Below are 60,948 nucleotides of genomic sequence, written 5' to 3'. Positions count from 1 at the left end.
ATGTCTTGACAACACCACCTCATTCTTTTTCTTCTTCTTGTTATAATTCACCCGCATTAAAATGTGTACTGTAACTAAAATGTTACACTCCAGAGATTTCACTTTTGAGACACGAAATTTTCCTTGACGCTTCTTCCTGGAATAACTGGAATATTTGTTGCTCCTTGAGTCAAGCAACAAACACAAAATGAAATAAAACAAAATAAAAACTCTTGATCCAAAGCACATGTCTGCAAGACATACCGATAGCACTCAATTATCTTACTCTAATATTCTTTCTTACATCTATCTGCCATCTCATAGGACCTCACTGATATCTATATTCCATAGATGTATCTTACCAAAGCACACTGTCTTTAAATTTTGTCGTGCTCAATCCATAAAATGTGAGCTGCATTTCATAATGGTAGATTGTTACTCACTCTGTTCTATTTCATTTCTTTTTCACTCCATCACCTAAAATATACCCATTAGTTTCACTCCTCGTTGAGTTATCAAGTTACAAGCAATACATTTGCCCTAAGATTTTGAATATATGCCTACATTTCATAATAATATCATATAGATGATTGAACTACTGTGCTCTCAGTCGTTCTAGTTTCATAAGCCTTTAAATATTTTGAGTACACTTTGACTATTACACTAATTTCTATTTTACATTCATAGTAAGCTATAGTACGTACTTCCTGTCACATCCAGATGAGTGTACATGTACTACAGTGGTTCTTGAAGTAGGGTCTGGGGACTCAAAAACAAGTAGGCCTACAAATAATGTTAACTTAAACCTAATGTGTTCTGCTGGTGGAAAGTCCAGTGATATAAAGGTTTAAATAGTTAGGAGACTATTGTACATATGGAAATAATGAGCCTAATATTTGAATAGTTGAATTATGTTTATAACATAAATCTGTGGGTCTGTCAAAAAGAGGGTTTGTGGAATTTATTTTACAGTTAAAGGTGTCCCTGGCTGCAAAATGTTTGGGAAGCCCTAATGTACAGCATCTAAACTGTCTGTTTTCATGTGTTAGTTTAGTCCTGGATAAAAGAAAACATATTTTTCAAGTCTGTCATGGTTTAATTGTTCCGTTTATTGTACAGTACAGGACAAATGCAGCACTGTCTTGGATAGTAAATTTACAGTGCTGTGAAAAACTGATTTCTTCTTTTTTTGTGTATATCTCATACTAAATAGCTTTAAATCTTCAAACAAAATACAAGATAAAACAAAGGCAACCTGCGTAAACACACAGTACAATTTTTATTTATTTATTGTTTTTATTGAAGCAAAAAAAGTTATCCAACACCTATCATCCATGTGAAAAACTTATTGCCCCCTTAAACATAAAATCAGGTTGTGCCAACTTTAGCAGTAATAACTGCAACCAAATGCTTCCGATAACTGGAGATCAGTCTTACATTTACTTCTAGGACTAAGACTTACTCCTATGCTTTGGATCATTGTCTTGTTCCATAATCCAGTTGCACTTGAGTTTCAACTTACGGACTGAAGACCGGACATTCTCCTTTAGGATTTTCTGGTAGAGAGCAGAATTCATGTTTCCCTCAATTATTGCAAGTTGCCCAGGCCCTGAAGCAGCAAAGCTTCCCCACACCATCACACCACCACCACCATGCTTCACCGTAGGTATGATGATCTTTTTGTGGATTCCTGGGTTTGGTTTATGCCAGATGTAATGGGACCCCTGTCTTGCAAACTGTTCCACATTTGACTCATCAATCCATAGAACATTCTCCCAAAAGGTTTGAGGATCATCAAGGTATGTTTTTTTTCAAAATTCAGACAAGCCTTAATGGTCTTTTGGGTTAGCAGTGGTTTTCACCTCACCACTCTTACTTGGATGCCATTTTTGTCCAGTATCTTTCTAATAGTGGAGTCATGAACAGTGACCTTTATTGATGCAAGAGAGGCCTGTACATCTTTTGATGTTGTCCTTGGCTCTTTTGTGACTTCCTGGATGGGTAGTTGCTGTGCTCTTGGAGGAATTTTGGAAGTTCAGCCACTTCTGGGAAGGTTCACTACTGTGCCGAGTTTTTCCATTTGGAGATAATGGCTCTCACTGTGGTTCTTTGGAGTCCCAGAGCCTCTGAAATAGCTTTGTAACCCTTCCCAGACAGATGTATTTCAGTTCAGTTCAACAGGGTTTGCAGTAATCAGGCCTGGTTGTGTCTAATCCAACTGACCCCATTATGAATGCAGTTTCATAGATTTGGGGAATTAGTAACTATGGGGGCAAATACATTTTCACATTGACCTAGTTGTTATTGGATAGCATTTTTGCTTCAATAAATAACATTACCATTTAGAAACAGTATTCTGTGTTTACTCAGGTTGCCTTTGTTTTATTTTAGATTTTGTTTTAATTTCTGAAACAATTTAGTATGAAAGATACACAAAAACAGAAGAAATAAGGATGGAGGCAAATACTTTTTCACAGCACTGTACAGACACACATTTAGATAAAAGTAAGCACTGTTTTCTTATTCTTCACAGGGGTCAGATAAACAATTCAATCGCATTATCAATCCTTCAAAACATTTTCGACAGCCTTCTTTGGGGATCTTTAAACAGGGGAATTTGTTTTATTTATTTATTTAGAACAATTTCATTTCTCTGACGGTGGATAGTGTACAATTTCAACCCATCTGGCAAAAGATTTGCATGCTAGAACTTTTCCAATCTTTTGTTCTTTCCTAAATGGCAACCTTTCCTGCCTGCAGACTCAGCTTCCCACACACTCTCTGAGGGACGATAAGATTTTAGACAAAAAGGCAGACTAGACAGATGACTGCTATAATATACCTCAAAATATGAACCTTTATAGATCAGTTTTGCCTTTAGAGATCTCTGAACTGCCTGAAGGCTTTCTCACATCCAATCGATCATATAATTTGTGACAACATGAATCGCTAATTTATGACTTAGGGAACTGCTTATAGACTTCACCTGTGTTGTACTTGCACAGATAGGTTGTAACTAGTGTTCATTTAAAAACAAATGCTACAACACATGGCGAATTAAGCTCCTTCAATTCCCTAAACTCCTAATTTGACCCATGCATGTTTGCAAAACTCAATCCTCTGATGATCTATTAAAGTGCCACCAGTATTGCAGATGACCCCTCTTACCCTTTTCATGGACTATTCACCCTCCTGCATCTGTGCCACCACCAGCAGACTCTGCAACAGTTTCTTCCCTGAGCAAGCCAAACACCTAACCCAGTAAGACTCAGTACTACTGCACACTGCACTTTACATAGTTGCATCAGTCACTTTATACTATGGAACTCATTTTTGCTGTCAGTATTGCTGGTATACTTGTGCTGCAAAATTACACACTAGCTTAGAGTTTACAGTCAATGTTTACAGGTTACAGTCTATGATCTGTGTATCTGTTGTCCTGTGCATTTATTGTTTTGTTCTGTCTCACACTGTTGTGTATTTGCACTTTATGCAGGCTTGCGTACTTACACCATGGACCTGAAGAAACGTCATTTCGTTCCAATGTATACAATCTATATAGAGGAATGGCAATAAAAACCCACTTGACTCGACTTGACTAAAGTACATTTTACTGTTGTGATAATACTCTACCAGTGATTTTACACATTGGAATTTAATGTCAGGTGTAAAGTGACAGTAGTTTTTTTTTATGACCTCAATCCTTGTCTTGCACAGGGAAGTAGTGCTAATGAAAAATGATAGGTAAACCATAAACTTGATTGGACTCCCAGTCATGTGACCTGATAAGATGTACATCAACATACAGAATATAAAATATCATTTAATGACATCCGTAGTGTTTAATGTGTGTGCGATTGTGCCCAATGATGGGTTGGTACCCGGTCCTGGGTGTCCCCCGCCTTGCTCAAGGCTCACTGTGACCCTGTGTAGCATAAGCTTATGGAAAATGGATGGATGGATGGATGGATGGATGGATGGATGGCTGGACATCTGCAGTACTGTTTAATGGTGCAATGCAGTTTGGTTTCTCGTATCTCATCTGATAGAAATGCATCTGTACAACCTATTTCTATGATAACACTAAAATAATTTTCTATAAATAAAACAATTATCAAAACTTAAATGTTAATGAAGTTATATTAGTAGGGCCTGTAACATGAGTGGCTACATAATGATATTTATTATTTCTAGTGATATGTGTCTTTTACTGTTTTATTTTGCATGTGCATCAACAAAAAAGGGTCATGATGACGCATGGTCTTTTTCCAATCTTCAACTGTCCAGTTTTGGTGGACCCCCAAAACTGCCCAATGTAGCTTCAGATTCCTGTTCTTGGCTGACAGGAGAGGAAACCAAAATAGTCTTCTGTTAATAGATCCAATCTGCCTCAGTGTTCAATATGCTGTGAGTGCTAAATTGCTTTTCTGCTCACCATGGTTGTAAAGAGTGGTTATTTGAGTTACCATAGACTTCCTATCAGCTTAAATTAGTCTGGTCATTCTCCTCTGACCTCTCTCACCAACAAGGTGCTTCCTTTTAGAGAACTATAGCTCAATGGATGTTTTTTTTAAACACCATTTTATAAAACTCTAAAGACTGTTGTGTGTGAAAATCCCAGGAGATCAGCAGTTCTGAAATACTCAAACCATCTGGCAACAACAACCATGCCACAATCAAAGTCACTAAGATCACACTTCCCCCCCCCCCTTGTGTTAAATGGAGTTAACAGGATTAATCTTTCATTATTTAACCACATACATTTTGTTATCAAAATGATATTAGGACACCCAGAGCTATCACTAGCTAGTGGTGTAAAAAGGGCCCAGGTTGCGCATACAAATAAGCTACAAAACTGAACAAAACCACCACACAAATGACAGCATAAGGAATTGGGGATGCACACCATTAAAAAGCTGTCTCAGCTCAGAAGATTGGTGTAAAAGTTGGGCACATGGCATTATAGATGCGCATCCAATAAGCATGGTTGTGCATCTTTACTGCAGGTTTAAAGGTTAAATGAAGTTTTTTGTGATTAAATGTGGAATTATGTGCAGCTTTTGGTGCATCCTTGCTGCACATTTATGTGAAGGGGCTTCTGTGGGGGCTGTCAAGAACAAGTGACTACACTCAAACACCAGTAAATAAATCCTGTTTCGTATTTTGAACGTTATGTAAAAGCTGTGCACATACCCTTCAGCACATCATATAAGCACTGTAAAATCATTGTTGTTACACTTGGAATAGATTTACTGTTCAAGATTCTCTTATAAGTTAATTTTAACATTCTAGTTAGAAAACCCTCAAGGTTAAGTGGTATCATGATATGTGCTGTTTTATTTCGAACTGCACAATCTTATAAGGTATGCGTTCATTAAAAAAATAAACCTGCACCATTAATTACTGCATGTCAATATTAATAGTAATTCTCATGACACCATTACATTGGACCTTGCATGATGTTTCGCTTTAAGCTCATTTATTGAAGCATCCATGTGACACAAATCTTCATTAAGATGCTCATAAGGCAGAACAAGTTATGTATTAATACCTTGAAGCCTTCTCTTCTCCCTGATTGGTGGAGAGTATAAACGTGAGCTTGAGCGTATGACACTCATCAGTGGCAAGACATTGAGTGACAGTTTGAAATAATGAGCTTGCCCTTAGGCTGCCATCTGACATCACTCTCTTCTCATAGCAAGCCTCGACTTCGCCCTATGACCTGTGGCAGATATAAAAATAAAAAAAAAGCCTTTTCTCTAATGCTGGGAAATGGATGACAATAACAACGCTTCATTTTTTAAAAACACGTTTTAATGATGGGTTAGTCTTTACAGTCAAAATCAACACTTACTGTAATTAAAAGTTGTTTCACCTAATGTTTTTCTTTCCAGTGTGTTCTAAGAAATGGTTTTGTCAGCGCAGCTAGCAGTTGTACATGTGGAAGACTGTAGGAGAGCACACGTCTAATTAGTTTCGCTTGGCTAATAGGCACATATTTTAAATAGTGTCACACAAGGTTGATTTTTTTTTTTCTCCCACAGATATTCCTTGGTGGCATTCGGAAATTGATAGAAACAGTACACTAATCAGTGCTTCACAGTGCATATGACATGTTCACAAAATCCTCTAATTAAAAATGAACTAATCAGTGGATAGGCATAAATAATGATGAAATACTAGCTTAAGATTTTTCACATGATTTAGAGGAGCTGGTAAAAACCATGGGTGTTTTCACATCTGAAACCTGTATAGCTCTCTCTAAGCTGTTCCGTTTGGATATCAAAGGTTCATTAATGACTACAACAAAATACATTTATCTGTCTTATGCTCCCATGTGTTGTTTTCTTTTCAGCTCTTATGAGGTTCCATTATTGTTCGATCCTATTCCCTGGAGAGTCATGAAGCTTTGAAGAAAGCAAAACTGCAGTTAATGACGGCGAGTTGCTTCTTGTTTTGGAGCCATGGGCTTTGACAGGATCTGCAACTGACTTGCCTGGAACCATTTCACTCACTGTCATGCCTTCAGTCACATGAAACAAAGGTGGCAGCACAGTTTAACTGACACTGCACTGGAACACACTGATTGATGTGTAATAAGACTACAAATACAAAGAGACCAGTCTGTATCTCTATGGCCATACTAGAGGATCTACCTCAAAGCCAGACATCGTCAAATGAGCTAGCCAGACAAGTTCACAATGAGATCATTTTGGCCTGATTTGCTGCCTGGTAGTCTTAAATTAATTCACAGCATTCTCAGTCTTTATTTCCCACCAATTTCACATGATGAAATGAGAGAAAGTGATGACATGTAAAACTGAGCAATGTTACAATTAGAATGGTGGGTGGTCATCTCTCAGAGGATTTATCTAATGAGCGGAATGGATGTAGTCTAAGCAGGTGTGTCTCTGTGAGAAGCGAGAGATATAGAAATATAGATATAAGGATTTGTGCTTGGTTCACTAATTACAGTCCATTTGAAGCCCTATGCACTTCTCTATCTCCAGCCTGCTACTTTTCCTGGAATGATTAGAGCCTTTCCCTTCTCGTTGAGCAGATCGTTTTATTCTATTCATGTATGTCAGTTGCTGGGTGAAATTTCTATACACGCTACAAATGTTAAAGTTGTGCACAGTGGAAAACCTCAAAGGCTTACACTTTATTCGTTTCCTTTATTCATTTATTTAATTACCAACTACTGAAAAAAACCCCAAACACGCATACTGAATGTGTGTTCAACAATGGTATAACATTTTATGCACAGTATTGGTGTAAAATTCTACTCTTGACTACAACACCATAATAACATCTCTTGGAATGAGCGTTCCTAATATTTTAATCACATATAAATATTCAGTGACAGCACAGAGACATAGTAAAATGACTCATAATAGACCCATTGAAGCAAATTGCTGACCTATACTTATAAAAGAAATAATTTTCCTCTGTGATTGCCTCGCACTTCAGATGGCTTATATCAAGTGATAGCCTTTGCAATTTCAAGAGGAATATTTTGAAGACTAATTGCTTGTATATCACATGGCTCTTAATTATGCAGACAAAAAAAAAGTAATGAATGACATATTTTATTAAATAATATTAAATAAATAGCCTTACAGCCATTTAAGCAGTACTGTAGCTAGCTAAATTCATTTGTATGCAATTCATTTGTATGATGCTGTTCGTAGTAATTTACTAATTCAGTGGTAACCAGTGAAGTCTCGGCCAAAGTGGGTCAAAGTCTTACCATATACAGTCACCAAACACTTTATTAGGAACACTATACTAAAACTGTGTAGGTCCTCCCTTTGCACTCATAGCCTCAATTCTTCATGGCATGGATTCCACAAGATGTTGGAAACATTCATTTTTAGATTGGATTCAGATCCCGGTGACAGGGAAAAACTGAAGTATATTGAATTCATCGTCATGTTCATGAAACCAGTTTGAGACGAATTTTGCTTTGTAGCATGGTGCATTATCTTGTTGGAAATAGCCATTAGAAGATGGTAAATTGTGGCTATGAAGGGATATACACGGTCAGCAACAATACTCAAATAGACTGTGGTATTCAAGTGATGATTGATTGGTATTAACTAGACCAAGGTGTGCCAAGAAAACATTCCCCACACCATTACACCACCTCCACCAGCCTGGACTATTGACACAAGGCAGGTTGGGTCCACAGATTCATGCTGTTGGTGCCAAATTTTGACCCTACATTCTTTGTGCTTCAGCAGAAATTGAGATTCATCAGACCAGACTACGTTTATCCAGTCTTCAACTGTCCAGTTTTGGTGAGCCTGTGCCCACTGCTGCCTCAGCCTTCTGTTCTTGGCTGACAGAAGAGGAACCTGATGTGGTCTTCTGCTTTTTAGCTCATTTGCCTCAAGGTTCAATGTGTTGTGCATTCTGAGATGCTTTTCTGCTCATCACAAATGTACAGATTGGTTATCTGAGTTACTATAGCCTTTCTGTCAGTTTGAACCAGTCTGGCCATTCTCCATTGACCTCTCTAATCAACAAGGCGTTTCTGTCTGAAGAACTGCTGCTCATTGGATGTTTTTTTAATTTATTACACCATTCTGTGTAAATTCTAGGAACTACGTGTGTGAAAATCCCATGAGATCAGCAGTTATAGAAACAGTCTAATCAGCCCATCTGGCACCAACAATCATGCCACAGTCAAATGCGAACATTACCTGAAGCTGTTGGCTCATATCTGCATGATGTTATGCACTGCACTGCTGCCACATGATTGACTGATTAGAAAATTGCATGAATATGTAGGTATACAGGTGAATAAAATGATCCATGGGTGTATATCATCCACTCAACAACTGTTTGTTTCTTTGGAGTTGCGACTTCATTCACAACTTCATACATGCAGTCCACACAGGGATAAATCTAAATTTAAATCTATATCCGGATATCTGTAAAGCTGCTTTACATTGCTAAATTATTATATAAATAAAATTTAATTGAACTGAATTTTAAATTCCATTGAAATACTAATTACCTCTATTGAGTGACCAATGATTTAAAAAAAAAACATGTTACTATTGGACAGCCCTTCTAGATGTTGCACAGCTCCATAGAGTTATTATTGCAACTAGTGGTCAAAAAATGTTTCCATTTTAATGGGAACTGCAACAAGTGCTAATAGAGGCCCACTGGGACAGGACTCATGCTACCCCATGCTCACTCTTTGAGTTTTCTCACAGTTTTTACACCAAATAGGTCTAGTTTATAAATGCTCCATGCTTGCCAAGCTCCTGTTTCATAGCAAATAATCAGAATGAATTCTAATACAGTACTTTCAGCAAGCAAATGTGAATTGTACGTTTAACTGTTCATGATGTACAGAACTAATCATTTTGCAAATATACATATATTGCAAAGATTGGGATAGGGAAAGGGGGGTTATGGAGTGGATAATGTCTATACATCACAAAAGACTGTGCACCCTGGTGATACTGGCTGAGAAAAATTAGCTGCTAGACTGCATGCTGGGTGACTGCATATTGTTGACTGCTTATTACTTGTAGCCTATATCAAAGGTCAAGTGTAATAGCTTCCTGACACAATATTTTTGAGGATCTGTCATTATTAATGTCATCCTACACTATTAAAATATATGGCCACTGCTGATGCTAACCATTGTATTGAGTGACTTGAAACCACTCTTATTCTGGATTAATTAATATTCAGTTTTTGGCTTTTGCCCAAACCACTATAAATGAAAAGACGAACTAGAAAAAAAACATTGCAGCATAAAGGTCATTATGAAATGGTAGACTAAGCATCACAGTAAACAATATATTTTTTTTCTAGTCGGTGGAAATATTTGTTGGTGGTGCTATTTACGTAACAGTACTTCTGGGAAATAGAGCCCTGATTGGTTGAATGGCTGAATGGAAAAGATATTTATAATAGAACTCAGAAACAAATGTACTGTCTGATGGAAAGTGTTTCTAGAATTAAAATGTGTGCTGTTATGAAGGTTAAGTGGTGCTTGCTAATATGTTGAAGTAGCCTAGAATCTAGGTCCACTTATGAATCTCAAGGTTACAGACAATGTACATCTTTTTCAAAGGCCTCTAACAATTACCCTGCTGCAGAGCTCAGAGAGTGCACCAGGTGGAAACAATGATAAGTTACATACTGTTATGTCTGAATTTTACAGAGCAGAACAAACTAGTATTACAAAACACACTTAATATGAAAAGCAAGACTGTATTTGATGGATCATTCAAAGTCTAGTGTACACTGTGTATTAATTCTATACTTAAGCTGAAATACAAATACAAAATACAAAGTAATGTTGAAGGGTGTTTGTACCAGAGTGTGGAATTAAAACAAATGTGTGAAACGCATACATTTAATGTACAATTATTTGATCATTATATGCTATAATTGTGTAATATATAATAAATATTTAGTACCAGGAGATTTGCATTGAGAACATTCCATATTTATTATACAAATGTAAAGTACACCTTTGGGAAAACCCCAATCTGTTCATTAGAATATATGTAAATGAATTTGCTACAATACACAATGATGTACAGTATCACAACAAACACCTGAGTAGTAAAATGCTCTATAAAATCAGAAGCACAATTAATTCACTGTCATTTATATTTCCATGCAGCTGTTCCATTTTACCATGATTTATATCAGATATCAGATATCAGATTGGGGTAGTGTGTGTGTGTGTGTGTGTGTGTGTGTGTGTGAATGTGTGTGTGTGAGAGAGAGGATTAGAAACAGGGAAACTGTGGTCATAACCCGCCTTCACAGATCACATATCCCTGTGATGCATCGACTCCCAGTCTGTGACCAGATATCAACACAAAGGAACCTGTGTGTGTTCAAACACACCTTCCTGTGTGTAGATCACAGTGCCACTTGCATACACCCAGACGGAAAGATGAGCAAAACAGGTGAGTTACAACTCTTTTCAGTTCTTATAATAAAAAAACAGTATGTTAGTGAAATTTATCTTGTAAACATATTTTAGTAGAAAATGAATATGAATACAGTGATTAGTATTAGTTCACTAGCAACAAATTAGGTTATGATATGAGACAGTATGAAGTCTTTGTTGATAGTATGGTGTTGTGGAGTCTTAATGGCGAGCTCTAACTATTATTCATGATAAGGAAATACATCTTCAAAGGTAATACAAGCATTATAAATGTCCTGGCTGTAAACCACATTCTAAAAGCTGGGGGGATAATGGCAGTTGATATCGCTAAACTTCAGACAGGCTCTCAATCTCATTAACCACCATCTCAAAGTTGTCTATGGAAGTCAGCAGTTGTCTATGGAAGTTCAACTTTACCTAAGCTTTTAGTATGATTTACCAGTTTTCATTTCTCCCTCCCTCTGAGTTGTTATATAAAAACACAGTTGGCCTTTCTGTCTATAATAACGAGATAAGTTATTATTTCAGAAGCTGTGAAGCATAAAAGCTTTTGATAAACTGACTAAGTCAGAAACTATTATAGAAATGTAGCATTTAGGGTAAAAAGTGATGATAATCAAATAATCAAACAAATAAATTACAATAAATATACTGCTAAAAAACTACAATAAAATATACTTTAAAATACACACCAAACAACATTAATATACTATAGTAATTTCTATAATAGGCATACACTTTCTCTAGTATGCTATAGTATACATTGAAGTATTTAACATACTCTAGTATTCTATAGCAGAAACCTTGATAACTTACTATAGTATACTATCATAATAGCGTGAGGTCTAAATCTTATTTTAATATCCTATAGAATACCTCGAAGTATATAACTTGCTATAATATACAACAGCAAAACCTTGAAGTGTGTGGACACCTGACCATCACACACATGTGGGCCTTCCGCAAACTTTTGCCTCAAAGTTGGAAGCACACAATATAGAATGTCTTGTTATGCTGTAGTATTACAATTTCTTTGCACTGAAACTAAGAGACCCAAACCTGTTCTGGCATGACAATGCCCCTGTTCACAAAGCAAACTTCATGTATTATACTATACCAATAACATAATCTAGTATTCCAAAGGAATGCCTTGAAGCTTCTAACTTCTAACTCTAGTATACTGTAGTAATACCTTGATTGTTTTATTATTAGCAGATTATCCTGATTGTCCACTATACAAATCCCTCTGTAAGTTGTTACTATAGAAACGATAAGGTAATAGAACACACACATTAATATACACCTATCATTTTAATTATAGAGCTACTGTCAGAGTCATGCTGTTATAGAAAATTGATCAACAGCTTCAGAGTTGAGAATTCAATATTTCTGTGGTATATAAATATGACATATGTCCATCACACCCATATGTGGATCTTCCCCACACTGTTGCCTCTTGCTACACAACTCAAAATGATTTCTCTTCACTGGAACTAAAAGGCTCAAACCTGTTCCAGTATGACAAAACCCCTGTGCACAAACTGAGGTCCATGAAGACATGGTTTGCCAAGGTTGATGTGGATGAACTGGAGTGTCCTGCACAAAGCCCCAATCTTAACCCCACTGAACACCTTTGGGATGAACTGGAACACCGACTGCATACCAGGCCTCCTCCTCTGACCTCAGTGCCTGACCTCACTAACACTCTTGCGGCTGAAGGAGCAAATCCCTACAGCCACGCTCCAAAATCTAGTGGAAAGTGTTCCCAGAAGAATGGAGGTTATGATGACAGCAAAGGAGAACTAAAGCTGGAATGGGATGTTCAAAAAAGCACATTTGGGTGTGATGGTCAGTCGTCCACAAACTTTTAGATATAGTGTAACACCAGTGAGCTTACATGGTAGCCCTCACCTGCTGTACCCTCTCCTCCATTTGGTCCAGGTCAAGAGCTGCTGATCATCTTCGAGCAGGAGGCAGAGCAGTGGGCCTCATACATGTACTCCGTCCTGGCTGGATCTGTTCCAGAGACAGGAATCTTTTGCTACAACATTTCTATGGTATCCAGTCGGCGAGACAATTTCCTGGAGCTGAATGGCTACAAGTGCAAACTGCTCATCTTGTCACGGGGTATGCTGGAAGGCATGTGCCAGCTGCGCCGCTTCTTCTTAGCACGGGTGCTGAGGCCTGAGGCATGTGTGGTGGTGCTGTTGTGCGGTGTAGAAAGCCTGGAACCCCTGCTAGAACTCATTCCTCTCAAGGGCGAAGAATGCCTTCAGATTTCGAGTGAACAAGATGCACAGGAGTACCGCTCGGCCGTGCTCGACATAATTCGCAGAGGTGAGTCTTATACATATAGTGAGGAAGTTAGAGGAAGGAGGAAATTATGACTGATAACTTGCTGGAAATCTCTGAGGAAGTCTATGGTCAATAATGGCAGCTCTTACTGACATATGTAAGGGTGGGTGTTAAAAAAGGGTAAGGAAGTCGAGGAAGAAGGGATTGTGATTCTTCAGTATTACAGTATGATGTGTTTTGAAGATGAAAAGGTTAGGTTATCCTTACTGGCTTATCTAAAGCAGGCCATATTCAAGAAGCATGCCTAGGTATACAAATAATTGACTGGTTCAGACAAGGGGAGGAAGTCACATTTAATAAAAACTGAAGTGAATTACTCTAAAGACCCCCAGTAAATTACATTCTTTCCCAGCTGAAGGAAACATCAGCCTCCAATGCAGAAGTCTGGCTGTGCTAAATAACATGGCACAGCAGGTTAAGCAGTGCAAGAGGAACATAATCAGGTTTACATTCTGCCAGCATGATCGGTGATCCTGAGGACTGTAATTACGGAGCAGTGTGAGCGAGGAGGGGAGCTGAGAGCGAGAGAGAGAGAGAGAGAGAGAGAGAGAGAGAGATTTTCCACACGTTTGAATCTTCATTATCCACACTGAGCCCTGACAAGCCAATTACCATCCCTAAACAATATATCATCCACATGAAAAATACCAGAAACGAGTGGTAAGCAGCAACTGATCATGTGCAAGAGAACAAGATTAAACAATCTTTTCAAAAACTTTCATATAAACTGCACATTAATGTACCTCTTTATAATAATATACAATTTTAGCATGCAATATTTTATTTTATCATAGACAGGATGTGCTAAGCAGCAATACTCATAAACAATAGCAAATGGACATGCACTGTGGTCAGTGTGTGCTCTAACATCATTGGCCTAACTGTGCAAATGCAGTAAATATGGCACTGTTCCATACATTTAATGAGTACATTTCATTACTGTCAAATGCAAAATTTTCCCCCAAAGTGAGCAAATTCTACTATAAGGTTCACAAATTAGCATATATTAATACTAAACTGTTTTCATGATAATCAATTGAACATAAGGAAATAATGAAGCTTATCTACAGTATATTCACAACCTCTAAATTATATATGAATAGCCATTAATAATAGTTAAGTAATTGGCATTTTAGGTAATAGTTAAGTATTAGCATTTTGTAAGTAATTCATTTCATGACTTATGCAGTACTAATTAAGATTACTTTTCTAACAAGGTGTGTTCGGAAACAATGTAGGCACCCCATTTCTAAACTACTCCTTCTCCTCTACACACAACTCAAAATTAGTCCTTAATAGCTACTCTTATTAGCATATGGTATGCATGGTCCTTTCAGCATGCTTGAATGGATCAACCTCCTGCGAGATCATCCCCTCCAGTATTTTTTAACGTCACGCTAATAAAATAATCATATTGTCTCAGAGACCCCACCTTGTGTCCCGAGTACCCTGGGATAGGCTCCAGGCTCCCTGTGACCCTGTGTAGGATAAGCAGTACAGCAAATGGATGTAATGGATGGATATTGTTTGAAAGAAACTTGTTAGTGATGCTAAAAAGTTTTGTGTAAATTGCTCAAAGTTACTTAAATAGCCTAAAGCTTGAGCTAACCTACATTATGTACAAAAATTATAATAATGTTAATAATGGAAATGAGCTTTATAACACTGTCAGGCGGCAGATATGAACACAGATGCAGGTACACAAATGCTTTATTAATAAACTTTGCAGACAGATCCAAAATGGGAGACAGTGCATTGAGGGAGAATCCTTAAATACTGTGGTTGTGTAATTAAGTCCAGGTGATGGTGATCAGTAATCATGTGAGTTGGAGACCGTGGTGGCCATGTTTTTAGGCCGCGTGCTGTTATGGGTGTTTCCAGCATTGTCATGATAAATACTGCAATCAGTTGTATTATTTATCACAATGAGTTAACAATATGCCAATACTTACTGTAGCGATTACCATTATTATTGGTTTTTCGTGTATGAGATTTGTATACGGTTCATTTTTTCCTTATTTGTGCATATATTAATGTATCATGATGCCACATTATACCACAGCACTGTTGAATGCTGTGTTCTGATTGAAGGTGTTGATTAATGTTCTGTAACAGCAGCTCTGACAGTACCTCCAGCTGGCAGGCAATAGCACTCTTTCTAATATGTTATAGTTTATATAGTAACAAGTTACACAGGCACTCTATGGTGTATGCTCCACATAAATGGATTAAAAAAAAAATATGAGTAGTCTCTGATATGGTGAAACTTTCTGTAAGGAATCATATATTTGGCCTTTTTGGAACGGGTCTCCAGGGTCAATGCTTTGTAACAGTCAGAGGTGAAGCTGTTCCTTTATGATTTCAGACAGAATGTGGGAACTAACTTGTTTCATGTTACACTTTAAACATGAACTATATTGTTCCTTTCATTAATTAAACATTGTATTTATTTGTAATTTGGTGTGGCCTAAGAGGAATAAAACACTTCAGATAGTGCTGTTATAGGAAAGTAATGAACATTGGGCCACATTACATCACTTAGTCACTGATTCTTTTCATATGATAGTACACCCCATTGTATGGATCTTATAATAACATATTAACAAAATACCTACGTATACGATCTATCACAAAGCACATACTCAGAGAAACAGGATACATGTTTAGGGTTAGGGAATCACAATCGAAATGCATAGTAAAATAAACAAAAATATATGAAATTGTGGTGAACAGGTTAATCCAGCACAGTCAGAGAATCATAAACTAGGCAGAAAAGTTGTAATCAGGTATAAGATATAAAATGTCAACTATGAAATAAGCTTGCACATTTAGAGTAACAGCTGACAGGAGCATAAACACACACAATAAGGTTTATATATACAGTCTTAATGAGTGTGTAAATGAAGAGCAGGTGCTGCTAATAATGAGGGAGATGAATATACTTCCTTCCATGATATCCATATTGTAAATTTAAAAAAATCCTGTTTTTTTTTCCTCAAGTAAATGTGTACACATTACCTATGGTTATATTTAAAATGGCCTTAAAATCTTTACAATGCCAATATGCCTTTAAAACATACTAGAGGCTTCACTAAAACATACTAAATCCTCACCTCTAATATCCCAAGAAGGCAATATTAAAAACGAGAAGGAGGGTTGCCAGATCAGTGGTAAGCTTAACAATACTGTATCAGGTTATGATTTAAATGTAGATGAAATGGTTCATAAGTATTAAAAAAAAAGGCATGGTAAATGCATATGGAATGAAAACAGTTGGCTGAATTTAGTGTATGATTGTGCTTATTGTGTTTTGTACTTTCATATTGCAGCTATACTCAATGTTGTTCCCTTTTGATTTTTATGCACAGCAGGTCCACTTCTCAGGAAAAGTTAGGACATAACCATTATCATTTCCATTCTCTCCATTTTTTTTTCTACTTTCGCACAGTCATTTGGCTCTCCTCTCACTTGCTCGCTTTCTCACCCACACATACTACATACCTCTTTTACACCCTCAACCAGTATATGTTCAGGTAATACACACAATACTGGGTCAGGGAAATCAAACTCAAAGTACAAACATTAATACGAGGGAAACGATTTACATGAAACATGGATACACACTTTCTCTTTTTCTCAATAGTACTCAGTGTGTTCAGCTGTCACTGAGCACCGGAATCAATTATATTACCGTAAATTGAGGTAGGTACACAGACAACTCACCGAAACAATAATGCAAACAATAACATGAATTATTCCTGTGAAAGCAGAACAGGGGAAATAGCAAAAAGGCAAAATAACAGAAATTATCCAAATCAAAAATACTGCAATATCATGAAGAAGAAAAAAAAAATGCATAGAGAACAAGCACACACAAAAAAATCTTAAAAATACAACAATAAGAGACCAAGCATACTGATAGTGTCATATCACTGAAATTACATAATTTTATTTTTGTGTGTATGCTTCTGCAGCATCTGTAGTAACGTGCTTGCATAAACTTTGATTCCTTAAAAAAGAAAGGCTACATGATGTAACATTCATATTTGCATTACAGTAGATATATTCCCATATATGTACCAAACAACGAAGCATGCTGATTAGGTTTTATCTTATAGAACAGACAGCTCTATTATAGGCATTTTGCTCCTATAAAGCCTGCTTAGTCCATCAGCTGTCTCCATGAGAACACTGTGTGCTGCTCTGATGCCTGTTGTAGTTGAATCTGACAGCTTGTACTATTTATTCACATTAACAGTTTCGCTGGTGCTCACTTTGGAGGATTTGGAACAACGCTGCTGGGCAATGATCACCGTGTCAAATTTCCGCATAATAAAAAAGAACAATATATTAAAAGTAGATCACTAGAGGCCTTTTGTTGCTACCCTTATCTTGTCTCAGATTTCATTAACATAACTAATGCAAATGATGTCCCAGCCTGATTGACATGTTTTCATTATTATCCTGTTTACTCTTCAACTTTTACTAGCCTTTTTTACATTTGATTATGAACGCTAAAATGTTTGGATTATTTTTGGATAATTAATATATCTTCAACCAGCTCAAAAGGACCCATGTCATACCCCTCTTCATCTCCCTCCGCTTGCTTCCTGTAGCCGTCCATATCAAATTCAAGGCCTTGATGCTCATGTACAATACCTTGTCTGGAACAGCACCCTCCTACCTCAACTCTCTTACGTTCCCTCACGCAATCTGCGATTGATTAATGACCGACGCTTAATAGTGCTTACTCAGCGTGGCTCAAGATCCCTTTCCAGAACCTTCACACTAACTGTCTCTCAGTGGTGGAATGAACTTCCAACCTCAATCTGGACCGCAGAATCTGTCACTATCTTCAAAAAACAGCTAAAGACCCACCTCTTCCGTGAACACCTAACTAACCCCTAAAACGCCAACCCCACATTATCCTTAAAAAAAAAAAAAAAATTACTCTGGCTCTTACACCTCTACTCTGCGCACTTTGCTTTTTCTAGAATTCAATTAAAAGATCTTGTATAGCAGCATTACTTGTATTGTTCTCCGCTTGATATACCGTTTTGCTTGTATTTCCACATTTGTAAGTCGCTTTGGATAAAAGCATCTGCTAAATGAATAAATATAAATATAGTGTTTATAATGATCCAGTATATTTATCACTGGTGTGGATTCAGGAAGCTACGACCAGAAGCTGCTGTGTGTGTTTGGTCCAGTGGCAAATCATATGCAAACTCAAAGCCTTCCTTATACATCAGAACTGCTTTTATCACTCAGTATGCAAAACCCAATCTCTTGATCTCTTTAGCCCTGCTGGGAAAATGGCTGCTCATCAAAACAGGATTTGAAAAGTTATAACAATAATTATTGTTAATGGTTAATGGACCATTCAAGTTGCATGCACTATTCAAAAGTACAATGCAAATAAATTATTCATTATTTACTGGAACAAACATCTGTAGTCACCTGCTTTAATATGCTATGAAGAAAGTTTTGGATGCTCACTTTTATTTGACCTTAGGTGGACAGACTTCAGCAGTGGACACGAGAATTACTCAGGAAAAAAATCTGGACAGAAGGCACTCTGCTGGTGCTGCATATGCCAAATCCTCTCTGCTAGTCCTGCCCTGTCGTGTTCCTTGTGAGGTGGGCATCACCATTTATCTACATTTCATTCAATAAAAAAGGATTATAAAATACATTAAATGACACTTCTTAATGCAATGTGTTTAGAGTAGAATCTGTAATGGCACAAAGCATTAAAGGAAGCTTCATGTTACAGGATGTTGCAGATACGGCACCACAGTGTGTGTGTGCATGCTAATGAGGCTGTGAATGTTGATCAGTAAACAGCCTTGTTACTAGCTGCAGTATGTGAGCAAACGTAGCTAAATAGTTGGAGTATGATATTATAGGGTGTTAATAATAACTGAATTGCTGCTACTATAAAAGAAAAACATAAAAGCAAAAAAAAAACAAGGACAATATTGTATTTTGTTCGCATTATTGCAGGTTTCAACATTTGTAGCTACACTCCACTAGCTCACAAGCAAACTAACTGGCAGTCAATTTTTTTTTTACAGTGCATTATTATTTAACCAGATGGCCTCTAAAAAATCTATATATTGTCTGTTCTGTGCACGTTTGACGTCACAGTCAGCTAATTTTGATGCTTTCAAATGTCACAGTTGATGTGCTTTTCTCCTAACAGCACTGCAGGTCCATGGAATTTCTTCTTAGAGTGACATTAAAGTCTTGTTATAACATACCATGCTGTTGAATTTTTAGAAAGTGTTGATTAATTTTCCATAACAGCAGCACTGACAGCAGTGCTGGCTGCAAGACAAATCATAGGTTTATATTAATGAGCTCATTCTAAATAACTATCGTTGCTATAGTAACAACTAATTCACAGATTTGTATGGCAGACACTCCACATATTCTAAGACTGATAATAATAAAGAAATGTAAAAAGTGTTGATTTTCTTTGAGGAAACATTTATTGAACATTCACATAAAAGACTCTCAGGTGTCAGTGCTTTTTAATAGTCAGTGGTAACGTTCCCGCCTTGATTCCCGCCTCTGCCCTGAATGCTTGGATTTTGCATGTTCTTCCGGTTTTCTACTCCTCTTCCTGGGTTTCCTTCGGGTACTCTGGTTTCCTTCCCCAGTCCAAAGACGTGCACTGTAGGCTGATTGGTATTTCCAAATTGTCTGTTGTGTGTATGCGATTGTGCCCTGCAGTGGCACCCCCCGAGTCCCCTGGGATAGGTTCCAGGCTCCCCACGACGCTGTGTAAGATAAGTACGGAAAATGGATGGATGGATGGATGGATGGATGGATATAATTAAGGAATAAATTTTTAAACAAGTAGAACTCAAAACCAAAGGCATCGATGGAAAACATGTTTGGTTCTTCTTGTTACTAATTTGTATGCCTGACATTCCCTTAAAATAGAATTCAAACAGGAAAGAATCTATTTAAGATCATGTCAGTCATTTAGAAGAAGAAGAAGAAGAAGAAGAAGAAGAAGAAGAAGAAGAAGAAGAAGCTTTGTTGTGAAGCTGTTGGGCATTGCTGTGACCTTGACTCTATTTGGATAAATTCCAAAATGTAATCAGTTCATCTGCTGGTTTCAGTGATAATTCCATATACATCCTTCAAACATTTGGCCACTCATTCTTGAGATGTCCACCACCAAGTGGTGGAGGCATAAAATATGTAATCAAATTGCTGGTATAAGAGGAATAAAACATTTCAGGACATGCTGTTGTAGGAAAATAATCTTCAGGCTGATAAACTTAAAAAAAAAAAAAAAAAAAAGTGGTAATGCCATTGATTGTGCTCCTCTAACAGTGTGTCCGAAAGTGTTTTATTACATACATATACTCTATAACCATGCACAACAGGACAGTAACTATATGAAAGCTGAAGATAACAATAATCAATACGGAAGCTTGGTTACTAAGCCATCATGTTTAAACTGTCAGCTTATAATGTAAGTGTTGTTACTCTAACCCTAAATGCATTTAATGTTGTGCAGCTCATGTCTTGAACTCCATCTTCACAGAATCCCGGGGAGGTGTTCCTTCTCCTGCCACAGGCCATGGCCAGTAAAGACATGGAGGTGGAGTTCAGTGAGAGCAAGCAGAAAGTGAGAGTAAAGGCAGTGAACTGGAACGAGAGCACACTCAGAGTAACTGCTGCAGGTAAAGATTAATCCTAAAACTTGCCACTTTTTCTCTGGAGAATGTAAATATGTTTAGGTTGTGGGGTTATGGATACAATAAACCAAAAAAAAAATTATTTATAGTGAAGTTCAGTTACTTCTCGAGGAGCAGTCCACTGGGTGCATACTGTACAGTGATTCTTATACTGTTCAATTTGTGCATACTGAACATTCTGTAATTTGTCCATTCTACAAATATCAGTATACATTTTAAAATGATTATATTTTTTATTAATTTGTCTTTGTTACAATGCCTGAGTCCATGTAATCGCATATGCAATCTTATATCACCAATTTTATGCAGTATTACACTGTTAAATATTTCCTGAAAAACGATTTACAGCAATTTACTTTCAGTAGAGTTATAAGTACAATATTGTAAATTCATCATAAATAATTGTAAAACATATTTAATGTAAAAACTGTACTCGATTCACAGTTAATCACTGTATGCTTCACTGTATCACAGTATTTTACAGTATACACATACAAAGTCATTTACTGGCAGCAGATTTAAATATGGGTGTGTCTCAATCAGCTCCCTTGCTCTCTAGGTCATGAATCAGTATATCCTGTACATAAGTTCAGGCACTGGTAAGGAGCCTGGCTCACTACACACTGGGACACTGATAACTCAATTTCTAGTGACATGACTATGTACTCGTGTTGTATAAACAACAGGCAGGACTAATATCTTTCTGACATTATACGTCATAAATTTGTTATCTTAATCCCACTCGTTTCTGCCATGGTACTTCAAGCAGGCTTGTAATCTAGCTAGTGGATATTTTGAAAATCATTAATCACTTAAAACTTGTTAGACTCAAACAAACCGTATATAGAACGTCAAATAAAGTTTAAAACATAAGTAATCATTTGTGAGCCACGACAACGATAACAAGCTACTTACATTAGTAGATGAAAGTTGGCTGAAAGTTTGTCCCCCATTTTTTTTAGAGCTGAGAGGCCTCAGAAAACATGGCATCATTTCCAGTAAAGGAACATAGCGAGCATCAACGCTCCCTGGTTTTTGCAGTGCATTGTGGGATTTTTTAGGGCGCGAATGTTCCAGTGCACAGGAAGAATTTTGTGACTTAAAATGGCCGACTCCCTGATCAGTGCCCTGACTACTGAACTAGGGAGCTGACTGAGACACACCCAAACACCTGAGTCACTCCTTCCCTCGACTAACTTGCACTAATTCAACCACTATCTACAATCTACCATTGAAGCAACACAAACTAAAATATTAATGTTAGTCCTTTACTGAACTAAAGTTTTTATTATCTTATAAACTTACATCATTTGCTTAAAACAGCATTTGCTAAAATAAAGGGCAGAAAAATTCATTTAAATTCTCTTTATGTTGATACAAAGACAACCTTTACCATTCTTAAGCCCACCTAAAATATTAGATATCTCACTATGCATTGCATTGTCTGGTATTTTATTTTAAAGCAATGCACTGCTCTAATTGTCCAATTGTTTACAGTACAATCTTGTAAAATAATAAAACAATATTTTGCTGTAAAACAACACTGTAAATGTACAGCATTTTTTTACAGACATATATGCACTCCTCTATGGCCTATAAACTCCTATATGCTCCTATTTTTAAAGACATATATGTACTCCTTTATGCCCTATAAGCTCCTATATGCTCCTATTTTTACAGACATATATGCACTCCTCTATGCCCTATAAGCTCCTATATGCTCCTATTTTTAAAGACATATATGCACTCCTCTATGCCCTATAAACTCCTATATGCTCCTATTTTTAAAGACATATATGCACTCCTCTATGCCCTATAAACTATATGCTCCTATTTTTAAAGACATATATGCACTCCTCTATGCCCTATAAACTCCTATATGCTCCTATTTTTACAGAGATACATACACTCCTCTTTGGCCAAGAATTTTATGCAAATTCTGCCACCATCCTCTAGAATATTCTTACTAGGGCCTAATGACAGACTCAGCATCAGAATTAGTTTATTGTTCATAAAACAGCTTAGGACTATGTATTCTATCCTAAACACTGCTGTCAGTTCTATAAGCAGAGAAATTTCAGGTTTGTTTTGGTCAAGATTATGGTAACTGCATGTTACAGAATTTCCTGCTGGAAATGTGGCTGTAACGCTCTACTGTGGAGGTGTAATGAAGGGCAGCACACACCTACACTACTACAACACTATGGGAGAGATTTCCCACCTGCTCAAGCAGGCTGCAGACCCGATGAACTTCATGTGTCAGGTACACAAACAGCTTGAAACACATTAGAGACTCGATAAGCAAAGACCAGAGACATGATCAGTGCCTGGTGCAGGTCAAATACACATTGCAAACGCACTAATGAAATTTTCATTTCAAGTGGATCGTTAATTGTATATCCAGGCCATGGCAAATTTATTATAATGATTGTGTATGTTTACATGCCATTTGTTTATGTCTATCATACCATTTGTTTTAATTTTCTTATAGTAATTTTCAAATGTCTCCTTTAAATCCTGTTACGAAGTATTTGTAGGGTAAAAAGAGTATTTGTCAATGTCAGAATCTCTTTAAATGATTTCATTTTTAAACAAGTTATGATATTCCAGAGATTTACGAAAACGCAAGGTAAAAATCATTACGCTTTCCATTTATTTGTCCATTTGTTCACATGTTTTAAATGTGATCTATACGATTTAGGCTTTTCAATCATCCTCCTCAGAGAAGCTGGATCATATTCTAGCTGCGTGCGTGTTGAAGAACATGCCTACCGGAGGTTTCCAAGGACTACAGAATGATCAGACTCTGACTGGAGGTAAGTGATTCTCTGGGTCTGAAATACTCCTAAAAGCTGATCACAACTCAATTCAACAGAAGCCAGAACAGATTTTTTAGCTCTCACTGATCCCTGACCTGCATGTACAGGTACCTCATTTCTCATTCTGCTAATGAATAAAGAGGAATAGAGGAACGCCACCCAGCTCACAAAGGTACATTAGGTTTGGCGTGTACCACTGATGTGTTTTTCACAGTATAACCCAGAGCATTAAAACACACATCAGTACTAACAGTAATGAAATGTTTGTTATTCTCATACTACAACAGGATATGATAAATGATCTAGCTCTCCTCATGTCTTCATAAAATGACATGTTATAAGGTTAAGACTATGTCTCAGGCATATGGTAAGGTCAACCATCAAGCCAGACTAGAAATGCTGGTTTGAGATTCAAAGTAAATGCAATAGAAAGAAATATCTCATCTCTTCCAAGTAGAACTGAAAAGGAACTTATTGGCAGTGATGAAAATGACAAGTTCACAGTCATTTCACACCTCATCATTTCTAAAGAAAAGTCAAAATGAAATGAGTTTTGCAGAGCATTCCACCATGCGCCAGTTACAGAATATTAACTTCATCTAGTCCGCTTCTGCTATTTTATCTTGCACAAGTTGGAGAGACGGCAAATGAAAGCATGGATAAGCAGCATTTTAAAAATATAACTTGAGAAACTCCTAACAATCCTTTTCTTGAGAACAAATCATTGCTGGTGAGTCTGGTGTCGACCAGCCCAAATTACTACCGACTGTTCCTCAGTCATTCATACACCCTATGTCGAATCTGTTTCCAGGGAAAGGGCACAAGAGGTGTATGACCCCACATAGCCCCTATCACTCACTTCTCCTTTCTCCAACTGTTTCTTTCTGTTTTTTTCCTTCTTTTGCACAGAGACTGATTGCTCATTCACCATCTGTATCACTTACTCTGAATGCCTTTCTCGTTCATTCTAAGCCACTCTTTCTCTTTCACATTCGCACACACCAACACACACACACACACACACACACACACACACACACACACACACTCACCAGCTCAATGAATATTTAGAGTTCGCTCCACTTTTCCAACATGGTGTCTGAAAGCAATAACAGTCTACTTAAGGAATGCGTGTCATTTTAATTTGACCTTGGGTTCTGTTTCACTGATGTTTCTAATATCAATCTCTCTAAGATCTTCCTCCGTACTGAAATCTTGAGAAGTAGCTTATAGTGCGTTATTTATTGAGTTTTTTTTTAGCCTTGCATTACAGCAACAAATAGAAAGGGTATCAGTTAGGCAAATAAACTCAGATTGAGTTACAAATATTCCATCCATCCATTTTCCATACTACTGATCCTACACAGGGTCACAGGGAGCCTGGAGCCTATCCCAGGGGACTCGGGCACAAGGTGGGGGACACCCTGGACGGGGTGCCAACCCATGACAGGGCACAATTGCACACATTCACATGCTACAGACAATTTGGAAATGCAAATCAGCCTACAGTACATGTCTTTGGACCAAGCGAAGGAAACCTGAGCACCAGGAGGAAACCCACAAAGCATGGGGAGAATCTGCAAAACATGCAAACTCCCAAACCCTGAAGGTGCAAGTTCACTGTGCCCTCCCTGCCAAAATATTCCTAAACGTAAAAAGAAAATAACAAGAATAAATAAATTTAAAAAACTATTCGTCAGACGTCTTAGTTAAAGATAAATTAAATTAGAAAAAGAAATAGTGTCATTATATTTGAGTCCTCATTCACAGCTCCATACATTTTAATCTCTATCGAAATGATAATTACCATTTTTGAGTGACCAATGATTTTTTAAAAAATGTTGCTATTTGAAAGATATAAGCTAATATTCCACTGATCACCTTTCTATATGGATGCAATTAGCATCCATGGAGTTATTATTGCACTTAGTGAACAAAAATTTTAACTTTAACAAGCGCTAATAGACCCCTACATGGCCAGGAATCCTGCTGCCCCATTCTCTGGAGGGGAGCGGTGGACAAGACACTCACTGACAGGGTTGCCTAGTGTGCCAAATTCATCTAGTCAAAATAAATCCTCCACAAAATACATCATGGCTGTCAAGATCTTGCTTTATAGCAAACAAATTGAATTAAAATCACAGATAGTGTACATGGAGAGTGCATCCATGATATACACATCCATTTCTATTTTAAGATGCAGTATACTGCAAAGAGTGGGAGACAGAAAGGGGGATTATGGCTTGGATCATGTACATACATCAGAAATGTGTCTGCACCACTTTGATCTTGTTTCCTACGCAAAAGCTGAGAAAAAAAAAAACGATGTCTTAGTTTTCCAATGCCTGAGTGTTTTGGGCTAGTTTCAGGTGTGGTTTTCAACTAAAAACCTAAAGAGAACTAAAAACTTCTCAAAACAAGCTTCTAGACTGTATGCTGAGTGATTGTATAATGTTAACCTATTACAGGATTACTGGATAATAGCCTATAGCATAATCGCATGTGATAGCCTCTATACTTAATTTTATTTGAGGCTTTGTCATTATAAATGCTGTCCTACCCTACTACAATCTACAGTCATGAGCCACTGCTGCTGTGGTGCTTTATGAATGCAACACCTGACCTTCAGCCAGTGTTTTAGTGCAGAAATTGAAAATTGGTTCTAAATAACCTAGAGCGGTTTAGAGGTTGAACCCTGATTGATGATGTAATCAGTTCATCAGTAGTCAGGAATTGATCCTGTGACCAAAAAATGATTGTCGATACCTGCCTCTGAGCTGTCTTCTACAAACAGTCCCGGTCATCACTCATGCTCCAAGCTGACCATTTTCTTACTGCTCAAAAAGTTACTTTCAAAATAACTTTATTTCTAAAGCACAGTTAACAAAACTTTCATCAGAATAGTCTTTCGTACAATAAAGTAACCTCTCAAATCTGAATATGAGGCTGTACAAAGCCTACTCATGAATAATGCATCATCTTTGCCTTTCAAACACCTACACACTGAGTTAGCGCTTGGACTCAGCAGATAAAGCCATGGTGTAAAGTTAAATGGTTATAAAGCTTCCAAAGCAATGAGGATTTAACAATATTGTGTTTTCACATGGAGGTGGAACTCTACAGTTATTAGAAGATGCTTATTTCTGTGGGCCTTCAGATTTGCTCATGATTTAGTTATCTGCTATTATTGCGTTTATTTATTTATTTATTTATTTATTTATTTATTTATTTATTTATTCATTTATGGGGGTGCTTTGCTTTATATATAGACTGATCAAATTTCAGTACAATACAGTATAACAGCATTAAACTGGAATTTTCATCTGCAGTATCGCACTCAGAGGACATCCCAACTCTCCTGCACTTTGCAGCGCAGTATGGGCTGAAAGATCTGGCTAGTGTTCTGCTGCAGTGCCCTGGAGCACAACAAGCCATGAGAAGCACCAACCGTTTCGGACACACGCCCCTGGCACTAGCACACGCAAATGGACACTCACAGCTCCATGTCTTCCTGCAGGAATCACTGGTGAGTTCTTCTGCTCGAAATTGTAGCTGTAGGAAGTGTTATTTGAGTGAAGTTAGAGATAGTGGAAGCTATTTTTTTAGACATAAAAATCTGATTGCTATAGACAGACAGACAGACAGAGATACAGTAGATAGATGTGTGTGGTAAAAGTTAAGAACAGTACACAAAGTTTCTAGAAAAACAGGATGTTTCTGGAAGTGCTTCTGAAGCTGTAGGAGGGGAAACCATGAATATCTTCCATTCATATTAATTATTAGTAATGCAAACATTATTTAAGGAAACAGACAAATACCCATTAAAATATATATTAGGATCTGTCCTGACAGGGATGTATTTGTGTGTGTGTGTGTGTGTGTGTGTGTGTGGTCTAGAAAGGAAGTTTTTGTTTTTCATGTCTTTGAAAACACTGGGGGGAAAACGCAAGCCTGCTGGAAAGTCATTTTTCATTCATCAAAACATAACAGCAAATATCAATTTGCAGAACATACCTTTATTCAGCGCCTGAACTTCTGTAGTTCCTCAGCCGAGCAAGCTAGGGAACTATCTTTTAAAAGAAGCAATGTTTTTACCATTTCAGGGGCTATTGATTACAGCCACCAATAACCACCTTATATAACAATAGCCACCTTATAATTTACTTTAGATTTGTTGTCTGTTATTTTCCAGAACGATCAGAAAAGTTCATTGGACATGCTATCCAATAATGTACAAAACCAGAAAACAAACAAAAGAACAAACAATATATAGTGCACCTCCTATCTGAATCTGTATTTATATCTGTTTAGAATATTATCATCTGTATAATGGATTCATATAAGGTTACATCCCTAGTGTCTGCACACATAATGTGTCTGAGTGCATCTTCATATAGACCAGTCATTTTAACCTTTAATTCCATTTTATTACTTACAAAATGACTTCATACACATGCTCAAATGGGACAGAGGGACAAAATGACAGGAATGAGAACAATATTGTAATGGGCAAACCCTGCTGACCTTCATTTCCAGGGGTTTATACTGTAGCTGCCTGCTTAAAGGCAGCCTTACTAACTTTCAAGCCATTATTTATGGACTTCCTCCCTCATCCTTAAGGCCCCTCAGTGGTTGTAAATACCCAATTCAGGTGGAATGGGGTCAGCTAGCAACCACAGTCAAGTCTCTGATTTGTTTGAGCACATCTGCAGCCAAAGGGATGTTAATGTGGCCAGAGAAAGTGTCTTTAAAAAAAAAATAATAATAAATGTTACCCATGGGAATGAGGTGAAGAAAGGAATTGTGTTGAATTTATGTCTTTGAATGTCATGGTGTATAGGGTTAGTCTTGTGATATACTTGGAGATCAACATGCCAGTAAACCTAGCCTTATATATGCTGGAACATTACACTCTGAGGAGGACATTTTTTATAATTTTTTTTTTAGGAAACTCCATTCACTGTAGTGAATTAAAGCACTGGCTAGGCCAATGCAACAAAGATGAAACCTCACTGATAATATTTCAACCCTTCTGCTTAAGGCCAAATGAACTATATTAATTGCTTACCAAATTTGAACCAATATTTATAAAAGAAATATGGTGCTGTTTTTTCTTTCACAGTGGTGCACTATGATGAATGCTGCGAGGGTCTGAGAAAGGGTTTTTGGAGAATATTAATTACAAGATTATGCTATAATTATTTTTTTTAATGGTTAAAAGCTTGTTTGTTTTAAGAACTCCACTAGCACCCAGATGAAAGCAAAGAGGAGGCTTAAATATGCTGCATTTATTCACTAATGGTAAGCAATTAACAGGTATCAATCAACGTATCAATGAATGCATTAGCCAGGCTCTGAGGAACCAAGTGTCCTGCTGCTTTTCACAACAGACGCATTAAAAACAGTACAGTACAAACTTGTCTGCAGCAAATCCACCTCATTGTAATGATTATAAAGGCAAATGATTATTATAATAGCAAAATATTAAAAGCTAGTCTTTTATGAGATTTTGATAACAGCCATGCCTAATATGTTACTGAGTGTGTGTGTGTGTGTGTGTGTGTGTGTGTGTGTGTGTGTGTATGTGCTGTATGTAATATGTTGAACACTAAACCTTACCAAACATGCAACATTCCTAAAAATGAAAAAAAAGAAAAGAAAAAAGAGGCTTTAAATTTTTTACAACACTGACTGGTATTAGAAATGAAAATAAACTCGACTAAAATTGTGATGCATTCTGAAATGTTTTACTTATTTCCAACAAATGGAATTTGCTGTTTTTTGAAGCATTGTGGCGCAGACTGATTTTCGACCATTTTCACCTCATTTGTGTAGATACCTGAGAGTTGTTGTGCTGTGACTTTTATTTTGATGCAGTAAAAATAGCTGTATTGTCTTTACAGTAATTCTATCATATGGGAAAATGTTGTTTAGTTATTATACAAGCTATATTGATTGTTACAGTAAGATACAATGCATTAAGATACAATCAGAGGTGGCACCACTACTCCAAAAGTGGTGCGTCAAAATTTTTGTATGAGAAATGAGGTACATCTGTCATTTGTCTATAAACAAACACAGACTAACTGTGTATTTTGCTTTTAGCGCTATCTGGAGCGAGGGTCTTGATTATAATATAATAACTGGGCACAACACACCTTTTAACAAACATCAGAGTAGTATGTTTCAACCCCACAGTCTTAATTTTGCATTTTACTCCTCAGGCAGATAATAACAGAACACAAAATATGTGCATATGTCATTTAAAATATTGAAACGTTAGCGATACTGATTCAGCACATGATTATTAAGCACCAGTGAGCGCCAAAGCACGGTTAACCCTTTATCACTCATAGGAGATCCCCTTTAAACCCTTTCAAAACCGTTTGGTTTTTCAACCGTCAGACATGTCTGTTATTGCCTGAAGTGCTGGGTCACCGCCTCAGTAATTTGAAAAGTGCCGACTCAAATTCCAGCTCACCCCTGTTGCTCCAGCGGCCCTGGATACAGTGCAATAATACCTGAATTGATGCTACTCTAAAATACATGTACAGTATTGTATTTGGTCAGCATTGTTGTAGGTTTTACCTGTTCTAGATACAGTTCACCAGCAAACTATCTGCCAGTAACTTAAAGTAAAATCTGCAGTAGTTAAATTGTAGGACATTATCATATAATCCCATGGCCTCTAAACTATATAAAAGTTTCTCTAGTTTAGCAAAATCAAATTTCTACACCAAATGATTTGTCCTGTGCATGACTGACATCGTAATAAGCTGATTTTAAATGTCACAGGTGACATTGTTTTCTTCAATACTCTGAAGAATTGTTTTCCCACAGCACTGTTGAGTTCTCGAATCTTATTGGATGTGATTGATCAGAAGCTGTCGATTAATTTTCTAAATAGCAGTACACCTCTGACGGTAATGCTATCTGCAATTCCAATCACAGGTTAATATTAATATACTCACTCTAATATATTATTGTTTATATAGTAACAGCTCATTCACAGGGAATTGTATGGTGGATGCTCCATAATAATCGAAGCAAACAGTATATGTTTTATTTAATGTATAGTATAATTGTCGATATGGTGAAGCTTTCTGAAAGATGTTTCGTTAACGTTTATGGAAGGAGTCTTGGGTGTCGGTGCTTTATAACAGTAAGTAAGTTTTCCGCAGTGGGAGACTGTGCTCGGTAACATGACAAGCTGTTCCACAACATTAAATGTAACTATAAATGGTTAAAAAGTAGGATGTGTTATTCAAGAGTTCATAACAAATTGTAATCACTGGTAAATTGCTATGGTTTCACCAGAATAAAACATGCCATTACAACAAAGTTATCAAGTGAGGTAAGGGATCACATCACCCCATCATTGATTATTTTCCTATAGCAGGACGCCTCGCTGTGTTTTATTCCTTAGTTGATACATTTTGCTTGTCAACCCCATGCTCTTGCTTAGGTAATATTCAACCCTCAAAGTAATCAAGATACAAATACAAGCAAATACAGCATCTAATGGCCAGTGCCAATTCTAAAGACAAACTACCACACAGTAATCATTAATTTAATCAGAAGATTTAGCAGGTAGTTTATACTGCAGATGTTGTTTAAGCCTAGTCTTGGAAAATAATTTCCACTGGAAAGTATCATCATTGATTCCATAGTTTAAGTCTAGACTTTTTGCCATGGAAATCCTTCTGAGGGATGTGTTCTGTAGTAAAACACTTTTGTTCAGCACAGGTTTGACCCTAGAGGAATATCAATATCTGTCAGACATCAGTGTGTTGTGGTGTCTGTGAGTGTGCTGTCTCTGCCCCTCATTCTACAACAGGGCAGAATTTGTTCCAGACATACTGACTCAGGCTTAATTACAATACATTGCAGATGAAGAGGGATTTTATTTGATCTCTCAAGTGGTTTGACTCACAACATCCACTTTTAGCTCTTTTGCTGAACATCGTTTAAAATGTACAAGTTTGAACTTTCAGCAGAAGTGCACCAATTTGTTCAAATCCAACCATATGATGTAGTAAGAAAGATGTCCTGCAATCCACCTGACAGATTTTAAGCCTTTTGAGGGATATGAGAAGGCAAAAAAAAGAAAAGGCTTTCTTATAGCTGGGTTTCTTTAATAACAAATGAAACTAAATCTTCTTAATAAATTATGCACAATCAAAGTGGACTTTTTCCATATAAACTAGTGCTCTGAGAAAAATGTGAAAATGTATATGAGGATGTCAAAGTGAATATTTTTTGTTAACATATACTGTAAACCAGACATCATATGACATAACTCTACCTTCTGTTACTCAATGTGTGAGTAATCACCTTAAAGTTGGCATGTACACAGAGCTTAATAAGGAAAACCATGTGCCACTACCACCTTCAATGGATTTAGCACAAGCCTCCTATATATGCACTTCATCTCCAACACTAACAAGCTCTCAGTCTACAGGGAATTCCCAACCTCAAGGGAATGAAAATGAGAGGACTTAACCTAATCCCCTCTCTGCTCTGGTTGTTATGTGACGGCTGTAATCATGCCTGTAAAATTGGATTAAAATTGACTGATAGGCCTCACCTAGCTCTGCAATACAGCTCATATACACGAAGGGAAATATAATATAATGAAGGAATCGCCTTATTGGATCAAATTCCTTAGGTGGAGATGGAAAAAGATTGATATCCTCAAGAGCTTAATCATGGATGTGCAATATGTGACCTAGATCTAACATGTTAAAATGTTAGAAAGTGTTCATCAGAAGTGATAAATGACCATGTCATACTGGGTCAGAGCTTATATACAGTACCTCATCACTTCCTGAGCATAAAAATAATTCGGTGTCATATATTATTTAAACCAATTACATGCCCAAAAGCAATCAATATTTAATGAATGCATCAATATATGATAATCATGTAACTGCACACAAAGACTTTCCATCCGCATGTGAACAGAGCCCAGTGGCTTCTACAGCAGGAAAAAGTCCTTGCCAGTGGCATAGCCAGGAATTTATTTTGGGGGGTTGAAACATTGTTGGAGCCCTATACAGATACCATGACATGAATCTACAACTTCTCAAACAGAAAACAAAGCTATTACAAACATCATGATCACATGGTATTAGAAGGCAATTTATGATCTAAAAGCAACTACTCAGCCATTCCCATACATACAGTAAACTGTATCTGATTACCATTTAAAAAATTTCTCTATCAGGATCAATTATTAATAATGATAATTATGTAAAAATCCATTGCATGTTCACCCAACTGGTGGGTTGTGCAAGTAGTTTAGATCTACTTTTATACGCATATGTTCTGATTCTTTCCAACTGGAAAATCCAGCTAATCAGTCTGTCTGTGTGTGCAGTAGTGAGTTAGAGTGGCTTGCATTTCATACACTACAGTTGCAATCAAAATGATTCAACCCCCATTGCAAATCAGGTTTATTGTCAAAATTTACAGACATTCAACTGTTTGCAATGAACAAATCAAACAAAAGCAGTTGAAATCGTTCAACACAACGAATGCTTCAAGTGGCACCCTTCATGGCAAGCATCTTAAGTACTTAGTACAGCACCCTTTTGATGTTATGACCTGCTGCAAATGAGATGCATAGCTTCTGGCAGTGTTCCTGAGGAATCTTAGCCCATTCCTCATGAGCAATGGCCTCCAGTTCAGTAATATTCTTGGGTTTGCGTGCTGCAACTGCCTTCTTCAAATCCCACCAGAGATTTTCTATGGGGTTCAAGTCAAGTGACTGTGATTACCCAGTAGAATCTTCCAGGACGACTTCTGAAACCAAGCCTTGGTGGAATTTGAAGTATGCTTGGAATCATTGTCCTGTTGGAAGGTCCAGTGACAACCAAGCTTCAGCTTCCTCACAGATGGCATGACATTTTCCCCTGGGCTTTCCTGATACTTCAATGAATCCTCCTCTTCCACACGCTGCAGGTTTCTAGTGCCAGAGGATGCAAAGCAGCCCCAGAGCATCACCGAGCCACCACCATGCTTGACTGTGGACAGAGTGTTCTTTCTTCATTCTTCTTTTTCTAGACATACCGCTGATCCATCATGACGAAAAGTTCCAGTTTTGTTTCATCGCGCCACAGAACAGAATCCCAAAACTTCTGTGGCTTATTTATATGATTTTGAGCCGACTTTTCTTGTGCTTTTGGGTCAGTAGTGGTGTACGTCTTGGAGTTCTGGCATGGAAAACTAAAGGCATTTAGTATATGCCTTACTGTGCTCACTGAAACGTCAGTGCCTGTTGCCACCAAGTCTTGGTGCAGGTCTTTTGGAGTCACTCGAGGGTTTTTCCCAACCTGCCTTCTCAGAAATCTGGTTGCAGCCATTGATACCTTCCTTTTTCTGCCCCTAGCCAGTTCAGGTATTTCATGTGTTCCAGCTCAAGCACACCTGGTGCAACTAATGAAGCCCTTGATTAGTTGCATCAGGTGTGCTTGAGACAACACCTTTTGACAACATGTTTTACATATTTGTGCTGTTGTGTGGGATTCTCTTCAGGGAGTTGAATAATTTTGAAACTGGAGAAATCATTATAAGTTGCATTTTCAGTTGAATTTGGGGAAACCTCTTGATTCATTCGTTGTGTTGAACTATTTCAGTTGCTTTTGTTTGATTTGTTCATTGCAAACAACTGAAAGTCTGTAAATTTTGACAATAAACCTGATTTGCAATGGGGGTTGAATAACTTTGATTGCAACTGTACATGCCCAAAAGTATGTGGACAATTGACCATGACAAGCAAGGAGGCCTGGTGTACAGTCAGTATTCCAGTCCATCCCAAAGGTGTTCAGTGTGGTTGAGGTCAGGGATCTGTGTAGTCCACTCAAGTTCTTCCACACCAACCTTGGCAAACCATGTCTTTATGGAGCTCGCTTTGTGCACAGGGGCATTGTCATGCTGGAACATGTTTGGGTATCTTGGTTACCACTAATACTACAACATACAAAGACATTCTAGACAATCAGATGCCTCCAACTTTGTGGCAACTGTTTGGGAAAGGCCCACATATAGGGGTGATGGTAAGGTGTCTACATATGTTTGGCCATATAGTGTATCTCCTATTCGGCAAGAAAATATGTGATTCTTATTGGTTAATCCTTTTTCTCACCATAGCACCGGATTAAACAAACTAGGGCAATTAAATATGGAGGGATCATAATGCTTTCTAGACTTGTAATTTTGTGAAAATTATTGTGCAAAACAATGTTATTTGAGACATACGGTGTGTGTATAATCATTGATTGATGATGCCTTTACCCATCTAATTAACATGATATGCTTTACAAACAACAATGTAGAAGAGGAGAAAATGAGTTAGGAAAAGCTCCTACTTTACTTGTGCACCATTAATTTGCTACATCTCCTGACCTCATATTATCCCCATTATTCTTCTTTGGTGACATTATGAAACAATGTCCAGTTTTGGGCAACATACTGTAATGCTGTAATTAGGTTCAGTGGACTTGTTAATAAAGTAATTCAGTTTGGTAGAGCTGACTGTTAGGCTTTTACTGTTTCACTGAATGGCATTGGTACACATGGGAATCTGATTAGTAGTTCATCTTTTTTGTTTTCTGCAACATGTAACCACACTGAAAACCCACATACAGCACATTGTTTGAATTCACTCCTGCTTAAATTATTAATTTATTCTGTTTTCAAACATAGACTTCCAATTTTAATAGTACATAATACATAATAATGCCAATGCAACCTTTTTCCAAGGAGAAATTAGACTGTAAAATCTTAAATCAAAGAGGATGCTTAGGTATATGTTAACGTGAGGGTGATCTCTCAGTAGGACAGTTTATTTGTGAACCTGAGCTCATGAGAAATCTATACAAATGAGGGAGATGAAGTTGGATTTTGCATGAATTTACTGTATAAGAATAAGTCTTGAGAAAAAAGATGAATGCTAACTCCACCCCTATGACGATCCCTTCTCCTTTGCTTCTTTACATACAAGTCATGCATATTAGCAAGGGTGGACAAAAGTTTATTAACTAGATGAAAAGGGGAAAAAAGAAAGCTTCTTTTCTTTTAATTACTCTGACTTGGGCTATTTACATATTTTATACCATAGTACTGTTGCTTGATTTATTTCCAGCTCCAAGGTTTATATTAATACTTTCCTTCTAATACATTATTGTTTCTATAGCAACAACACAGAGACTTGTATACTGTTCACTCTACATAAACAAACATAAAAATAATGTAATCATCGAAAAGGTGAAGTTTTCTATGACAGTAACTAACTTATTTCATAGATGTTCCACAATACTGCAACTATCAACTGATTAGAAAGTATGATGTGTTCTTTAATAAAAATCTTCATTGTTGGCAAATTACTGTGGTATAAGAAGATCAAAACATAAAATGATGCATGTTAAAATAATTAACTTAGAGCTCAGCTTTGAGTCCTTCCATGCCTGTCAGGTTTTCATAGTTCACAGTTGTTCACAGTTGATTGTTCTCCATTTTCCTATTGTTCAGTAAATCATTCATCAAGTTAAAAAGGGTTTAAACTTGACTGTAAATATTGCCATGTCAGTGTGATACAGTAAGGTCCCCTTGAGCACTGTTGTTATGCCCTTGTGTAACACACTTAATCCTACATTGCTCCAGGGGCACAGACACTTTCAGCCCATTCCCTTCCTACTCTGGGGCGTCTAAATGAGACTATGTTGCCTGGTAAAAAAAATTCCCAGTCAACCACACGAATAACACGAGGCCCATTCTTAAGAGTTTGCCCCTGCTGACATAAACACCGCTCTTTATGCTCCTGCTAACATATGAGGCAAATCATGACATCCACTTAAAAGGTCAGCATGGCTTAATGGGGTAATTCTATTGTGAGCAGGTTGCATTTGGTCTCGGGTCTTATTTCAGCTTACGCTCATAAACATGTCATCTCTCTTCCTTTGATGAGGCTGCTGGAATCATATTGGGACAACCTTCAAACACTAAAAAAATTCAAATGACAAAATGGCAGTAGCTGTTAAAGTAATTAAAGTGATGAGTTGTGGACAAGTAGTTATATTAATAGTTATTTTTAATTAATACATTTTTTTAAGTAAGCCATTTGGGATACTGACTTGCTTCACTGGATAGCTGATCATTTGATTTGTTTCATCATGTTGCTAATGGCAGAGCACAAGTGGCAGCACTGGTGAATGCATGGTGTGATCAATCACTGGGTTTATAAATAGATTAACTCAGGCATTGGGAGTTACTTTACCCAGCCAAATTGCAATCCATAGGCACCCTCGTGCCAGTGGAAGAGCTCTAAACAGCTCCTTGGCAATAGCAGCTCTGAGTCTGATGAAACCGGATGCAACAGCAATCAAGTGCGGTAGCCATTCTGCGACTATGACAACACGCAGCCCTTCCTGTGACTGTGGCTACAGCACATCGTCACTTAAAAGTTATGGTTTGATGATTCCTTTAATTGAAATTGACATGCATTAGGTCTTAATTCTTGAACACCCTGACATCCTGAGACTGTTTGTTGAACAAGGTTAAGTGCTTGTTTGCTTTTCTTATGTTGGAGTCATGGTGGTGCATGCTTTACTGTACGTACTCATGATGCTGACCTTTCCTTAGTGTATGATGCTCAAGCCTCAAACAAATGATGAAACGATGTAAAGTTTGTCATCAAACCATCCATCCCCAGTCTTAGCTTTTCAGCATGTTTCTCCTCTCTAAATCATTTTGATCCACTCCTTGTCACTCTCCTGGCCGGCAGAAGTCTGTAACCACAGCAACATTGACTCAGAATGTGTAGCACTAAGCATGAAATCTGGAGGAGAGCAGATTTAGTGTTGAGCCCAGAGATCTTTTTCTCCCTTTTTTCCAGTGCAGGGTTAAGTTTCCTTACTGGATGTGTAGTAGGTTCACTTTTTATTTATTTCCCTGGTGAAAGCTTCAGTGCTCCCCCACCGTGTTCCTTTGTGCTGAAATTCTGAAATGATATGTTCTAGACCATTGAATAAGTCAAAGCGCATGATTAAGTACTACGTAATCTAAGGTCATTTTCACACTTGACCCAGGGCTTTTTGCCCAGGGTTCTACTTTGGTAGAGTGTGAAAGTTTTGGAACAGTCCAGAGAACCAGACCTGGTCCTTGCTTACGTCAACAGACCCCTGGTTATGTCCCCATTTGGGGAAGGTAACCATGATTGGTTTAAGTTACTTTTCATTACTTCCTGTTTCAAGTCTTTCGATGCTGAGGAAAACGTTATTATGGCCAGCAGAGAGATGGAATGCCTTACTGATATATAAAATGAGATGTGGAACACTGTAATTAGCTAATTAATTGTGTGAGTAATTAATTGTGGTGTGAGTGCTTACTCTGAGACCATAATGAAAAATGCACATCTTGTGCCGGTTTACATGGCTAAAAGCCTTCTTATAATGAGAATGGCTCCTCATTTTCTGGTATTCCTGCATGATGACATGTCTTGCATCTATGTCGAAGTACTGTTCTTTTCTACCAAAGGAACACACTAATAAAACAATAAAACTAACCTGCAAACCTATTTATTTATTAGCATAGGAGAGATCCACAGGATGGAATTCTTCTGTATTAAAGCAAACCTGCGAAACAGGCCCCGGATTTGTCATGGGTATAGATTCAATGATTCGGGCCAAGTGTGAAAGCTTCCTAAGTTGGTTTTCTGCCTGTTAAAATGTCCACAGCTTGTACTCTATATCTCAGGAAGGATTATAAAGGAGTCCACAGGGAGTCACTCTTAACATGGATTCCGTAATCTTTATAGTAAAATGTTTGGTAACAGCTTATTTAAAGGCAGTATTGAAATGGCTAATTTACATGCCAACTGTCATGAACCTGCTTAAGCATTTATCAAGATTTTTTTTTTTTTAAATTGATGAATTTTTTTCCAGTGGCCATCAGAGAGACTTTGAGTCAGTGATATATTGGTAATAATGTTATATTATGACACTTTCTGGGCTGGTGTTATGTAAGAATATCACAACTGACTTTAACACAGTGCACTTCTGGTATGTCAGAGCCACATAATCGTAATGATTATAATGTGACTCTTCTTAATCTGATCTTTCCATTTATCTTTATCTTGAAGTTTATCTTTGTCTCATCTTTCTTTAGGATGTTTTTCCTTCATTTCTTTTTTTTGGCAAACGCCAATCTGGTCTTCCCGTTTCTGAGGTAAACCCTCTGTATTTACTCTGATGAAGATTTCTCTTGATTATTGACTTTGACACAGATAATACCTACCAGGGAAAGAATTCTTCTGTCATCCACAACATTTGTTTTCCATGGTCTTCTGGGCCTTTTGGTATTCCTGACCTCACCAGTGCATTCTTTCTTTTTAGGAATTCACCAAATAGTTGATTTTGCCATACCTAATGTTTTTGCCATACCTAATGTTTTTTCTATCTCTCTGAGGGGTTTGTTTTGCTTCACTGACATTGACAGCTCTTCCAACAGTTTCCAAATGCAAATGCCACACTTGAAATCAGCTCTAGAACTTTTTATCTGATTATTGTAAGTGAAATAAAGAGAGATATACACACATCTGGCAATGGAACAGCTGAGCAGCCAATTGTCCAATGACTTTTGATCCCTAAACAAGTGGGGGACCATATATTAAAAAATTCTGCAAGTCCTACACCATTCACCTGATATAGATACAATTAAAATAGTTCATTTAAAGAGTTTGAAGTTCACTGATGGAGACTTGGGTGCAAAACACTTTGTTGCAATTGTAGTCTTAAAGCTATCATGGCAATTTTACTCCTAAGCCATGGTAGCAAAACTGTTTATATTAATTGCAGTACAAAGCCATCTTCAATAACAGTGTATCAAAGTGTATCTTTAGTCTGTCCATATGGGCCCATCCTCAGCAGCAGGGAGTGGTTTCCAAGTGATGGGAACTCCAAACAGAAGTAGGGTATCAGGATGATTCAGGCAGGTCCGAAAAGCCGAAGGGGTCAGGCTTAGTGGTTAACATGTTCGCCTCACACCGCCAGGGTCGGGGTTCGATTCCCGCGACTCTGTGTGTGCGGAGTTTGCATGTTCTCCCTGTGCTGTGGGGGTTTCCTCCGGGTACTCCGGTTTCCTCCCCCAGTCCAAAGACATGCATGGTAGGCTGATTGGCGTGTCTAAAGTGTCCGTAGTGTATGAATGGGTATGTGAGTGTGTATGTGAGTGTGCCCTGCGATGGACTGGCACCCTGTCCAGGGTGTACCCCGCCTTGTGCCCGATGCTCCCTGGGATAGGCTCCAGGTTCCCTGTGACATTGAAAAGGAGTAAGCGGTTGAAGATGGATGGATGGATGGATGGATGGATGGAATTGATCCACAGGATGGAATTCTTCTGTATTAAAGCAAACCTGCGAAACAGGCCCCGGATTTGTCATGGGTATAGACTCAATGATTCGGGCCAAGTGTGAAAGCTTCCTAAGTTGGTTTTTTGCCTATCAAAATGTCCACAGCTTGTACTCTATATCTCAGGAAGGGAGTGAATCCACAGGGAGTCACTCTTAACATGGATTCCGTAATTTTTATAGTAAAATGTTTTGTAACAGCTTACTTAACGGCAGTATTCAAATGGTTACTTTACATGCCAACTGTCATGAACCTGCTTAAGCATTTATCATTGTTTTTTTATTTTTTCATTTGATGAATTCTCCACCCAGTCGTGAAGAGAACTCCAACCAGAAGTAGGGTATCAGGAGGATTCAGGCAGGTCCGGAGAGCAGAAGGGTACAGGAGCAATATCTCCATTAAAAAGTCATTACCTGAGCAACATTACTGAGATTGAATAGTTTCCGGTGCTTTTTCATATGTATAGACTGGTTTTAAAAAAACTGATACAGAAGTAGTTCAGACTTAATAATGTGAACAAGACTTCATGAGAAACGCTGCATTTTTGACACATTCCTGCTAATACACTTGAAGCAGATGCATTAACAATGCACCACTTGGCAACTTTTTCACAGTGGTGTTAGTTCAAATGTGCATCTCTGTAAAGTAAGAATTCAAAAACGCAACACTGCCCTGGCTCTGAGATTTGCTTGAAATTTGAATGCTAACGGCTGCCATGTTAAACTGTAACACTGGGCTCTTTCAGTTAGCGCAGGGTAGTCAAATGCAGTCTGAACTAACAGCTCTGAACTACAGAGTAGAAGCTGCTTCATGATATAAAGTACCATTGTCCCAATACGGTGTCCTAAATGAAACATTCAAAACATGAACTCTCACTGAACTGTCATACTGCAACCGTCTTTTTCACAGCCTTTCATTTGTGAGACGTATTCTATATTTTTTCATGATAATTAATATCAGTGTATAATAAACATCAAAATGCACTTGCACAGTGGTGACCTTATCTATATGGTGTGAAACACAATGTTTGAGAAATGACATTTGTTCCAGTTCATTTAAACCCTCATGAAATCCACACTCTTCATAGCAGGTTTCCAAAATACATTATAGTCTATAGTTGCTCATATGCAGCTCAGACAGTGTTCACTTGATTTATTATGGTAGAAAAACGGGAACAAGTCACAAATATTATTATATGACATGGTTCAAAGAATGGGTAGCACTACTTTTTCCTTTATTCTGAAATCAGAAAGTACTTGGAAGTGTTTCTGTTAAGTAAGGAAAAGCAAGGACACTTGTGTGTACACAAGTACTTATAATTAACATTCATTAGCCTGTATGTAATGTGAAATAAGTAATATACTATAATATAATATCATTGAACCTTTTGCAGAAATTTGTCAACAAAAAAACAACAACACAAAAACAAGTGACATATTTATAGATCTATCAGATATTTAGGCAGATAATTATCACACACATATAGTAGTTGCAAATATTTTATAGAACAAAACCTGCAGTAATCCCATGTAATAAAATCATAGCTAAATATATATAAAGCTATAAATCTAATATGTTGTGTCTGTAAAGCAATAGCATGGAAATGTGGTCCCAATGCAATGAATTGTCCCTAAATGTCCCCTTGTTCCTTTCCAGTTCTTAAACATCTGTCATTCTGTTGACACATGGTTTTTTTTTTTTTATATGGGAAAAAAATACTTAAATTATTCATTAGGAAGGCACTTGTGGAAAACCATGTTGTTCCACTCATGCCTGACATCAAAGTCACCATCATTCGCATCTCTTTCGACTTGTGATGCGTAATTAGGTTGTCTTGTATATCTGTTAATCCTCGCTTTCTACTCTAATGAATATATTCATATCACAGAATGCTAATGTGCATTATCAATACTAAAGGGGAAGAGTGTGGGCTATTATTCAGAGTGAATGGAGGAGGTTGCTAAGGAACAGTGCATAGAGAATTGTACCTGTAGGCTGAAACATGCGGCATGGTAAAGTGCGTACTTTCAATGGTCCCCACTCATCAATTCACCACACACTTTCTGCGTTTTGAGCCGAATGAATTTTCTGTAGCTGTGGTCAGTATGTGTATGAGTGGTATGAATAGTCTCATTGTTCATCTCACACAACCGACACATAATCTACTTTGATGCAAATTGAGTTGTCTGCTGTTTCCCCAGTGACCGGGGCCTTGCTTTTGCACATTACTGTTGTGCTTCACGAATTGATTCAGCGAGGTTGGCAAAACTGACGGGACCTTGAGATATAGAGAACAAAAGAGCATCACGTAATTCTCACACTTTAAAGACTTTTAAATATCTCTCCTTTAATTGCAGCATTAATGACAAAGGCAGTTGTAACACTAGGCGAGCACAGAATCGAATCTTTGGCTCAGAATTACGGGCTAAATTACATGTTTGTACAGCCTGAATTGCATGTTTGAATGGACTGCGTTTGCAAGCTGTGATTGATGAATTAGACACTTCTTTCTGCTCTGTTCCAGACCGCATCATTGGCAGACTCAGACCTGTTAGCACTTGGTTATATCTCTCCTTGTTAAAAGGATAGATTTTGCTCTTTTCCTGGTGTTTTTTTTTTAAAATCTTAAACACAAAAGTTAAGCCAGTGGATGTAAAAATGTCATAAAGCATAAAGTCAGAGTGCTTTAGTACATTTTTGCCACTGAAGAGGAAAAAAAAATGCATGCTGTTGTGGTTATGCTGAAATGCATGTAACAGAGTAACTGCTAGATAAATAAAGGCAGTTCATTCCTACACACTAGCTCTGACTCACAATAAGTGGCAGTTTAATAATAGCAGAAATGATTTAACATGTTCATCATCAGGCATGCAGCTAATTACTGTATTAATTAAAATCAGTTTATGCTCAGGTCAAGCCATCAGTGGTGATTATATGATTGCTTAGTTCTTATTATTAGATTAGACTCATGAACTTAAAGTTGCACCATTCATTAAAGGAAAAATCCATTCTGAACTAGTTCTATATTAACCTTCATAAATAACGTGATCTTTAGTGGTGTGTCATTCAAGATTTATTTTGTAATTCAATTTTTTGACTTGAGTTTCATTGAAATGTTGGTCAAGTTTCACTTTGCTTAACAGTTTCCTACTGTACATTACCCACAATGCCATTTGACTACCTTTTGACAATGGCACAAGTGGGGTGGGAATTCACCCTCTCTTCATCTTTGCCTAAAGATACTGATGCAGTCCTTTAGTCTGTTCCTCTCTCTCACCTCCTCATCTGTACACTCTCCTCAAACAGATAAGTTCCCAAAGCTTCAACTGTCAGTACAATCGGCTTGCCATCTTATAGATCTTATGAGCCAACTCTATGAATCCACAATTTGCTGTCTCCACTTCTTCTACATTGGATTTCTCTTTAATATTTAATTGTATGAAAAATAGTGAGTGAGAAAATAGGATCTAGCTCTTTGGTTTAGTAGATACCGATATTCCTCATGTCTGAGATTGTTGACATTCTTTCTTCTATAAAACACCACTGTAACTGCTAGCAATGGTGCCCTGAGATGTCAGCATGACTAATAATATTGCATAGGTATAATAAATTATTTTTTTATTTTTTATTTTTATTTTTTAAAAAAGCATCAACCAACAAATTAGCACCAGAATTACCCAAGCACATCCCAAATATTTCAATATAAATATATTTAATGTGTTGCAGGATTGATATTTTCATTACTACCTAAAAAAAATTTAAAGTCTAATTGACTGTGTTTGTATAGGCAAAGAGTAGTGGTGATGACACGAGTGATGACACGAGTGATGACGTGTATGAGATGATGGGCAGTACTGGTAAATATCTGCTTACTGTACTGTATCTTCTTGTAATAAACAGTTCACTGTGCAATAAAGCATGGAGTAATTATTACACCCAATCAACATGTGCTGTTTTGATCCTGCAGTGAATCTGCGGGTTGCCGACAGCCGTGAGCAGCTTCACACAGGGGGAGCCAGAGATGCTAAAGTGCAGGTGGAGACATACGACGATCCCTATACACTTGAAGTGAATAATGAAGAATATGACACTATCTTGACCTCCAGCAGCTCAATGGCGATGGCAAACCGCCCTCCTGCACCTGCCCCTCGACCTGAGAGTCTCCCCACCAAGGAGGAGAATGTACCTTACATCGCCCAGGGTAAGAATCCAATCTTCCACCCAGCCATTTTTTGTACCGCTTATCCTACATAGGGTCGTGGGAAGCCTGGAGCCTTTCCCAGGGGACTCGGGACACAAGGCGGGGGACACCCTGGACGCAAACCTGTTCACACACTATGGACAATTTGGAAATGCCAATCAGCCTACAGTGCATGTCTTTGAACTGATGGAGGAAACTGGAGTACCCAGAGGAAACCCCCAAAGCACAGGGAGAACATGCAAACTCCATGCACACAGTTTGGAGGTGGGATTTGACCCCCCCCCCCCCCCCAAGCCCGGAGATGTGAGGCAAACATGCAAATCACTATGCCACCATTACCCCCCACCCCCCACCCCCACCCCAGGGTTATGGTTATAGTGTTATTATTGGGCATACAAATGTCTCCACAATGTGTTCTTGTACTTGTTCTTGTGTTCCTGAAAACACACTCCTCGCTCATTAAGACAGGTTCTGCTGCTCTCTTACGCAGGTGAATCAGTAATGTTTATAAATACTTAATTTTTTTTTCTTTCCCGCCTGTACTCCCATAACCGACGACATGGGAAAGTGAGGCCCAAATTTGCATCGTTCATCACAGGCAGCAAGTTCTTAAATGTTCAATTTCAGCTGCATTAATAATTCAACAAGTTGAAGGTGCCAACTGACTTGTATTGTTAGAGCTTAATAAATCATTTAGACTCTCCTGATCTGTAGCCTGTACGAGAGAGAGAGAGAGAGAGAGAGAGAGAGAGAGAGAGAGGCTAAGCCTAGTGGTGCTTTATCATGAGAACAAGACCTTTGCATGAACTGTGCAACCAAACTCTCTTCTGAATTGCTCACTTGTAATGGTGCAGAATGATACTTCACTATTTTACAGTTTCATTTGCACAGATTCAAGGAATAGTGAAATAGGATGGTTTTATCTAAAGCATTGCTGTAAAGACAAAACTTTAGGTAAGAAGAAGTGAAAGTAACGAGTCATTAATTGTTTTTAACAGTTAATAGTCCTGGAGAGTGTCTCAGTGTGTACAAGTCAGTTGTTCGGCTCATGCAGCGAGATATATTGCAGTGATATCAGATGCTGTTTTGTAGGAAACAGATGGTAACTAGCGTGTGTTTCTAGAGCTGTTTTGTGAAAACCTCATTTTTCATATATTAATACAGAAGGGAGAATGAAAACATGAGCAATGCCATGGCTGTTGTTCAACAAACCCTGCTCTCTCCCTCTCGCTCTCATGTTCATTTCTCCATTTTCCCTCGAAAACGTTTCTTCCTTTCATCAGAGATGAAACGATTATCATCTGTTTTTACCTTTTTCATTGTGCCATCCAGAAATGAGCTGCGAGTTAGGCTCAGCTAGAATGATTGCTTTTCTGTTGACACAGTTCAACCAGCGCCATCGTGTTCACGTGGAATGATGGCGGGAAATGAAATTATTCATTAAACACGGATGATGGACAGGGACGATTTTTCTGAAATAAATCTTTCCCATCCGTGTGTCAGTACCAGCAGACCACTGTTTCTGATTCCCTCAGAAACAACAGCATAAAAAGCTGTTTTGTATGTCAAATAACTAGACTGCTTTTTTTTTTAAAGGAAAATCTAAGCTCATACAGCTGATAGCACACAGCAGACTGCTCCTTTTGGCGAGTATTTATGGAGAAAAAGACTTGGTGGGTGTGCTGCTACTGTTTTAGGGTCAAATTTCTCCTGCATATGCACCGCACTAGATTTTAGTCAAGTGTGATGCTGTGCTCAGACCAGCATTATTGTGAGGATGAATGATATAAGGCAGTGTGTGTGTGTGTGTGTGTGTGTGTTTGTGCCAGCTTCTCCACTGGGCCTAATATGTGTGATGATGAATGACTCTTTATCAGACAATATTAAGCATTATACTTGCATTAATTTAGTGTGCAAGTAAATTCCCAGGCGAAAAGCTTTTATCCTGTTTAATAAGACCTTGTTGTACTGATCAGCAAATCCTCAGCAGGCTTAAACGACGGTGCCAATATGATCTGAGTGTTATTAGTGCCAAGGGACATGAGCAAGAGAATAGTACAGTTGCTTTTGAGCACAATGAGTCTCTGAATATAAAAACACACCAACACATAGTCACTCCCAAAGACATGGAGAGCGGGAAGGAGAGTGAGGCTACTACTTCATGCATCTGCAACCAATCAGAGCAGCTCAAGGGGGCCAAGTAGCGCCGACATCATGCATTACACATGTTTTCCACCTCTTCCATCCTACAACATGAAATGACAGAGGGGTGTGGGGGTTGAGGAGGGGGACAAAAAGAAAGACTTTTCCATCCTCTGTAATCTCTCGCCCACGCACTGATCGGATTTCTAGACCCACTCAGTGTTTATAGAGTTGAACGGGGAGGGACCAGAGCTCATCTGAGCTGCTCGTGCTTAAATTCCAGCTATTGTTACAGCCATAAAGCTGCTGCATTACCTTCTCAGATAAAAGCATACTAAACTGTACCTTTCCTTGCCACCTTTAGTGTGGAAAGTTCCCACTAGTGTGTACCTTTAAAAGTATTACTCTAAAAGCTAATTAAATGTACTTTGAAGAGTGGTCCTTAAGGTAAAGCAAACTCCTTTCACAATGCAAGATAATTGATATGTACTAAGGTTACAAAAGGCATACCACCTATGACAAGATAAAAATACAGTGTAGTACACGTTTCTTCGGAGAGTGTATGCTACTATATGGCTATCTGGTATACGGGTAATTTAGTCATGGCTGAAGTTCAGGATGTATTCATAAAAGCTACTTTATCCTCACATTGTGTGCCTGTAAGTCACACCATGGTGCAAATGACAAAATGGTCGGAAAAAACCAATACAGGAGTATGGCACTGTGTCATGCTGAAATAACCGAGCGCATCAGCAGCCTTTTGTTTAAAGCTCTTACAAATAATCAATAGTTTCAGAAAGGGTATCCTTCACTTTAATTCAATTTTCCTCCTTTCAATGATCTCAGCAAGTCTCGTGTTTATGTTTTGTTTCAGTGAGTGCAGAAAAAGAGGTTCCTTCCAGTCTACATATGTTATTATCATATGATGTTATTTTGGTAATACTAATTATGCTTAGTAATAAGCCTAGTTACTGTAGGGAATTCATCAGGTTTTTTTCTTGTGCAAACTGCATCTTTTTTGTTATGTGATGCCACCTAGTGGATTGGTTGCATTCTTACTGTTGAAGCACATGACAGCAGCCTACAGTAGAGCTGCTCCAATGAGAAAACCAGGCCAGTGATTATTGCTGCCTGTCTTTGATTTCTTCCTAGTGTTCCAGAAGAAAATGTCCCAGGGAGATACTGAAACTCTTTACTCTTTTCCTGCTAAGCAAAGTAAGATATAATACATCACACAAAGCAGTGTGCTTTCGTCAAATGTCCTTGTTAAGATTTAATACTGATAAAACTCACAACCTACCATTACAAAAATTTACAGTGCATCCTCTTCATTTGGCATTTGAGCAAAATTGTATTGTGCTGTGAAAATGTGACATATTCAGTATGTATGTCACAGTGTAGCTGCCCTACTTTATCTCTCTTTAACTCTGTGTGTAACACTAACTGCTGGGCGCATGCCACAGCCAGCGGTCAAGACTCGTGCACATACGATACCTTTATGCCGGGTCCAGCTCCAGGACTGGATGAGCTCATTAAACTGCAGGAGCAGGTGAAGAAAGGATCACTGAGCGTGGACGAGGCCCTGGAGAGATTCAGTGACTGGCAAAGGGTTCAGAGAGGATTAGATGGCATCCAGCAGGTGACTAGTCATTTTACATTTGCACTTATGCTAATAAGTAAACAAATTAATTCATTTATTGATAATATAAATACAATAATTATTAATGACTTATTATCTATTAATGATTAATTATTACATCATAAATTAAAAAGATGGGCTTTAACATGCTTGTTGTAAGTGTGTGGTTGTCTGGGAAATCCCAGTTGATGTAGCTGTAAAACAGAAAAATTGGGTTTTGGCCTAAAGTGAACTTTTCTTTGACATACTTGTTATAGATGTATCAACTTATAGAAACCATAAATGTAATCTTGCCCTAACCATCTTGAGTATGACCATGAAGACCATGATGAGTAAAGAGCCAGTTTAACAAACATGATGTTAAAAACAGTCTGCTTAAAGATGTCTAAAGCCTTGCTAGTTATGTGTGAATGTCACTTTTCAATCGAGTTATTATAATGACATTTTTCCACTTTTGGGGGTAACCAGATTTTAAAATGCTTAATCCTTATTGGTGGAAGATATATATATATATATATATATATATATATATATATATATATATATATATATATATATAGATAGATAGATAGATAGATAGATAGATAGATATAGATATAGATATATACACTTACAGTATAAGCAATACTAGTTAATAGAAAGTGTCTGAGGAATAAAACAGGACAGTAAGTTCCATTAACTCTGGAGGGAGGGCCTTAGATTTGCACTTGAACCAAAAGCAATGGGTTATGTATTAATTCTGTACTTAAAAGTAGAGCTTCCCTTAATAAAATTCCTCCATTTATGCTCCATTTCATATTCCCCTTCACTTGTTTGTTTTTTTCAATCAGATAATTTTGTTTATAAGCTGTGACTTAACTATCAAATGTAAAATCCCTATGACCTTTCAGAGATTATATTGAAATATAATTTTTCTATTGTAGTTATTGTGGTATTCTTGCTTTGTCTAATCGTTGTGCTGTAACGGGACCAACATTCGCTGTTAGATCTGTTACCAAACGCTCATTAAACCAGACTGATATCAATATCACTTATCATTATTGTCAGCAGATCATTTCCAGATGGGATGCTTCCAGTAGGGATCCAGAGTGGCTGTAGACATAAAATAAACACAAAATGAGAACAGATCAACATTACATTCGTTAGAATTTGTAGAGCAGTGCTGCACCGATAAAACATACCCTTACAGACATGGCCATATTAGGAGCCCATACAATATACAATATAAACATTCCACATTACTGCAGTAAATCAAGCAACTTAGGAGGGTTTGCAAAGAAGGCAAAATAAACACACTTCTCATGCTGAGCCAGTGCAATAGCAATTAATGGACAATAAGATGTTACACAACGAGGATCACCCATTTCTGTTGTTTTTCCTGCCATGGAGTTTTCACTTGTTCTGCAGCCTACAGTTCACCCATCCATTTTGTGCTTCTTTGTTTCTTCGTTTAGCCTTCACATTATTCCTTTCTCACATGTGGCTTGTGGCACTTGTTGCTTCATCACTGAATAGTGAAGTTTCCAACTGAATTGAACCCATAAGCAAATCCCAACAGGTGTGGTTAGAAGCATCTTTTGAATAATTTGGCAAAAGCAAGAGATTTGGTTAGTACTGTACAGAGGGATTCTATGCAGAAAGATTGTAATGAACATTTTGTGTTTTAGGAAAAACTGCGGCAGTTGCGGGCAAGCATCATGAGTAACAGAGAGGACGACGACTGTGTCTATGGTCAGTTCACGTCCTCAACATTCCAACTTATTGATCACTTCATAGAATTAAACAAAAAAATACTCCAGTGTTTTAAATCTAATCTCTATCTGAAGTACCTGTATCATACATATGATAAGCTTACAGTGAGTATAGCACATACTGAAATCTCACTCATAATGGAAGTCTAAGGGCAGTTGTTGTGCCAGATTATTTATTTATTTATTATAGGTTATCTCTTTTTACCAGAAGCCAGAAAATTTAATTTCCCAAATTTGTATTGTTGGGTGTCCATGTTCAGCATTGAATTTATTTGTAAATTGCAGTAATGGCTCATATGAAAGTAGATACTCAGGGTTTTAAGAATTTGCAGTTTTTCAAGTATTTCTTTTTCCACCTAGTTTACTAGGTTTAAATCTTATATATTTTATTGTGGCAGTTGTATACAGTGTTTTACTATTAAAAAAAAAAAAGCACCCCTCCCCTTTCCCATCATCCTGCTCACAAGCAGTTAAACACAGAGTCATTATACTCTAGACACAGAAACCCAACAGTGTCCTGACTAATGTTACAACACACTTGCAGTGATAAAGTAATTCATTTATACTGATTGAAAACGTCCAGTAAGTTGTTTTCCATTCCACCTGCAGAACGGAATGCCGGTGTACTGTGTACAGTATGTTACAAAAATATTCAACTTCAAAGTAAAAAATACAGAAGTGTTTGGCCTGAACCATAAACTCTGGGAAAATGTAAATAGCCAGACATGAATTGTATATTGTCAGCATTGGAAACACTGAATAAAACTATATATGAAGATAGTAAGACATCTTCCTTATTGTGTTGTTGGTTGGTTTTTACTAACAGTACATTCTGGAGACATTGAAAAAATTGCAAAAGGTGCTTCATAAAAAAAAAAAAAAAAAAAATAGTGCTTCATAACAGTGTTACAAATGCAAATATGAGTACTATTCTAACCCTTAAATGCATAAATGTTATGCCAATCATTATTACATATTTGTCTCGTTAGTGACCCGGAGTATATATCTAATGCGGATGGATCTCTAAACTGTCCACAATAGTATAAAATTGGTCGCATATTTTATTAACAGTGACAACATAATAAAATACAAGATATTTCGTTTTATTTTGACATTTTATTTGTTATCAAACAAATCTAAAACACACACACACACACACACACACACACACACACACACACACACACATATATATATATATATATATACCATTAAAATTACGCACTAATAATTCATGCAGGGTATGTGTTTAACGGTTCATTTGTGGGCATTAAAAGCATCCATTTGTCTGTCATATTGACTTCATAAATAAGTGAATTTGTATACAAATTATTTTTTACTAATAATAATTTTTTATTTCTCCTATAAGAAGTAGATACAGTACAGAAACCTTCCAAAAACAAAGTGGACACTTTAGAAATGAATCAATACTCAAAACGTCCTCAATGTGCTGTTAGTAAAAACAAACTAATAATTTTAAGGATAAAAAGAAAAACAGTCCCAAACAGTTGACAGCAATGATAAGTGAGAGTGCTTCACTCTTTTCTTTTTTTTGTACAAAGATAAAGTCATATCCTTTCTATAGAATTTCATTTCATAGGTTTTGACATAAGCCTTTCATAAATTTTTCATGCATGGCTTTTGACATTATTTATGGATTGCTTATGAATGTGTTATGAAGGCAAATAAAGTGTGTTACCAAGATTCCTCTTGTTTCTGATAATTCTAAGACCTTTGCAGTTTGACTGTACCAGCTATAATTATGAATTTATGACTTTAATCAGAAGTCAGTTTTTGTGTAATTTTTTGTTGTTGTTGTTGTTTCCTCAGTACAAGGAAACATGTTGAAATTCTTGTCCAAGGTAATAGCACATAGATACTGATGCAGTAAGCAGAGTAGAAAACATTGGAGTATTAAAAAAAATGTGGTAAGAAAGCATCTTAAGGAGTCAGGTTATATACAGGGTGTCCAAAAGTCTCTCTCTCGCTCTCTCGCTCTCTCTCTATATATATACGTTTTCCAGCACCATGTCGGCTGAGCCTTCATCAGTGGACGTTCATGGACGTTCACGTCTCAGTTGGTCTGCAACACTTCCAGTCTTTTTGAATTTTTTAATAATTTTGGCAACAGTGTCATGTGTAATGTGCTTGATATGTTTCCTTTTGAAGTCTATTGCAACCCTGCAACAGCTTCCTGATCCAGTCATGAGAATGATTTCCATATGTTCTTCTTTTGTCAAAGGCATTCTTAAAGGCTATCAGAAAAAAATTATATATATATATATATATATATATATATATATATATATATATATATATATATATATATACACTAAGTATGAAATATTTTTCATACATTTAGCTAAAATGGTCTTCATTTCCTCTATGTGTGGAGACTTTTGGGACACCCTGTGGTATTATCTCTCAAGATACACGTTTCCTCAATTCAATAACGGAAAGTGGTTATGAGTGATAAATTCTAATTGGGAAGGCATCAAAAGACAAAGTGAAATCTTTCTCGTGTTCGTCATGGTGCACAATCCTGAATCGGGTCCAGAACATTCAATGTCGAGATGACAGACTCCTCAATACAACCAGTACAGAGGAAATAATGAAAGAGTGGGGGAAAAAACTGACCTTGAATGGTTAAAAAAAAATCAGCAAAAACATCACAGTTTGCCAAAGCGAAGGCTCTGAAAAACAGGCAAGTTAACTAGCTTCTTCTTTGTCCAACAGATAAAATCAACATCGTTCATCACACGCCATGTAAGTGCCTCACTGCTTCTTTTCAACATTCAAGAGCTGGGATCATCTCCTTGGAGATTATTATTTTATCTTGGTACAAGCCTCCTTCATATCCGTAACATTTGGCTTTCACAGGAAGCAGTTAACAAGCAGGATCAAACACACAAGGATAGAATCTTTATGTAGTGTGAAGAGGTTGAGTACAAGATAGTACACACAATTTCAAACACACTCTGAGGTGCCATTTGTCAGTGTCAATGTAATCTGCCTTTTAATAGCTGTGTGGTTTTGGGAGCATAAATTTTAATGAGCAGTACAGTATACAACTGTGTAGATTTAGCAACACTCCCTAAGTGCATCTTTTATTGTCAGACTAATAAATATTTTCACCCTGGTCAGCTGTGACTACAAAAGAATGCAGAAGAGGAAGCCAACAAGCAGAGGCGAATTTCTACAGCAAACCCGTCAAAGGACAACCTGTGAGTTTTGGAATGCAAAAAGTTCTCATCTACTTTTCATTAATCACCCTGCAGATGTTATTTGGCGTTCCTACACATCGTAATTGCTGTACGCAATGCTCTAATTAATATGTCCAAGAATAAAAAATCACTCATGTTCAAAGTTGGTCTTTTTTCCCCAGTCAAATTTCTTCCGGAAAGCAGATAAGCGATAAAAGGTAAGTAGGATCACATTAGTTTGCAAAGCTTTGTTTAGGACATTTAAATTTTTAATTAAAGAAGCAAATGAAAGAATGTAAATTTTTTTCTTTGCACACTCTCAGAAAAAAATGCTACACTATACCTTTCCTTTTCGCTAAGGTGGTCCTCTTATCTTTTGTACATTTAACATGTACAGTTGAGGTCATAAGTTTACATATGCCTTGCAGAATCTGCAAAATGTTTATAATAAAAAAATATGAGGGATCATAAAAATTGCATTTTGCTTTTTTATTTAGTAATTAGTGTAAATTGTGTAAATGAGTGTAAATTGTTATTTTGTCTTCTGGGAAAACATGTAAATATCTTATGTAGCTTCTGAAAGGCCATGTTGGGCTCGTTACTCAAAAAATGTAATTCATTACTTATTACTCGTTACTCTTTTCAAATGTAATATTATTACTTCACTTATTACTCCCATCCAACAGTAATTCATTACACTACTCATTCTATTATTTTTTTGTTACACCCCACAAAATAGGTAATTGTGTCCTTTCTTTTCAAAATTCTGACTTCACATGTGAGCCTCTTAGTGAAATTCAGGGAATCGCTGATAAGCACAGCTTAGACTTCAAACTAGCTCTTTTTTTTCCTCAGCCTATAAATCCATAAAAGTTACAGGCTAGATGAAAAGCACACCTGGCTCAAACTGACTACAATCTTTTCAACTTGCAAATGATTTTTTACCTAGGGGTCTTCTGTTCCCTTCATCCGGTATTTTAGCAAGGATGTGTTTGAAAGACAGAGTCAATCGTGGTAGACAGGCAACATTTCATTCACCACATATCCAGCCACAAGCTTCATTAGTTCTTTTTCGTTTGTTGTAGCCTGCTGTCCACGATAAAAAATCTAGTTTTGTTTGTTTAGCCATGGTAGAGCTACAGCCATCCTCCATGTCCTTGGAGAGGTGCATTTCCAAAAGCTTCACATTCTTGTGCTGTCGTAGTAAGAGTTTCAGGAGGTTTGAGGTTGTGTTTTTCACTACTACCTGCACACAATTTACATTTAACAATGATGTTCATGTCATCTTCTGTCCAAAAATCAAAGTAATCGCTTTATTTCCAGCTGGTGAATGTAAGCGCTACCATCTTCCAAACAAGCTAGCTGCAATGGTGTGGCATGCTCTAACACCTAAACAGAAGAAAACAAGGTTACAGTGGGCTAAAGAGAAGCAATCATGGAGTGTGGATGATTGGATGAAAGTGATATTCAGTTATGAATCATGAATCTGCATTGGACAAGGGGATGAGGCTGGAACTTTTGTCTGGTGCTGTTCTAATTTATGATATGGGGTTGCATGTCAGGTAAAGGACCAGGTGAGACCTCAACAGTCAATGCACAGGTGTACACTGAAATTTTGGACACTTTTCTAATTCCAGCAATAGAAAATAGGTTTGGTGAAGATGAAGTCATTTTTCAGGATGATAATGCATCTTGCCACAGAGAAAATAGTGTTAAAGCTTTTCTTCAGGAAAAGCAGATCAACTCAATGACGTGGCCAGCAAACAGTCCGGACCTCAATCCTACTGAAAATTTATTGAGGAAATGAAAAAAAAAGTCAATGAGAAGGCTCCATCCTGCAAAACTGATCGGTCAACCTCTATTCACAAAAGATGGAACTAGCTTGATGGAGAATATTAGATTTCATTAGTGAAGTCCATGCCTCAAAAAATTCAGGCATTAAAGCCCATAAAGCCCAGGGAGGAGCAACAAAGTACTAATTGTGATTTTCCTCTATTTGATCTGGAAAAAATATGCCATTAATTAAAACAATGTAATTTAATTTGTTTGAGGCATGTTTAATGAAGCCAGAATGTTCAGCTAGCACATCTGTGATTTATTTATTTACTACAAAGTAAAAAAGCCAGGTGAGCATCATCTATGTGTGGTGATTCCATAATTATTGCCAGGGGTTGTACTGTATGAGTCTCTCAGTTATCCTCAGTGTGAAGAGATGGATCTCAGCATCATATAGTCACTGTTGGAAAGGGGTCAATTATACAGAATATGCTGGAAAATCAAAGAATGTGCAGGACCTGGAGGATTTTTCTGAAGAACAGTGGGTAGTTTAACTCCTCAGGACAAACAAGGGACTCATGAACAACTATCACAAAACATAAAAACGGTTGTTGATAATCATCATTATTATTATTATTATTATTATTATTATTATTATTATTATTGTACATTTTATTTATAGGCGCCTTACATGACATTCAAGGACACCTTACAAACACAATAAAACAATCAACATTAACAACAATAATCATTATTACAGCCTGAACAGACTGGTAACAACACACAGTAATAATAATCAAGCATGTGTAAACTTTTGAACTGGTTCATTTGTGTAAATTCGGTTATTATTGTGTCTTGTATATGTAAACATCTGATATCTGAAATAGCTTATTCAGAGCAGGACTAAATAAAAAGCAAAATACAATTTTGCAGATTCTGGTGTATACAAATTTATGACCTCAACTGTATCTTATAATGTACCTATAAATAATTATTTAATAGTTTTAGAATAAAGCTTTAAAGGTACATGACAGGCAACTTTCTAGGTAAAGGATACATACTAAAGGTACAAATAGCGAACGCTTGAAGGTACCATCAGAGCAACAAGGAAAGGTTCCATTTAATTAATTATTTTTCCACTAACAGTAACATGCAGTATGGCTACATATAAGTTCAACTGCACTGCATGTTATGAGTGGATTAGGATGCAAATTGTGTATACATTTTCTTTCAGAAATATCAAGACATTTTCAGTTTGAAGATGCTGTGACAGGAGGGATACCAGAACCATCCAAATGTGGAACTGTGATAGTTGAATCATCTGAAAGGAATCAATGCAATAAATAAATAAATAAATAATTATGAAACTCACAGGTCTTCACAGTACAATGTTTCTTATAGTCTTCTCTCTCTCTCTCTCTTTTTTTTTTTACATCTACTGTTTGATTAATCAAAAATAAGGATTATGTAACATGAATTACAATCAAAAAATCTTTGAAATAAAAAATGTCCTTAAATTGTATACTATTCTTCAAAAAATATTTTTTCCCCTCAAATGTATACACCTTCTCAGCTACACCATCAAATCTCCACAAGGGGGCGCTATCTCACTAGACATGCTGATCAAAAAAAAGGTCTGTCTTTATTAATTCAGATCCTTTGATAGACCAACAAGGTTCTTGCACATCCCTTTTCCCCTAGCAGACTCCTCGAGTGCCATACGGATCACTGACTGCATGCGAGGACACAAACAAACGTCTCAGGAAAAAAAATCATACGATGCGGTGCAAGTGAGGTCTTGCCTGTTATGGTGGTGTCTGGGGATTCGGGAGAGCTAAAGTGGCTCTGCGATGCACGGCATGCTGCTAACTTGGTCTGCCTGCCAAAACCAAGCAGCTGGACACGTTTGCATGATCAATCATGCTCTTTGTGAATAATATGTATTAAAGCCCCCACACTCGTGGCGTGTTTGGAAGCAGCAGTTTTGCCTTTGGAGATGATCCGGCTCCAGCAGCCCCGGTGGCATTTGAGGAGTGGGTTTTGCCTGTCACCTGCTGCTCTGGGAAAGAGCCGAGCTTCATGATCCTAGGCTGGAGGCAGCTTCGCCTTTCCTTCTTCACCGTGTATATTCTTCAGCTTGATGAGTAGGAACAGGCTGTATCAGAATCCTCCATGTATGTCATTCCAAAATCTAAATCAGGACGTTTCCAATACGACAGCTGTCGCTTGCCAGAATCAACTCACTTGATGTGTGCTGATGAAATGAACCTAATTAATGAAACGGCTTGTCCATTAGCCTCTTATGGAAAGATGCCACAGGAGTTCTTACTTTTCTCAAGCTGGGACAGAGTTGATAAACCCTTCATGAAAGATTAAGGCTTCCCTGAAGTATAGAGCTTTATCTGCGAGAGAGCAGAGGGCAGGATTAGAATGCAGATGCATCAACAATGCTGTCATAAAACTGCAAACTGATAAGGATCCAGAGCAGCTGAGCTCATACTCAACAGCATCCCGTTATTTCAGCTCATCTCGCCATGTGACATTTCAACAACAAAAAAAATCTTGATTTCTTAATGGAACCTTCCAGATGCCTGCTGGAAATCCACCATTTCAAATGGACACAAACAGCAAACAGCAAATACAGGTATTTGGATTAGGTTTTGGTAAATGTCCAGCAATATACGAGTGCACACACACACACACACACACAAACACACACACACCTCTAACATCATCATCATACTCCGGATTAAGAGCCAGAATTATGCACAGCTGTTCCTCTTTCTGCACCCTGATAAGAATCAGGCAATTTCACACTCAGCGGCATTCTTTCATCCCCTAATCCTCTGGCATGTGTACAGTATACGTGACCCTCCTCAGGAAAGGGCCGAGGCCACAGTTGTGGAACCTCAGATCCAGGACAGTAGCTTTTTATTCAGAGAAACCAGGTTACAATCAATAAATACAGCAAAAATGTGGGGAGGCAACCCAATTTCACATACGATTATAACAATTTTAACCACTGAAAGAGATTTATTTGGTTTTGGCATGTTGTGAGAAAAGCCCTAACCATTAACCCTGTCCATCACCCTAACATCAGTCATCTGTACCTTCTCAAAAGATGAAAAGTCATGAGTTTGACTTGCCCTGATATACATGTTTTCTTCGAAGGCTTGCTTTCAGTCTTTTCAATGAGATCATGATGGAGTACAGCAGGAAAACATTCACGTATAAGGAAATCGTAAGTATGATGCTTCTCACCAATGTGGAAAAAACAGGCTGCACAATACAAACTAAAAGTCTCCATACATAGGGGACGATAGTATGTTTGCCAGCACCATGTCGGTTGTGCCTTCATCAGTGGACGTTCATGGATGTTCACTTCTCGTTTGGTCTACAACACTTCCAGTCTTTTTGAATTTGTTAAGTTTGGCAACAGTGTTGTGTGATTTGCTTGCTGTGATTCCATTTTAAGGTCTGTCTCAATCGAAAAATCCTTCCAGTGCACTGGAACGTTCGCTCTCAAAAAAATCCCACAATGCACCACAAAAACCAAGGAGCATCGATGCTCACTATGTTCCCTTACAGGAAATTATGTAATGTTCATCCCCCCAAAAAATGGGGGACGAACTTTCAGCCAACTTCGTCTGCAAATATAAGTAGTTTGTTACCGTTGTTGTAGCTCTCAAATGATTACTTACGTTAGCTTTAATTGACGTATATGGTTTGTGTGACTTAAATGACTTAAGTGTTTTATTTATTTTTTTAACTCCACTAGCCTGCATGAAGTACCATGGCAGACATGCATATAATTAAGCTAACAAATTTATATCACATATAAAACTTATATATTTTTATGTTTTTAATTTTTGTTGATGTTTTACAATGCGAGTACGTAGTCATGTCACCGGAAATTGAGCTATCAGTGTCCCAATGTGTAGTGATCCAGGGTCCTTACCAGTGCCCGAACCCACGATTCATGACCTAGGGAGTGAGGGAGCAGATCGAGACACACCCCAAGTATGAAAAACTTTGGGAGACATTTTGCTAGAAAGTGTTAATTCCCTCCATGGACCTTTTTGGGACACCCTGTATAGTGAGAGTTGGAGCTTATTTTCCATATTTGTTCAAATATTATGCTAAACGAAATTTTTCTATTACATGTAACTCATCACTGACAACATTTAATAAAAAGGCAGCCTGAGATATATTAATAGACTGAAAGACTAACAGCATGGAAATGAAAGACGAACAGCACTAAATTCTGGAGATGTCTGTTTGAACCAGGCTTAGCATAGAAATTAACTCAAATTAACCAGAAGAGCAAACTACTTACATTATAGATGCTATGCAGCTCTAGGGTTTTGAAAACATCTTGATTAGTAAGTTGCTAATGGTGTGGGATCTCACTTGTGAGTATTTGTAGTGCAGACGACGAGGGCTGGAGTGATTGCTAATCAGTGCATATAAGAGCCAGGTGTTAGCTTGGGTTGTGGTTTTTATAGATGCCAGGATCCTTCTTCTAATGATGGTCTGTGTCCTTTAGTAATGCTGGCTGGCTGAACACACTCACTGTGAGATTCTTTTGTTACAGCAATGCAGTATTTTAGTATATGTCACGTTTCAAAGGTAGATGCAGAAGCAATCACAGATTTTAAACGTTTTATTAAATAAACCAACAAAACAAAAGATACTATGACTAATGCCAAACACAGTGGCAAGGTCTAAACATAAACTAACAGGACCAAAACACGGTAACATGGACAACAGTAGTCTAAGACAAACGTAAGACAGGGAAGCAGTGCAAACAATGGCTATATATAAGTGTGCTCGTTAACAGAAACGTGATTCAGGTGCAGGTGGTCATGTGACATATTGTAGTACAGTGCAGTGGCTGATGGAAACTGAAGTCCAGAGTTACCTCCTTGATATATGACAGTATAAAACTGATCCTTATAAAAAGCTATAATCAGAGTTAAAATACAAGGAGGTCTGATTATTGAGTCAGTCTGGTTTTGAATTGTTTAAAACAATTGTTTAAAGTTAGACTTTTGGAAATGTTGCACCTTTTCTCTTAAATTGTAATTTAAAAAAGATGTTTATTTCATGGGGGTAATTTTGTTATCTGTTTGTGGCCATCACATTAACCGAAACATAGACGAAGACTTAATCTCCACCCACTTGGCACAATCTCATCATGCTATACCCCTGAAAAGTCTGTTTCCTTACGCCTATATACATATCAAGTTACATGTCATTATAATATATCTGTCAATTTTCTTTGTAAACCTTATAAACCACACTAATTACTATGGTAATACATGAAATCACAATCAAAGTCTTTTTTTTTTTTTTTGTCAGAACCAAAAATCTCAGTTTCTAGATGACCTACATTCAAGGTAATTTACACATTCATCCCTATCCCTACTTAGAAGATTATTTCTCAAAATGTCAATAACTGTTGGATTTATGATCAATCTTATATTGAAAATGCCATTAAAAACATGATCTTAATATTTTCATAACAGTGCATGGCATTGTCTTGATTGAATGATAAATAATATTTCAGCAAATTGTTCCATAATTGTCTTAAAGTCTTTCTCTTGATATTGCGTTCACAGTCAAATAAGCATTTTAACCTTTTCGTTCCAAAGACTAGATTGTTGGTTTGATAACATATGCAAATGTACAAAATATTGAATTAACTGAAACTTCACGTAAATAAATAAATACACACATTTGAAAAAGTTCCAACGCACAAATATTTGTAAAAATATTTTTAAATGCACTTTATCTGCCAACTTGCCTTTACACACCTTATCAGATACAATCCAAAGTGTGTATAAAATATATACAATGGGTACACTGAAACAGTAAGGTAAATTAATTATAATAAAATAAAACTCATCATAAACAAGATATCGAAAAAACTATGTAGTAATGGAAAAAGGCTATAGAGGCTGGATTAGGATGCTGAGGGGCATAACTAACAATAGATAGATACCTCTATACTATCCACTCTTAAT

The 60,948-nt window shown here is 37.4% G+C and overlaps 1 protein-coding gene across 2 annotated transcripts; it reads left to right on the top strand.

Annotated features, from left to right (window-relative positions):
* Positions 1-10,339: 10,339 nt before the first annotated feature.
* Positions 10,340-56,350, top strand: LOC128609961 (B-cell scaffold protein with ankyrin repeats). Of its 2 annotated transcripts, XM_053628919.1 has the most exons (16): positions 10,340-10,928; positions 12,854-13,249; positions 18,783-18,907; positions 20,832-20,970; positions 23,106-23,248; positions 23,687-23,801; positions 27,134-27,330; positions 43,998-44,067; positions 44,178-44,411; positions 47,706-47,768; positions 48,017-48,192; positions 49,860-49,923; positions 52,680-52,709; positions 53,088-53,167; positions 53,329-53,364; positions 56,157-56,350. In XM_053628919.1, the coding sequence occupies exons 1-15, from the start codon at positions 10,631-10,633 to the stop codon at positions 53,359-53,361; spliced, it is 2,163 nt and encodes a 720-aa protein (XP_053484894.1). In that variant the 5' UTR covers positions 10,340-10,630; the 3' UTR covers positions 53,362-53,364; positions 56,157-56,350. The 2 variants fall into 2 exon arrangements, with proteins under 2 accessions (XP_053484894.1, XP_053484895.1); XM_053628920.1 differs by lacking the exon at positions 12,854-13,249.
* Positions 56,351-60,948: the final 4,598 nt, after the last annotated feature.

The sequence above is a fragment of the Ictalurus furcatus genome, chromosome 7 (genome assembly GCF_023375685.1).
Source record: "Ictalurus furcatus strain D&B chromosome 7, Billie_1.0, whole genome shotgun sequence".
Lineage (NCBI taxonomy): Eukaryota > Metazoa > Chordata > Actinopteri > Siluriformes > Ictaluridae > Ictalurus > Ictalurus furcatus.
Note: the sequence above shows the minus strand (reverse complement) of the source record. Positions and strands in the feature narration are given on the sequence as shown.

Bases quoted from the DNA above. Each gene is read 5' to 3' on its own strand.
- LOC128609961 (XM_053628919.1), top strand. From the start codon at position 10,631: ATGCAGCTGTTCCATTTTACCATGATTTATATCAGATATCAGATATCA. The intron at 23,249-23,686 runs GTACACAAACAG...TATACGATTTAG, and splicing joins CGATGAACTTCATGTGTCAG to GCTTTTCAATCATCCTCCTC. The intron at 23,802-27,133 runs GTAAGTGATTCT...TTTCATCTGCAG, and splicing joins TGATCAGACTCTGACTGGAG to TATCGCACTCAGAGGACATC.